This window comes from Indicator indicator, chromosome 1 (genome assembly GCF_027791375.1).
Source record: "Indicator indicator isolate 239-I01 chromosome 1, UM_Iind_1.1, whole genome shotgun sequence".
Lineage (NCBI taxonomy): Eukaryota > Metazoa > Chordata > Aves > Piciformes > Indicatoridae > Indicator > Indicator indicator.
In genome coordinates this window covers 19093876-19165964 of record NC_072010.1, presented here as the reverse complement: position 1 = coordinate 19165964, position 72089 = coordinate 19093876, and the positions used below count along the sequence as shown (strand labels likewise).

Sequence of the window (72089 nt, the reverse complement as noted above, 5' to 3'; positions counted from 1 at the left end):
ATTGCTTTTGACTATTATTGTTATTAAATTCGCTTCTATCTTATTATTAGCTTTGGTCAATTTTTTTTTTTTCTTCCTCCCCTCTCCCCCTGTCCATTTAAGAGGGGGAGTGATAGAGCGGCTTTGGTGGGCATCTGGCCTCCAGGCCAGGGCCAAACCACCACAGTCTATTTTGGTGCCGAAACCCGGGAAGAAGAAAAAGAAAATACATATATATATAATATAGCTGTAAACTCTGCAGTTTTTCTATAAGCCTGCTGAAGATACAAGCTTCTGTGCTGGTCACGTGGCTTCTTGATAATATTTGCTTTGTTTTGGAAACATTTTGGTTGTTTGGGAACATGCCGAGGCAGATAATGGCTATGTGTTTGTTTCTCCTACTTGTAGGGCTACTGTTCTGTGGGAGCTATGCTGGAGAGGTTATCATTTCTTTCTCCCCGCCTGAAATGAATATAGAGAATTTTATTATGCAGGCCCCCAAGATTTTGATCCATCCTTACGTGAGCTCTCTAGTACTGCTAATCAACGTCACTGGCATGTTACGGGTTTTGTGGAGTTTGGTTCCATCATGGTATGACAGGAAACAGCCCTTGGGTGGGGATATATTGAAACGTGCCCTGAGGTGGTCGGTCCCTGGGTGGCAGGGAGTGTGGAAGGATTTGGGCAGATTCCTAGGACGGTTATCACCTCCCATAGCCTGGGACTTTACCCCAGAAGAGCTGAGCAATCCCACATAAGCTGACTCGCCATCTGATACAAGGTGCCTTGCCTATCCAATGAAACCCAACAACTCTTACACTCTACTGGGGCCTGCTGTGCTTGACCCGAGCCACAGTTCAGTGCTCTAAGAAACTGTGCTGAGGCAGGTACACAACACATTACCTGAGGATATAATGGTTGAGATGGGACCCAAATGACAGCCAAAGAGGTTGCCCCAGTAGTGAAAAAGAAACAGTGGACAGGAGATCAACCGTCCCTCTCATCGATTGAAAAGGAAGAAGGAATATTATGAAGAAGAGGCGGTCCATCAACTGCATATCAGAGTCATGATGCAGATAAAAACAATAAGCAAAAGCTACTCGTCCTTAACCTTGGCAGGAGCTGAGAACATTCCAAGGATTCACAGCCGCCACCAGGAGAGGCGAATTGCTGCTTGGCTGCTCCGGTGCTGGGAAATGGGGCTGATGTCAACTGCTAGAAGGGAAAAGAGGCCCAACAACTGGGTCCCATTGCCAGAAACAAGGTATTTAAAAAGGGAGAGAAAGGAGACAGGCATATGTGCCTCTGGAGACGACTCTTGTTAAGTGTGAGGGCAAGTACCCATGCAAGGAGGACCTTAATGACACTCCAGGGAAATGGAACACTGCAGATGAAGGCATCCAGTACCTAAAGAATTAGCGTGCCTGGAAGTTATCGTATGTGACTAAATGATCATAGTGTCTCGCCACAGACCCAGAGGATGTCCCATGCAACGCGGCCATGAGAGGAAAGTGATCCAATGTGCTCCAGCATTGTACTCAAGCAGGCTAGCGTTGATGTACTATCTAGATGAAGGACACACGGCCTGTGGAGGTAGTGTCCAGCCTGGCTCCAGAATTTAGAAGATTAACCTCTGCACAAACTCATTCCCACGAACCAGTGCCTCACCTTTAGGTGTACCCCCTAGAAAACCAGACACCCTTCTGCCCCAGTTGGAGGAAGGGAGACCCCAGGGCGCACGCCACCGTGGAGTACTCCTGGTTCTTCCTGCGTGACCAGGGAGAGGACTTAGGTAATGGGATGGTGAACCCTCTTATAAACTGAAACTCCGTGTTCGTAACTAGAGGAAGATTGGTTAAAAAGGGATCATCTAAGAAGGCAGCAAAGTAATCTGCTGTAGAAAGCAGGAGACTATCAACGATCATCCAGGAGGAAAAAAAAACTGAGTTACACCCTTGATCCTGATGATGGGGACCTCTGGTCCACGTACCACCTGGATCAGACATTGAATATACTGATGAAGACCAAGATAGAGGGTCCCTGCCTTTGGCCAGAAAGGACAGGGATGACAGAGTATATGGACAGTGTGATCTCGATGGGCCTGGCTCATACAAAGCCACAAAATATAAGGCAATGGTAGACACGGGGACACATGCAACGCTGATGCCATCTAGCACAAAGGTGCTGAATCCATTTGATTTCTGAGTGACGGAGCTGCCAGGAGCTGTCCTGTATTAGAAGCTGATGTGAGTCTAAACAGGGAGCAAGTGGGAGAAACATCCCATTGTGACTGGCCACAGAGGCCCCTTTGAAATCTTGGAATAGATTTCCTTCAAGAGGGGGTACTTCAAGGACCCAAGGTTTATCGAGGCTTTTGGAGTGGCCACAGTGAACACAGAGAAAATCAGACAGCTCTCTACCCAGCCTGGCCTTACAGAAACTCCTTTAGGTTGTGGGATTGCTTCGGATAGAAGAACAACAGGTGCCAATTGCACCAAAACATGCACCGAAGGCAGTATCGACAACCGAATTCCTGGCTCCCAATCATGAACTGATCCACCACTGGAGATCCAGGGAGTGATCAGTAAAACACATTCACCTTTGAACAGTCCCCATTTGCCAGTGCGGAATTCTGATGGAGGGTGGAGATTTAAACGGTTTGACTATCGTGGCCTGAATGAAGTACGCCACCACTGAGTGCAGCTGTACCAGACATGCAGAGCTCCAGTATGAGCTGGAGTCGAAGGCAGCCAAATGGTATGCTACCATCAATAACGCCAATGCCTTCCTTCTCAATCCATTGGCAGCAGAGTGCCAGGCCCCAATTTGCCTTCACCTGAGGGTGTACATAGACACCTGGAATCGATTGCCCCAGGGGTGGAAAACATAGCTCCACCATTTTTGTCATGGACTGATCCCACCAGTGAAACTGGAAAAAGGTGATGCCCCTGAACATACTACTACAATATATTGATGACATCAATGTAATGGGGTGACGAGGCAAAAGAAGTGTTTGAAAAAAAGGAGAAAAAATTATTCAATACTTCTGATCGGCTATTTGCTATAAAGAAGAGCAAAGTCAAAGGACCATGGCACAAGAAAATTCAGTACCTGGAATAAAATGCAGGATGGACGCCGTCATTTACTATGGACCGTGGTCAACAAGATAAGCAACCATGTCTCCACCATCCAACAAGAAAGAGACACAGTCCCTTTCCCAGGCCTTGTGGGGTTCTGGAAAATGCATGTCCCATGATATAGTCAGCTTGTGAGCCTCTCTATCGAGTAACTCGAAGAAAAATCAATTTGAATGGGCAGTGAGCAACAACAAGCCTTTGAACAGATCAAGCAAGAGATAGCTCGTGCAGTGGCACTGGGCCCATCCGCACACAGGACCATCGGTGCAAAATATCCTTTACACCGCGGCCGGGGAACATGGTCTTACTTGAGCCTCTGGCAGAAGACAGCAGTGAAACCCGAAGTCGTCATTGGATTTTGGAGAGAAATATCGAGATCAGAAGCCACTATACACCAACCTAGAAGGAGATTCTAGCAGCCTATGAAGGAGTTCTACTGCTATCATAAGTAGTGGGTACAGAAGCACCTCTCCTCTTAGCACCCAGGTTACCTGTTCTGCACTGATGTTTCAGAGGGAACGTCCCCTTCAAAACTACGCATCATGCGACTAGTGCTACATGGAGGTAAGAAGGTAGCACTGATTACGCACAGCGACTCGAACTAGGGAAACCCAACCACCCAGTATTATTCTGGAAGAATTAATGGACTGGCCAAAGCAGGGACTTCGAGCATCAACCTGAGGAGGTGGCTTCGTGCCCCAAGAGGCACCCCACCAAACAAACGAGTTACCCGAAGATGGAAAGCCTTAACCTCAGTTTACTGATGGAACCTGTCGTGTGGTAGAAACTCATACGAAAGAGGAAGGCTGCTTGTAATGGAGTCCTATACACGAACAATTGTTGACAGCTGCTGATGGAAAGGTAATCGAGTCAGTATGCAGAAGTGAAAGCCATCCAACTGGCTCAGAGATTGCCTAGAGAGAGAAATGGCCAATACTTTATCTTTACACAGATTCTTGGAATGGTGGCTAATGCCTTGTGGGATGGTTACAACAGTGGAAGAAGGACCATCTGGCAATGCAGGGGCAAGCCTATTTGGGCTGCTCCATTGAGTCAGGAATTTGCACCGAATAGAGAACAAGACTCGAAGGTACGCCATGTTGATGCTCAATGTACCTAGGAGCCGTGCTAAGAAGAACCATCAAAACAATGAGCAAGTAGACAAGGCTGCCAGAATCGATGTAGCCCAAGTTGTCTGGATTGGGAACGTAAAGGTGAACTGTTTGTATCTCGATGGCCCATGAAACATCGGACATCTAGGAAAGATGCTAACGAACAGATGGCACGAGACCGAGGGTGGACTTGACCAATGGAAGCCATCACGCAGTCACACAATACTTGTGAAACCTGTGCTGCATCAAGAGAGCCACCCAGAGCTAAGTCTCTCCTGAACAGAGGGCGTGCTGGTTTTCCGCTACGGTGAGCTGCGATTGGACTATATCGGAACCACTGCCACAACAACACGCCAGGGTAAGCGTTATACATCCTACACCATGGTAGAAAGCAACTACAAAAGGCTGCTGGAAATATAACCCTGTAAACCAAGCCACTGCCCGGAACAACCATCTTAGGCCTTGAAAGGCAAATCCAGTGGCGACGTGGTACACCTGAGCGAAATTGAATCTGACAATGACCTCATTTCAGAACAATGCATCAGTTTCCTGGGCCAGAAAACATGGCATTGAATGGGTGTATCACATGCCCACCACCCACGAGCCTCTGGGAAAGATTGAAAGATATAACGACTGTTAAAGACTAAAAAAAAATGTTTAAGGCATTGGTAATGGGGCATGGAGGCACTGGGAGGCAATTTAGCAGAAGCTACTTGGCTGGTAAATTCCCGAGGATCTGTTAACCCGTCCTGGCTCAGCCCAAACAGAACCCTTGCACACTGTGGGGGAGATAAAGTCCCTGTATTGCACCATGGGAAAGTGGGCTGGAAAGCAGTGTGGGTTCTCCTCCTAGGGGAAAGCAAACCCTTCGTGGGATTGTCTTTGCTCAGGGCCTCTGGATGTAACTTGTGGGTAATGAGAAAGGATGGGAACCCAGTGTTAGCTCAAGTGGGGAATATGACAATGGGGGAAAGGTAATTTTGAGATTGAGTAATGTGATAGTTGTATGTTGCAGAAGTGAGAAAGGATTCAAACTGATGAAGGCCAGCAAAGAACAAGAGCGACCCAATGCTGAGACCAAGCTGGTGTTGGTGTTCCAAGCGAGTGGAAAACCTGCTTTTTCCTATCCTGAACATCTCCTAAGTAACATCTGGAGAGCAGAAGAACTTTTTTTTATCTATTTTTATATGGGTCTCTTTGGTGAAATATTGAGATGGTTTTAGTATGTAGAATGAATCACGAGTACGAGTAAGAAAGGATTTAAGCATGGAGATTCATATGAGATAGATGAAAAGGTACTGAATGTGTAGGAACCTGAGGCGTGATGCAAATGGTAATGGAATAAGGGTGAGATTGTTATTGGTTGCCAACTGAGTTAATTCTCCAGTGCTGTGTTTTGCAGCAGCAGTTTATAACATAGCAATTGTTTTTGGCTACTGTTGATAAGTACCCAGGCTATGTCTTTCAATGTTTCCCTGCCCCAAGAGTACATTGAGGATGCAGGACTTGGGAGGGTACATTGCTGAGCTGGCATAACCTGGACTGGCCATAAGAATATCCATCCATATGACTTCAGCCTCAGATATAAGAATGAAAGTAAAAGAAGGAAGTGGGGGGGATTGGTCCTATGCGTCTATCCTCCCAAGCAACCTACCAATCATAGAGAGCCCTGCGTCCCGAGACCGTACCACGTCCTCTGATGGGAAGTAAGACTAACATCTCTCTCCTTGCTTCCGCGCGGTCTAATGCTTTTGACTATTATTGTTAATAAATTCCTTCTACTATTATTAGCTTTGGGTCTATTTTTTTTTTTCTTCCTCCCTCTCCCCCTTACCATTTAAAGAGGGGGAGTGATAGAACCTTTGGTGGCATCTGGCCTCCAGGCCAGGGCCAAACCACCACAGTCCATTTAAACTTTCCATCACTCTCCAATCCGTTTGTGTGAGTCTCATTCTTTTGTCCCTTTCGGGGCAAGAGACGATCTGTCTGGCCCCAAACCAGCACAAGAATAAAGGAAAGAATTACCATATACATTAAAAATGTGTGTGTTTTGTAGCATACACAGAGTAACTGCATTAAAGTAGTTCACACTTGGAAAACCAAGCTAGCCATTTAGTGCAAATGCAGCTAGTTACATTGCTGTTTGTGTAGCTCAGCTCCTTCTCCAAGCTCATCCTGCTGTCCACTCAAACAGGTTTTGTGCTGATTGCAGTGTATTTTCTTTATATTGTTAATCTCTATATCTTTTGTGGTGACATTCACTGCTTCTTGGGATGGAAGGTACTAGTGCACAGCCCATGCCAGACAGAACAATTTCAGTCCCCAGTGCATTTTGGTATTTTGACCATCTGTCTCCTCATCCTCCAAACACTCTGTCTTGTGCATTTCCCACCAACAGCAGAAAAACAGAGAAGTGCGGGTGACGTTGCCATGCTGTTGGATGAAGGTTTTCATCCTTTCAGTGCGCTCGCCCTGCAGGTTGGCACATGATGGTTCCATGCCAAGGTCAAGCACCTTCTTCCTCCTTTCCTTCCATATCAGAGCAGATTATGTTGCATTACGTTCTCTATTGTCCATGTTCTAGGCTTGGCTTACTTGTCTTGACAGATGTGCTGGATGCCACCATTTTCCAATTATTTCCATTTTGTCCCCATTTATATCTTCCTCCTATGATTCATACAACAGTGGGGCTTGGAAAGGTGCCTTTTGCCGCTCTTCAGTGTTACAACGTGATGGTTGGACTCATCAAATGCTTAACTGTGTGTGTTGAATAATACCAGGTATTCGTCTCTGACTGTAGCAGAGTCTCACTTGCCTTTATCTTTTCATGAATATACTGTTCAGGATTCTTTTGCTATTCTTATTGAAAGCAGAAAATTCATTCTTTGATCAGTCCACTAATTATCAAATTTAAACTCATGTTTATCTCCTGAAAAGATCATAGACTCATAGAATCCTTTAAATTGGAAAAGACCTTTAATATTGCCAAGTCCAACCATTATCTTAACTACCAAATATGGTGCTAAACCATGTCCCTTAGTACTACATCTATGCGTCTTTTAAACATGTCCAGGGATAGTGATTCAGCCACCTCCCTGGGGAGCCTATTCCAATGTTTGATAACCCTTTCAGTGAAGAAGTTTCTTCGAACATCCAATCTAACCTCCCCTGGTGCAACTTGAGACTATTTCTTCTGGTCCTATCACTTTTTACTAGGAAGAAGATGCATTTTGATGGTTAAGAATTGCCTAACAACGCTCTAGTTCTCTACTTAGCTTTTGATATTCAGTCTTGCAGCTGTCTTTATGGCAATTTTGCCTATGTTCAAATTCTTTTCAGAGCAAACCCTGAAGGAACCAATGTATGAAGCTGCTAAGCCACTTTCCATCATATCTGAAAAGTCATGGCAATCTGGCAAGGTTCCCTTTGACTGGAAGAGGGGAAATATAACCCCATTTTCAGAAAGGGAAAAAAAGAATGATAGGCCAGTCAGTCTCACCTCTGTGCCCAGCAAGATCATGGAGCACATCCTCCTGAAAACTGCTAAGGCACATGGAAAATGAGGTAATGTGGGTTGGGGAAATCCCAAGCACAAATACAGGCTTGGGTGGAGAATAGATATAGAGCAGTCCTGAAGAGAAGGACTTAGGAATGTTGGTTGATGAGAAGCTCAATACGATCCAGGAATGTGCTTGCAACCTAGAACTGTATCATGGGCTACATCAAAAGAAGTGCTACTACCATGATGGGGGAGGTGATTCTCCCCCTCTACTCTGCTCTCATGAGACCCCAACTGGAGTACTGCATCCAATTCTGGTACCCCCAACAAAAGAAGGACATGGAACTGTAGAGCAGGTCCAACAGAGGGCCACAAAGATGATCAGAGGGCTGGAGAACCACCCCTATGGGAAACAGGCTAGAAGAGTCGTTTAGCGTGGAGAAAAGAAGGCTCTGCCTTTCAGTATTCAAAGGGGGCCTACAGGAAAGATGTCTTGTAGTGATAGATTGAGGACTAATGGCTTCAAACTGGAAGAAGATCAATTAAATTAGACATTAGGAAGAAACTCTTTACAGTGAGAGTGATGAGATGCTCCAACCCTGGAAGTGTTCAAAGTCAGGTTGGATGAGACCTTGAGCAATCTGGCCTAGTGGAGGGTGTCCTTGTCAATGCCAGGGTGGTTGCAGCTAGATGATCTTTAAGGTCCTTCCCAACTCAAACCATTCTATGATTTAAATTCTGCTGTGACGTGTAGTAGTACCTTGCCGGAGTATGGCTACCAGCCAGGTTTCAATTACCTAGTCCAGGATCATCTCATACAAAGATTCCACCTGGTCATGTGAGAAAGCAAAAGTCAAAAGAAACACAATTATTTCTTAATTTATTTTGAGCCATGACAAATACTGAGGAAAAAGAACATTTTGTCTCAGAGAGCTCAGGCAGAAATCATCAAGTTATTAGCATCCAAATAGAGCAACCTTCTCTTACCAGACCTATTTTCCATACACAGGTTCAGAGATAGCAGTATCCCATCACACCTGGATGCCAAAAAGTCTATTCTCCCTACTCACCACCTGAGTTGGCCTCTCCATTTTATTCTTCACTGAGGTCTGACATACCTTAGAATGTCTGTGCACATATCTGAGGAGGATCTCCTTGAAGCTTTCTGCATCTTACCAGCATAGTTTGTCAGGATTGGGCTGTCTTCTGGTCACAGTTTTCCCCTGAGTATGAACCAAATAATTTTGTCTGCAAAAAAGCCGAATTAGTGACTTTCTGTGACTATATAGTTCCAATTTGGTTTGACTATGTCCAAAGGAATTGGAAACAGGACTTTAGACATTCCAGGACCATGGAATCTTACTGGCTATCAGGTGCTTCTGCATCATCACATTGTTTTCAAACTTTATTTCCCCCACAGACCAGCTGAGGCATTCATGCTTAGCCACTGTGCACACACCCTTGGCTCAGGCATGTGTGTGTCCTACCATGCAAATACTACGGGTTGTTGGTTTTGCACGTGTCTTGCTTTGTACATTGTACATGGCCAAGTAGGTTGTACAGAGGATGCCTCTGTGAGGCATCAGGTGATCATGTAAGCTGATTTGCAGAGTTGTAGTAGGAGAATCTGGATTTACTTTTTTGTTGTTGTTGGTTTTTTTACTCTTTCCAGTCCTGTTCCTACAAGGAACACATTAAGTCTTTTTCCTGATAAAAGAAATTACCACAGTGTCCTAATTTTTCTCAGAATTGGAACGCCTGATGAACATCATTTGCTTTGGGGATTTGTCCTGCTCACATTTATACCATAGGATAACTGGGATTCTGTGTGTGATAATATGCTATTAATCTTGGGAATTTATACTTGAAGAGTCCCTTTCCTTTGAGGATTCAGAATGCTTAAAAGTTAATTCATATTACATTACCCTTGCGAAGCAAATAAACAGTTCCCCCAATGCAGAACCTGAGATATTAAAAAGATCAAGATTTTGGTAAACTGCATGTCCCATAGACAACTATATCAAAATAGCTTTATTTTTGAAGGTAGTAAGTACTTACCACTTCCACTGATTTTAGCCTCTGGCTTTGCTCACCTGTGTTCGAAAATACTGACTTAAATAAATTGCCCTGGGTCATAGGGTCATGCTTTATATGTGTTCACAGGAAGTATCTGTCTTTGCTTGGTCTGATATTCAGATAAAACCCCAACTTTAGTTCCTTTTACAGTCTTTAATATTAGGAAAACCCCAAACCAAACACAAACAAAACACACAAACACCCCAAAACCCAACCAACCAAAGAAGGCTCTTATATTTAGTCTTATCTGGAAGCTGGCAAGATGGGGAGCTATGTCTTAGATTTCTGTATGAAACAGCACAATTCCTAACAGATTTCTTCATTGCTGGGCAACGAAGCAATCTTGCTATGCTACAGATTTAACCAGTGACTTGCAGTAACTGTCATACAGTGTAAGCAGCACCATGAGGACTTGTGGGAGCAGCTTATTCTGCCTGTAACTATCAGTTCACTGGTGCAGGGAAGTGCTCAGGACAACAGTTCCCTGCTACTAGGCCTATAGGTGGGGTCTTGGCAGAAGTAGAAGCTAGCTGGCTACAGAAGGGTTGTCTTTAAGTGCAAGAGGCTTTCTTTGAGACCAAGTTATCATTACAAGACTGCCTGACCTGCAGGCATGTAGAACAGTTTATTGTATTTGTTTGTTGAATGAGCTAAACTGTCCTTCCATTTATTTTGGGGTTAAAATTTGTTTGAGAGATTAACTGGGGAGCCTGTAGCCTTCTTTTTTCTGATCTGAAAAGAGGTAAATTGGACCATACTAGACTATTACATGGACTATAACATTTAATGTTTTCACAAGGGTAAAAGTTTATGGTTAATTTTACTATCACAATTGAGTGCATTACATCTTTCAGCTGCATGTCTAGTAAATGAGCTACCTCCATACCAAGTTAACTTTACCTTAATCCCCAAAAGGGCTAGGAGCAAGAAATGTGTGTCTATGTCTTATTTACTCCACCTCAGCGTCCTGTTTTAGCTCAAATCCACTTTGATGAGCAGTGTACTGGAAAACTGGCAAGACTTAGAAGAGAGACAGCTGATACAAAAAATTTAAACTGCAGCAGGATCTGCTAGGCTTCTTCCTCAAATTCCTCAGGTTGGATCGTTACAGGGACAGACTCTTTGTCATTCTTATACAGATGTGTACCTCCAAATTCCAGATATCTTCCTTCAGGGAGTGTTCCTTTCCCTCCTTGCAGGGAAGATCAAGCCTCTAACAGTTGGTGTTTGAGATTAGGATGGAATGTGATACCACATTCATTAGCTATCAACACCTGCTTAAACAACCCTTCACTTGCTCCTCTTCTGCCTCTCCCTTTATTGTTTTAGCTGGATTAGTTCTCTCACCCCATTCACATGTGGCTGTAGAAGCAATTGAGTAAAGTATTAAAGAAAACCACAACAACTGGGGTAAAAAATAAGACAGGGACAGTAAGAAATGTCAAGAGAAAGAATGGAGCAGAGGCTCTGCAAATCATCCGAAGTGGTGATGCTGGCTATAGCCACACTCACAAGACTTAGATTCTCAGAATTTTGCAAAAATAATAAAAATATGTAAAATATTTAAAATCTGATTTATGCACAGAAAATATTTTAGACATACACCTGAATTAACAAATATTGAATAGCAAATATAGCAAGTTGAAAACAGCCTAATGACATAGTGCATAGCATGAAATGAAACTTAATTTTCTGACATGAATTCTAGTTTAGCAACTTTTAGATTACACATCTTGCCCTATTTTTGTTTTGTTTTGTTTTGCTTTGTATTAGAATTGTATATAGGCTACCTACTTCCTGGACAGCTTCCTAGACTGCTATCTACTTCCTAGACAGGTCAGCACTTCTCTCTTAAACATTTGGCATCAACTACCTGTTCAAAGATAGTATGGTGAACTAGGTAGGCTTTGAAGTTTCTCTCTTGTAGCAGTTCCTGAATTCCTGTGTGCCACACTATAGACAAACCCCATCTTGCCTTAGAAATAAATAAAATTGAAACTAAATATTAATGCTTCAATTCACCTAATTTTTTCATAATTTCATACTTCTGCTTAAGTAAAATGTTTTTGAATTTTCAGGATGGTAAAATATTTTGACCTGTAGAAAATGCTGAGAGATTAGAAATGCTATTTCTTGTCTAGTTAGGAGTGACTGACAGATATGGTGAAATCAGAGAGGTTTAGGTAAAACTATTAGATAAAGTATTGAAAACTGAGTTCACACATTCCTAATTCAATTTAACCTCCTTCCCCTGCCAAACACAAACCGCAGTCCTAAAGACCACAGAGAAATGTCTCATACTTTTCCACATCATAGTCGCTGTCTATTGCAAGGGTGCTTAAATTGTTCAGATTACAGAGCATTGTCAGCCCCAGTGGCATAGCGGAAGAGTAATTCAGTTCACAGAGAAATATTCTTATGCCTGAATTTGAAAGAAAGAATCAAAAGAAGAGATTACTGTACAAAGGTGAATAATGTACACAAATTTACATAAGTAATTGGCTGAAACAGAGAAGATGCAAATAATCGAATGCAAGAAATATATTTTCCTACACATTGTAAGAGAGATCTTTGGAGTAAAAGACAACCAATCATTGGCCATCTACCACATCCTGCTGGTCATAAAGTTAATCATACCTCAAAGCCTTTGAAAGACATAGTTCTTTCTGTACTGTCTCTTCAGACTTTTATTCTGTTGAAAGCCTTTCATAGAATAGGCAAATTCTTTCATCTCTTCCACAATGGCTGAATATTGAGAAGTTATTTTATAGGTATCTGTAGATTTCATTACAGGGTTTATGAGTTAAAAGCAGTATTTGACTGCTTTTAGTAAGATGCTTATAGAATATCTGATTTGTATAGCACTAACTCTTCTACTTACATATTTCACAATGAAAATATCTGCTTTAGACACAAGGTTAAATATTTGCTCTTATGAATGTTGTCATGCTAATAGGTTTGCATGAAAAACAGGTCTACCAAAAATTTCTAGGTCACTTTACTTCTAATGGGTGCATGTTCAGGCAACCAGATTTAACAAGTGCTTAGTTATGCAACCCTGCAGGAGACAAAGATATATGTAGTAAATATTCAAAGCCAGGTGAAATTACTTATAAAGAACTGTTTACAAGGATTGTCTGTCTAGATTCTCTTACATGATTCAAGATGTTAGTATTATAATCTAGAACATTCTAGATATTGGAGCTGTTGGAGGATTGTGTGAACAATATCTCCTATCAATGGACTTTCAGAGGCCAGGGCTCTATTTGGAAGGGACCTCCAAAGATCATCTAGTCCAAATCTCAGGCAGTGAGCAGGGACATCCTCCATTAGATCAGGTTGCCCAGAGTCCTGTTGAGCCTCACTTTGAGTATCTCCAAGGATGGGGCCCCAACCACCTCCCTGGGCAACTTGTTGCAGTGTTCCACTAACCTCATGGTAAAGAACTTCTCCTAACATCCAAACTAAATCTACTCTTCTTTAATTTAAAACCATTGTCCCTCATCCTATCACTACAGGCCTTTGTAAACAGTCCCTTCCCACCCTTCTTGCAGGTACAGGAAGGCCGCTATTAGGTCTCCCCAGAGCCTTCTTTTCTCCAGGCTGAACAAGACCACCTCCCTCAGCCTGTCCTTGTAGGAGAGGATAGTCAGTCTGACCACGGTACCAGGGAAGGTTATGGAACAGATACAGAGAACAACCAGGGGATCAGGTCCAGTCACAGGAATTTATGAAGGCCAACTCCTGCCTGACCAACCTGATCTCCTTCTATGACAGGATGACCTAACTGTTGGATGAGGGAAAGGCTGTGGATATTGTCTACCTAGACTTTCAAAAAGCCTTTGACACTGTTTCCCACAGAATTCTCATGGACAAACTGGCTGCTCGTGGCTTGGATGAACACACAGCACAGGCTGGGCAAACAGGCCCAGAGAGTGGTGGTCAATGGAGACAAATCCAGCTGGCGGCCAGTCACAAGGGCTCAGTGTTGGGACCGCTTCTGTTTAACATCTTTATTGATGACCTTGATGAAGACAGAGTGTGTCATCAGGAAGTTTGCAGATGACACCAAGTTAGGTGGGAGTGTTGATCTGCACAAGGGGAGGGAGGCTCTACAGAGGGACTTAGATAGATTGGATCAATGGGCCACCATTAATGCCATGAGCTTCAACAAGGCCAAATGCCAGGTCCTGCACTTGGGTCACAACAACCACAGGCAATGCTACAGGCTTGGGGAAGTGTGGCTGGAAAGCTGTCTGGCAGAAAGGGACCTGGGGGTTCTAATCAATAGGTAACTGAATACAGGCAAGCAGTGGGCCCAGATGGCTAAGAAAGCCAATGGCATCCTGGCTTGTATCAAAAATGCTGTGTCCAGCAGGAGCAGGGAGCTGATTGTCCCCTTGTACTCCACTCTGGTGAGGCCACACCTCGAGTATTGTGTCCAGTTTTGGGCACCTCAATACAGGAGAGATGTGGATGTGCTGGAGAGAGTGCAGAGGAGGGCAACAAAGCTGGTGAAGGGCCTGGAAAATAAGTCATGAGGTGCAACTGAAGGAGCTGGGGCTGTTTAGTTTGGAAAAGAGAAGGCTGAGGGGAGACCTCATTGCTGTCTAGAACTACCTGAAAGGACATTCTGGAGAGGCTGGTGCTGGTCTCTTCTCCAAGATAATTAGTGATAGAACAAGAGGGAATGGCCTAAAGCTACGACTGGGTAGGTTTAGACTGGACATTAGGAAAAAAATTTTTCTCTGAAAGAGTGGTCAGGCATTGGAATGTGCGTCCCAGGGAGGTGGTTGAGGCACCAACCCTGGATGTGTTTAGAGGTCGTTTAGATGTGGTGCTTAGGAATATGGCTTAGGGGTGAGCTTTGTAGAGTAGGGTTATCAGATGGACTTGATGATCCTAAGGGTCTTTTCCAACCTGAACGTTTCTGTGATTTCTGTGATTCTGTGATTTTCTGTGAGAAGTGTTCCAATCCCCTGATCATTTTCATGGCCCTCCTCTGGACCCACTCCATCAGATCCATGTCCTTCTTGTGTTGAGGGCACCAGAGATGGATGCAGTATAAAGGAGAGGTTAAACTGACAAAGTTTAGTCTGAACTAGAATTCTTTACTTTTTACACAGGTTTGGAACTCAGCAACTGGTTTAGGTAACATTAATAATTATTATAAAATACAGTATTGTTGCCAAATAGTTTTTGTACAAAATTAAATATTTTCTTCATTATCCTTAAATTCAAAAAGCATCGCTATGAAGAAGTCATGAACACAGTTACTCCTAGCTGTGCTTGAAAGAGAACTTTTCCAGAATTGTTTCTTCACCTGATGACACTGCCCTGGTTTCCAGGTGATAGCAAGGCGTGCTTGTCCCCAGCTCTGCCAGGATACAGTCCTTCTTCAGTAGCGAAGCCATCCAGACTTCATCCTCCACTACTCAGTCTAAACCAGGTATGACAAAAGGTAAAAAATTCTGTAATGGTTGACAGAAGTACATCAACTCTTTTGTCATTTCACCTTCTCCCTGCTGTTGGCCACTTAGACACCGCTCACCTTTGTGTTGGGTCAGGAGCTTTGCCAAACTCTTTTTTGAGCTGATTCAATTGACTATCCCAACAGAAAATTAATTCAGTAGAAAGGTATCAAGTTTTCTGTCGGTTAGTGAGCTCACTGGATCACAGAAGTGTCTACTGAACATGCGAGCAAGCACAAGGAGAGGGACACTATGGACAAGGGTGAGAGGAGAACAAGGGAGAAGCAGCAGAGGAAGGGAGGGAGTGTTTACTCCCGTTTTGGTGACTGTTAAACCAGCTCGGTCACTCGGTCACCACATGTGCAGACTATGAATCCATCACTTAGGATGCCCTTAAAGTTTGCCTGCACACCATGTGTCATGGTAGAATTTCAGAGGAATTCAGAGGCTTCCTGGGGCCAGAGAATGACTGCTGAAGTGCAAACAGGAAGGCTTCAGGGGCCTGTGGGGTGTTTTGGTTGAGCTAATGGCCCATCTTAGTGGCAAATGCTCAAGTTTGTGTTAAACAGCTCAGAAGAAAACGACCTGAATACAATGCATTTGTGGCACTGCTTGCTTTCAGGGCTAGGAGGTCAGCCCTTCCTGGTCTTTGCCAGTCACTTTAACTGTTCCACATAAGATGTTTCTTCTTCCTATCCTAATCCCAGGGACTGTCTGTCAGGAAGCTCTACTGTCTGATGTGCTGACAGCACACTGAATGATTGCTTAGAGATACATTATTGCTTGAACTGTAATTCTTCTACAGAATAGGCAAAAGACACTATGCTGAAAAATATTAAAACCGAAGTGTATTGTAAGCATTGGTTATATTAGTGGAGAATGTAGTTTTGGAAAGGCTAGGCAACTTTTGTCAAGCCTAAATGCCCATCTGCACTGCCCACTTTCACAGACATATATTTTCTGATATTTTCAGTCCTTGTTTCCTTGAGATCAGTGTTAATTGAATACCAACTTATCATATTTGGATAATTCTGAAACACTTGTTTTCAGACACATTAAAAAATCTATTAATAGGCTTGCATGGAGGTGAATACTATCCATATTAGATCACGTTTTACAAATTATTTTATAAATGTAATTAATACACGTTTATCCCCATGTGAATTAATGCATATTGTTGAATTATGCTAATATTGAGATCAGAGTAAGGAGGCTTGCCCACCAATTATAAAAATATAAAATCCATTGGAAAACAGAGAGGTATGATCTTTGAAGTGCCTTCCAATCCAAACAATTCTGGGGTAATTTTATTATAGGTTTTCCATCTTTATTTTTCACTCGATTTAGTCTATTGAATTTCTAGTTATAATTCCAGTGTTTGCCACCAGATGGCACTGCAATGACATTAGCTTGTAACCACTTTTAAGAGCATGATGAGGTCATCTTCAGATGATTACAAATATGCATCGCTTCTTCACATTGCATGAAGCACCTTTCTCTCCACACTGTTATGTTTATACCATCAGGTTTGCTGGCACAGATATGACAGCTAGTGTTTTAAATATTCATAGTCAGTTTAACTTTGTAAGAAAAGCTGAGTAGTGGAGACCAAAATCTACCTTCAGATGAATTTGTCTACATATTACCATGAGTAATACTGCAAACAAAAACTGTCTTTAATGGCAAGAGATGAAGAGCAGCAGCAGCTCCCAAGCGTGTCAGGTGTGTCCTGGCCTTGCACTTCTGAACAGGATCCCAACCTCAGGGCATCACCAACTGCCTATTGCACTCCCTACCTTTTCAGTGCAGGATTTCATACTTTACCATGTTTCTCCAAGGCTACATGTGTCAGAAAAGAAAGTCTTGTAATATGTGTAAAGGCACTAATACAAGTAGTATTACCTTTTTAAGGTATTAAAATAAATTCGAGGCCAAACCAAACTTTGTTAGTACAAATTAGTGTTGTCTGTTGTGCTTTTTGCATGACAACTTGAGTAAATTTGGGTTTAAAAAAATCTTCAAGAATTGTAGAGTGAAAACAAATTACTGTGTGATCATAAGTCTTATTCCCCCACTCTCGTGAAATTACTTTCATGTAGTTCAACTGCATTCAAAGTATTAAATATAATAATACCAAACTTATGGAAAGTGGCTGGAACAGTCTAGCAGAACTCCTTCTGTGATACAAGTTTGAAGTAGTAAGTCATAAGAATTTAAGTGGATGTTTTAAGAGAATGGAAGCATTGGAACATGATTTCAAGAGTTCCATTTTGTCTCCTTTCAAAACACTTTCTTGTTGACTGGTGTCAGTGGCAAAGGTGAAGCAACACAATCCACGAAGGCTTGGGACAGTTGGGTAGGAGATGGCTGGTGTTTTTCTGATGAACAAGTAAAATGTGAAATATATTGTAAATGAAGGTGAGGAAGTGACTCAGCATAGCAGGTATCAAGTTCTTTTTGAATACACACTAAAATGCTTGACTATAGGGCATGTGCAAATAGCTCCTGCTCAATAAAGTTTAAAACCGATGAAAGTATGTGCATTGTGGTTATACCACGGGTCTGACTAATGAAGGTATGCTATGGATGCATGAGCATCATAAATAGATAGAGATATATTTAGATATATTAATAATTTTCATGTTTCTGGGAGTTGGAATTTTATTGATCTATTTTACTGGACTATCATTTAGTATTGAGACATTACTACAGCTGAGGAAAGGTAAGAATGGTATGAAATTTGTAAACACTGCTGCTCCTCCTATTGATTTTTCTATAGCACATAATGGTTGTAGCTTTTATTACTAGCCTGATTTGAAAAGCTGTGTCTGAAAACCTTGGCAATAACTTAACAAGCAGACTACTACAGACCTACCTTTTTCCATTTGCTGAGCTTTCACTCTGTAGAATGTATAGTCACATTATTTCTAATATGTATTTCACTTCCTTTACATACTTACTAGTTTTTAAAAGCTATTGTTTTGCTGTAAGTTGATTCCTTTTTAAACTCCTGTTATTGAATCCTAAATATACAACAAACCATACTTTTTGGACAGGGAAGGTGATTAAGCTTTAGAGATCACATACTACTACTTTAATACATTCCTCATGTTCCAATGCTGCCCACTTGCTGCCTTTGCTATGAATAGTTACCATCCACTCATCATCTGAACATGCTGATTTTCAGAGGTTTAAATCTGGGTTTAGTTCAATGCTCTCAAGTCTGATTCAGGAACAGGTGGACTGATAAAATAATTCATGCTGTCTGGGGACTGATGTTTTCTCCAGATCCTGGTGCAAGCTCAGAAATAGGCAGAAAGGGATTGAGAACTTAAAATATTCCCCAATGGACAGGGAAGTTCCTGAGCAATGGATTCATGACTGTTGTCAAATGAACTTTTTCTTGAATATCATGCTTTTTATGTTGTTTTTCAAAAGAACAGTACATACCATGCACTAGCTTAAGTACCTAGTAGCAATATGAGATTGTTTTTTTCCAAAGCTGTTAAATGTATTAATAACACAAACAATGCAGTTATTTTCTCATGAAAATAACTCGCTCCATTGTCCTGGAGTTCTGCTGCATAATGCAAAGCTAAGCAGGCACCTGAAGCACAGGCTGCTGTACTTTCTATGAGGCCTCAGGCAGACTGGTCTTTGTCTAAGAAACCATATGCCAGTTGAATTACTGGTTGAAGAACTCAAATCAGACCAAGCAGCTGTGCGACTAGTAGAGAAGGAGGAGAGAAAACCATAGCCTTGTGCTGCAGTTAAGAGGCATGTAGTCCTAGGTGCAAGAAGGGGTACCCAAGGAAGGAGACATTTGATCTGAAACCTCTCAGAAGAAATTAACCACCTATTTAATGAAAGATGATGCCCTGTAAGAAATTGTTCTATGAACAGCAGATGTAACAAGGCCTCTCTCCCCTCAGACTCGTCTCCCACATCTAACTGTGAACTTTTTCTGCGCTGTCCGCAGGTCCTTGCTCCTCTCCAACGCCATTTTTACAGTGCTTGGGCGTTCCTTCCCCCGGGCTATTCCTTTGCAGGCGCCTTAGCATCTCAGCAACGGGTTCTTCTGCCTCGGGGTGTTCTCTCGCAGAGCTTGCTGAAGGTGATCATTTCTGAGACCACTACTGTGATCCAATATGGTTGTGTTTGCAGCTGCTCTCCGGGCAGGTGAGTGGGCCGGGCACTGAGGGAGCCGAACTAGCACGGAGCAGCAGGAAAGCCTCTAGACAGGTTACCCTCTCAGGCAGTGCAGGCTGCTAGTACGCATCCGTCAGCAGACGCTAAAACTCCTCTCTCACGGTTTGAGGCGAATTCGCCTGCATATCGCAGCTGAAAGCGAATATCAGTGTCAGAGGGACAGCAGATGCCGTAGACGAACGCTGCGCAGACCAGCGCATGCGCGAACCCCTCCCCGCGCCCAGCAACGAGCAGGAGCAGCGGCAGGGAAGGCGGTGCGGGCGGTGCTTTCCTTAGAGACCTTACAACTTGTCGAGGTGGGCGGCGGCGCCATTTTGAATTGGCTGCGGGTCGGAGTAGTGCTTGGTGAACCGAGCTCCGTGTCCTCCGAGAAAGACCAGCGAGGAAGGAGCGAGGTTTAAATATGGCAGCGAATAGGAACCTGAAGCAAGTGCGGATCGAGAACAGCTCTCCAGCAGCGCCGTTGGGCATGGTAGGGGGTGGTGGTGGCGGAGGCAACTTGAAGGGATTGCGGGGCCTAGAAACGGAGAGTGAGGCATCGGCGGCCATGGCGCTAGTACCGAGTAAAGAAGGTGCAGATGAGGAGCAGGAGGTCGGGTTTACCATCGATATCAAAAGCTTTCTCAAACCTGGCGAGAAAAGCTACACGCAGCGCTGCCGGCTGTTCGTGGGGAATCTGCCTACCGATATTACCGAAGAAGATTTCAAGCGCCTCTTCGAGCGCTACGGGGAACCCAGCGAGGTCTTCATTAATCGGGACCGTGGCTTCGGCTTTATTCGCCTGGTGAGGATTAGCGCGAGTATCTGTGGTTGTGCCGTAATTGGGGGGCTGCCTTTGGAAGCGGGAGGCTTGTGTCCCCTTTCCCCCCCGCCTTTCCTCATCGAGCTGGTGTAAAAAAAGACAGAGGCTCTTCTTGCTGCTAGCGCTGTTTCTCCCTCTTTCTCCTCCCTCTTCCCCTGCGTGCCTCCATACATGCAGACCAGAGGCCTGCATTGCGAGCAGCATTCCCAGCTCCTCGCGTTTAGCTTCCCACCTCGCTGCGCGGTACTCCGCTGGTTTCAGGGACCCTCCATCGGTTACCGTTTACGTGTTGCTACCACGGGTACGCATTCTGTGAGTAACTCTTCAGTGAATGGAACATTCATGTAATACTTGTATAATAACTTCCCTTGTTTAACTGGGAGAATTTCTCGTATTTAAGGTCTGGAAGAAAAGACCTTCCTCATGCAGTAGCAAATTTCAGCCTGACAGTTTATTATGAAAACAGTTAAAGTCTGGACAGGTTTCTTTTAAAACGCTACTGCTTAGACAGTGTGGAAGCAGAACACGTAATCTCAGAATTGCAAAGAAATCCAACCTTGGGTTGTTTAAATTATTTGTGTCCCCAGGTGTGTCGGTGTGAGCTGAAATTCCCCCCCCACCAACAATAACCAGGCTAGCAAATGAAAAGCTGTATTTACAAGCAGAGTCTAAAATCTACAATGAAATGCAATGAATATGTACAAATATACAAAATTCACAACATTCACAAATATATACAATCAACAGAAAAAGCACAATCGATCTCCCTTTGCTTCCCCCCAAGGGGACCCCCAAAGGGCCTCTCTCTCCCAGGAACTTCCCCCCCAGACCCTCCTGGACAGAGAAGCAGAGTTAGTTAAGCAGAAAGTTGTTAACTTAGCTGCCAAGGTCAGTGTGTTATCTTCAGCCAGAAGAGAAGAAGAAACAGCAGCCAGACAGCCCAGCAACTGCCCCCACTGCCGAACGCAGAATGTGCAGAATGATTACTTTGTTTTGGGTAATAGTTCTTAAACATTTCTATCTATCCAATGGAAGTGTTTAGAACAATCGTTATTTTGCTTTCTTACACCCAATAGTGACTTATTTACATTCTTTCACTTTCTCTGTTCTGAACTTTGCAAGGAAAAATTAAAAAGACAGTTTCAAACCATCACACCAGGTAAGATTAGATTTTTAGGGATAATACAGCATTCAGTGCTGTATTCAATGCTTAAATTGAGCTTGCAAAAAAGGATCACTTTGTGAAGAGTTTATGATACTGTTTTAAAATGTCAATGTGCAGGATCAGTTTTCGTGATTGCTATATCTAGAATACACTAATTTATATCGTTCTGGAACTAACTTTAGAGTGCTTTGGGTGTCTCTTGTTATGATTTTTGCATTTGTTTTATTGGTTAGGATTTTTTCCTTTTGGTTCTCATTTTTAAAGATAAGTGCTTGTGACAGTCTGCCCTACATCTTACACCCTGAGATTCCTCCAGCCTGTAATAGCAATTTTCTGGAGGAAGTGTGAAATACTTACATGTCATTACTCAATTTGTATGTAATGTAGATTAGTTTCCTTCTGAATTTCCATTTTCCGTTATGTTTAGGGAATATGTTATGTTTTTAATGACTTACTTAGTCAGTTGAGCTGTGGACAAAGTGGCTGTGGTCTAAGGAATAATTTTTTTAAATGTAAGGAATGGCAATTACCAAACCCAGTTAAAATCTCTGAAATGAGAAAAAAGGCAGTTAGTGATGCAGGCTATCTCATGGATATGGGTGCAGAAAGCCCCATAAATGTGATGAGAATGAATACATAATTATAGAAGGTTATTTCCAATTTTAATTTCATCAACAGATGATGACATTCGTTGAGAGTTCATCCAATACTGGTAATAAGCAACTGCGGTGTTTTCACTTACCTGAAAACCAACCCCCTAAATACTGTAGTGTAATCTTTGTAAGTATTGTTTCCTACTATATGGAGCTAGGGATGGAGAATTGCGTAGGTAAATATGAAAAAGCATGAAGTTGTCAACTGAACTGAAAGCTTTTATGGAGCAGAACAAATGCGTCCATCATAATGAGAATTTAAGTCATGTAGTGCACAACAAAATTTTGTGCCTTTGGAGTTTTTTTTATGCGTTTATTTTATTTTTAGAATCATATAGGAGGACAAATGCATATTTTTTTTTTAAATCGGTGGATGGAAATTTTATTTGTTTACTTAGGGGGGGAGGGGGAAGTTTAGTGACCCTGCTGATGATGCGTTCAAGTTAAGGAAAAGAAACTTCGCTGCTTTTTGAACACCAAAGTGGTTACTCTTGTCTTTGAAAATAAAATACGTAAAATATTTTGTCTTGAAAAAGGAATCTAGGACTCTGGCTGAAATAGCAAAGGCAGAACTTGATGGTACTATTTTGAAGAGCAGACCACTTCGAATTCGATTTGCTACACATGGAGCTGCCCTAACGGTGAAGAACCTTTCACCTGTGGTTTCTAATGAGCTTCTGGAACAAGCATTCTCGCAATTTGGGCCAGTGGAAAGAGCTGTCGTTGTAGTAGATGATCGTGGCAGAGCTACAGGAAAAGGTTTCGTGGAGTTTGCTGCAAAACCTCCAGCACGGAAAGCTCTAGAAAGATGTAGTGACGGGGCATTCTTGCTAACAACGTAAGTTCACAGGCTTTTGTTTGAATTTGTATGAGTATGTATTTCTAATATGAAAGAAAACTGCATTTATGGGTATTTCCTAGTTCTTTTTCAAATTCTTATGCCATGTAAAGTCTTCTTTTTCAAACTCCAAAGGCCACGAGGTAAGAAATTGAAGTATTAAGAAATTAAAGTATTGTACATGAGTACCCCAAATACTCCTGGTTTGTTGTGTGGTGGTGGTGGTTGTGATTGAGGGTTTTTTTTTTTGTGTTTTCTTTTAAAATTTGTTTGGTTTTATTTTTATTGGGAGGAAAAGCAGCTTTTTCTGCTTACTTGTTTATAAGACTTGTAATTGCCTTGAGAGTCTGATTGCAACAGTTTTTCCTTTCTTTGTCTATATACATTAGCTTTCGTTCTCTGTATAGAAGGTTTTCCTAGTGTTTGCTTTGAAGGTTCTCTTCCCAGTAAATGTGACCATAGTGCACTGCTTTGCTGATACTCCTTTAAATTCAGGATTCCTGCATTTATTTGTGTTTTAAGTTTTATATATGGCTTGAAAGGCCAGGAGTACTTTTTGTTTTTTGTAATGAAGACTTAAATTCTACAGAATATTGTGGCAAGTCTCTAGAAAACTTTCAAGGGTAAACAAGCTCGCATGTTAAAGCACTTCTCTCTTGCTTCTCTTTTTTTTTGTGCTATGCTGAAGAGAATTATGAGCTGCTGTGCTTTAACACATTCAACTATGTTTTAAAGACTGTGGTTTCAAATGCTTTAAAGACTGTGGTTCCACAGTGTGGAAGCTTGCTGCCATCCAAGTGGGGAGATTGTAGTACTTCTTCCGTTCCTGCCCTGGCTGTGTGTGCTCTTGATCTTCTGTCTGAGAACTTCCTGATACTTCCATAAGCCACTTTTTCTTGCTAAAACAACAGAAAAGTATCCAGCTGGTTTTGTTGGGTTAATTTTTGGCTTTTTAAGCACATGAAAGGTTGCTAAGGTTGGATGCTGTGAAGATCAGGTCCAGCAGAGGATAGGGCATCAGAAAATTTTTCTGTCAGGAGGAGATTGCAGGTGGGGAAAGGGTCTGAAACATCTATTGCTTTTGATAATTCTGTAAACCTCATATGCTGTTGAACTGGTGGCTACATAGTAAATTCAGTCTAGTAGGTCTGTACTGGTACCAGTAGGTGCCAGCAATTTGTTCTTCCCCTCCAATTTTCTTGGCATTAGTATTTGAATCGAAGCACGGTGAACCAAACAAGGGAACTAATCTAATTCAGTGTTAATTGAAAACTATTTTTGGTATGAGGGAGAAAGAGTCTAGTGTGCGTGAGAGACAGCATTCTTGTTTTGCCAGCTGGATAGATTAGTTGGTTTGAAATGACCGTTTGACTGTGGCCTGAGTCAATAGAAAGCACTTGGTCTTTTATCTTGTTTAGGTGGCTGCCTCATTCCCTAATGCACACAGTTGCAATGATAATTACCGTGAATCTGCTGCCTTGATACTTAGATGTTTTCTTGAGCTAAATACATCAAAAGTAGGCATTTGAAGTGTTAATGTAGAGATTTAAAATTAGAACTTAACACCACAAATCAGTTGCATTTGAATAACAACTGCCAGTAATTGCCGTGTAGATAACAGGAGAAACAGTTGCCAAATTGTGCTCTATGATTCCAGACTTAATCTTTTTAGTTCGCAGCTAGTGCCGAAGGTTTTTTGTGGGTACTGTCAGTGATGTTAGAATATATTGATGATTTTGTTCTCCTTTTATGTGAAAATATCTTCAAAGTGAAATAAGTGTGCAATATGATAAATAAGCACTGGTGTTTTGAAAATAGTATCTCTAGCTCATTTCTTACTGCTTTATGGTGTATGTTATAGACTATGCTCTCAAGACTGATGCAGAGAAGTTTTTACACAGATCAGTATCCTTATACTGCTGTCCTTGGCAGTACTAGCTAGTACTTGCATCTGATTACTACAGATGATGAGAGTTCTAAGAGGTATTTCCAAAGATAAATCAGGATTCTGATTTGTGAGAGTTTGGTTCAAAGAATACTTTTTAAATAACTTAAGCAGAAAACATTTTTCTAATCTTCATGGGAATATTAATGCTAAACTATCAAGATATTTTCAAATTTGGAGTAACTTCCAAAACTTTCAACATTCTGTAGAAATATGAATAGGTTTAATTCTTCTGTTTCGGGTTTGTTTAGTGCTTTCCTAGTATAATCATGGTCTCTGTGTTGCCTCACTGATGAAAACATAAAGGTGGTTCTTTCCTAAACATTTTGTAATTGTTTGTGGGTACTTCTGAGATTTTTATTTTTAATCCTTAAATACTTTGTAGCAAGGAGAAAGATACTAAGTAAATTACAGATTTTAGGTTGAATAGCTAGTTTTGGTATAGAAACAATGAGTTTCAAAGATAATTCTTATTAAGGTAATTTTATGATTGAAGAATTTGCATGACACAAGAATTATAGATGATATAGATTAGCTTTCTGGAACGTTTCCTGAAAATAATAAACAAACTTCTGCTTTATTTATGTCTTCTAGAACACCTCGACCTGTTGTTGTAGAACCAATGGAGCAATTTGATGATGAAGATGGGCTCCCTGAGAAACTAATGCAGAAAACACAACAGTATCACAAGTAAGTTGTGTTTAGCTTTATTTTTCAAAACATGATTTATATACTTACTTAGCTTGGTAAATATACACTAGTTTTTATTTTTGTGTTTGTGTAATGGGAAGTAGTGTTTTGTACATTGTCTTTTGTGCAAAAGATTCAATGGAACCATGTCAAGATTTCCTTATCATAATAAAAATTTAGACTGAGTTGTTTAGCTTTCTGTACATTTACTAAAGTAGCTGGCATACAGTGAAATCAGAGCTTGTTGCCATGCAGGCTGTAGTCTTTTATGGATTAGAGGTGTGGTCTAATCCTTTAGGGATTTGTATATCCGCATGTTTTTTGTTCTCCAAAATAGACCCATAGCTGCTTGTGGAGTCAGTGGAGTGTAAATCTCTGCAGTTTCTCTGGTTCAGATAAAACCTCGAGCATGACATAAAGTGAGAGTTGATCATGAGGTGGAAGAGAAGTTGTCTAATCTGATAGTATTAATTTTTAATATTGATTTCTAAATGGCAATTGAATTTTGTGTTGCTTAAATCTAAAATGCTTATTTTGATGAGGCTGGAGGATGCAACTTCTTAAAAATGTGTCACTGTTAGTGACAGTATTAGTGTTAGAGTAGGATACAAAATGTTGGCATCTTTTAATGTTGAGACCCTGACTAATGTTCTGAATTGTCTAGTAAGCTTTGATATTTAAATATCTGGTTTTATGAATTGACTGCTTGCTTTCGAAGGTTGAACACTGTCAATGTAATGTTACAGCTTAGTATTTTGTACTAACGCAAATATGAATTTGTATCTGATATTATATAAATAGATGTTTATTTGAACAATTTATCTGATCATATGACTCTTAACAGCTGAATTAAGGTTTGGTTTAGAATGTAGTCATATGACAAGTTGAAGTAGATCTATACTTGAAGTGGTTGTCTATAAATTCTTTGACACAGCTGTTGATCTAAATGTCCTTCTTTACATTTTAACTACAAAACTTTTATTAGGGAAAGAGAACAGCCTCCACGTTTTGCTCAGCCTGGAACATTTGAGTTTGAGTATGCTTCACGTTGGAAGGCTCTTGATGAGATGGAAAAGCAACAACGTGAACAGGTTGACAGGAACATTAGAGAAGCCAAAGAGAAACTAGAGGCAGAAATGGAAGCAGCTAGACATGAGCATCAGCTAATGCTGATGAGGCAAGGTAAAATCAGATCCTCTGCTACTATTAAATTTGTTTTGTCACAGATTTTCTTTGTGTAGAATCTTGAGCTGTATGTTGCACCTAGAGATTTTGTCAGATTAACTAACTGCATTGAACAGAGAAAAAGTAATATTTGTCCTTATATACATTACTTAATGGTTTGCAGAGATGCATTAAGAAACTGAGATTAATAAAACTTTTGACATGCCAAATTGTTAGCACCTGAAATGATAACTCTCAAGTTGTTGTTGACTTGTTTTCCAAGAACAAAATGTTAAAGCTTTTGGGTTGCATGTAAGTATAGGTGTACCTTACAGGTGAAGAATGGATGTTCATGTAACAGCAATTACCTGCAAGGCACAGGACAACCTCCTCTCTTCAACTGGACACAGATGCTTATCTTTGTGTGTATCTGTGATGGTGGTAAAGATGGGTCAGGTACAGGAAATACGAGTTGGATACATTAACTGTTGACTTAACTGATTTATATTTGACGGTGCTGATGTTCCGGTTCTAGAGCTTATCCTTACTTTTTGTTTTTAGAATTTATCCACCTGTTCTTGTACTTGACAGCAAGGTTAGGGATTACGTTTTCTTAAATTACAAGTCCTTGATCAGGTTTTTGAGTAAGGCAAGACAGCAGTATTTATTAAGATAAAAAAGGTCTTGATGGTAAAACATGGGAGAACAGCTTAGGTATGTTTTGTGACTACTAAGGCTGCTTCTAAGGATACTGGGGGAAGAAACGTTCTTTCTTTTGAATATCTATGAAGTTCTAATTTGATAAGGAAAAGGAAGAGCATTACCCCTTCCATTAACCACTGAAACACGAATGCTTTTGGTGTTAATACTCTGGTGAGGAAACATGCTTTCGATAGTGTGGCAGGAAGGTCTTTTTCCTTCCCTGTTTGGTTAAGAGTACCTTTTTTGATAGAGAGTAACTCAGTGTTTACTTCAGATAATTAAACATTTGTAGATGAATAAGTAGAAATCTAATTTGCCAAACTCTAGGGGTTAGTAAGCATTCTCTTTAGTCAACTCTACAGCTTTTGTGTGAGTATAAGGGAGGTGGTTTTTGTCCCTTACATTTATTTTTAGGCATTTTCTAGCCAAGTCTTGCTGCTCTGAGTGGTGTCTCTGGATAGAAGCTCAGACCATGCCAAGAATGTTACATTAACGAGATTGCATCACAGGGTTTTAGTAAAGATGACATGAAATGTTTGAAGCATCATAACCTAGAATTAATATTTTTTGTATGTCTAATGCACAAACCACAGATACAAAGGTTTCATTGAAGTAATTATCCTGAAATTTGAAATGCAAAATATTGTCAGAGCTAAAAAGATAATGGAAAGAATGAGCCTGCTAGGGTCCATATACTCCTACAGGTGAAAGTTTTAAGGAAACTGCTTTTTGGAGAGCTAGTGGGACTTGAGCAAATTGAGTTAAGTACTCAGGAATTTGTGGTATGGTGTTAATACTGAAGGTAGGTTTCATTCTCTTGATATGTGTAATTTTTCACTTGTAAGTGTCATGTTTTGACAGGTTGAGTCAGAAGTAATTTGTAAAGCAGAATATGTGTTTCCATGTGTAAGTAAATTAGCATTATGTTTCTGATCTACTTATTGGTGGCATGCTTCAGATTTCTGTAAATATTCTGTCATAATGGTGATTAAGTAGTTCATGCAAATACTTGGAAACATGACGAATTCAACCAGAATCTTCATTCCTCATCAGTACATGGAAGCTGGGCATTTTTTCCTTTTTTAGAACCTGAAAAATAGTGGCTAAAACAACCTAAAAATCTTTTTAGACTTGGTATTCCTGATTGTAGGATTAACTTCATAGGTGATGGTACACTTTCACCTTCTGCCCTCTGCTCTGCAGGAGGTTGAGGATAAAATTAGGATCTTGCTCTTTCTTAAGGACAAGAAACTGCAGAAGCTAATAATAATGTGTTTTGTCTACTTTTTTCACAGCTGGTTTGGAGCATTTTGTATCTATTCAGAGAAAGGGCCTGTGTCCAACGTTTGTCTGTCCAGAATTGTCATCATTGTAGATCTTCTAATATGGGTGACTTTGTGCACAGCCTGAGCCTGTAGATCTGTATTTTTATCTGGCTTTGTGCTAAGATTCTGCTCTTGTCAAATGGTACCAGATCATGAATAGATATGTTGAACTTCAAAATGTTACCAATTTCAGGAAGGGCAATAATCAGAAATACGCTGTGGAGAAAAATGAGGAGGACACTGGAAAAAGTAGAACTCTATACCTTAAGAATAAAGGAAAGTATAAGATACGTTTGTAGGGAAAAAAAAGGGAATGCTACATAAATTTGAAAGAAAATTGAAAAGGAAGTGTATTTTCCCACCATGGTCAGTATTAAGCGTAGAATATGTTCTTGATCTCTGTAAGACCCTGAAACAACCTAATGGTTAATTTTAAAAGAAAAAAATACACCTGTACTCTGAAATTATTTAAAAACATGTTTGTTTTTTTTAAAGTGTGCTTGTGACATTCCCTGAGTATCAGGATAACAATGGCCCAGCTTTCTATGGCACGCACAGTTGGAAAGAAGCTACCCTCAGTCTTTGTGATTTAAGTGACTCTTCAGTGTAATGATACTTATTGAAGTGTGAAATGTGTTAATTTTGCAGAAGAGATTGGAAAAGCAAGCCTGCAAAATGTTACTTGAGAAGGGACTTCTAATGTCAATAAGGATGCTGTGAGAATAGTAGTCTTCATTGTTAGAAAAGAAAACACATAAGTGATGTTTTGGCAAAACATATGGGTCATTGTAGTTGCTTTTGGTTATGAAAGTAAAATGTTAAGTTGTAATATGCCAGTGCAAATTTGAGAGAAGTGATTTGCCATAGCTAAAAAAGATGCTTCAATTAGTATAGTGAAGAAGTGCATAGAGAAATATGTGGAGCATAGAAGGAATGTAATAGGTGGTATCACGGAATGTTCTTCCTGGTGTCTATAAATGTCATGTGGCTAATATCCTGTGAAGATTGAAAAGTTGAACTGCTTTCTGACAAAAGGCAAAATTAATACTCACTGAAGAAAGCATAAATTACCAGGCAGAAATCAGTATTACTGGTCAGAAACTAGTACAAGAAAAGCAAGTAGTATTACTTTGCTTCTTAAGAGGATATGACTGTTTCTTTGTGTTCTGTTAAAAGATTAATCATTTGTGAGTGACTATAAGCCAAGTCATGATAAATCTTCACATAGGCTTGGACTACATGCACATGGAGTTCATACTGCTTTTTTCTGATGTGTGCCATGCGGTGGTCTCTAATTGGTATCAGAAAACATATGCCTGTATAATACTGTACTGATTTTCTTGCTAGTGTGATTTTTTTGGCAGTACACAGTAGATGGCATTGTGAGGAAATTGATGCCTTGCCCTAACCAGGGTGTGATTTAACAGATTGCAGGGGTTTTTTCTCCTTTGTTTAAAAACTTGAGATATGTGTTTCCTTAGCCTGCTTTGGAGGCTTTGCCAGTATGTACTTCTGAGTTTCTGTGAGCCATGAATCCAATGTGTCTTTTTCATATGCTAGACTTCATGGGAAGAAACAGTTAAATGCATTGAGAAATGTCTTTAAAGTTGAAACTCTATTCTGGCAGTAATAGGATTTTTTGTTATTGCCACATTGTTGAGTGGTGATTTTTATCTTTATTATATGTTTAATTCTGTTAGATCTCATGCGACGTCAAGAAGAGTTAAGGCGTCTGGAAGAACTTAGAAATCAAGAACTTCAAAAGCGCAAGCAGATACAATTGAGGTATTTTGTCTTCTACTGTGTGCAGGTCTGATGTGTAGCTGCTCTAGATCAGTGTGAATTTAGGACCTCTAGCTTGTAGAGCTTGCTTTTGATATCATAGAAATGTGCTGCTAAAAGATACTTTTCAAAAGCATCATATGTGATGTTCCTGTTAATTAACATTCTTGAAAAGTGATCACTTACACTGATAAAAAAGAATGATTATGTATTTTTTTTGTGTTCTAGTTCTGTTGTAAATTTCAGAGCTTTTAAATAGCTTAGAAGTGTCTTAATGTAAGAGTTTTTTAAAGTATTTATTTTAACCTTGTAACTGAAATACAACTGTAACAGAGCTGTAATTGATATGAATGTGCTCCCCAGATTTATGGGCAGGTGATCTGCACATGGATTAGTAATGTTGCAAATTGATAGTCTGATGTGAGGCTTTCAGGGGTATTTTCACCTGATATTCTGTTATGTTGCAAATTTTCCTTCCAGATCTGATTGATGACTCTGCTGAAATTTAAGAAAATACACATAGTGTCTTGATATTGATTACATTTATATTTCCCATGTTAACTATGACAAGAAATGTAGATGACAAAAAAAGAGCAAACCTCTCAGAGTTAATGTGTCTTTTGGCAATATTGAAATTAAAAACAAAACAAATATCCCCCTGAAAAACGTGCAATATATATATAAAAATTGATCACAGAATAGTTTCAGCTGTGAATCACAGAAACATTCAGGTTGGAAGAATCCCTCAGGATGACCAAGTCCAACCGATAACTATACTCTGCAAAGTTCACCCCTAAACCATATTCCCAAGCACCATGTCTAAATGACCTTTAAACAGATCCAGGGCTGGTGACTCAACCACCTCCCTGGGCAACACATTCCAGTTGCCTGACCACTCTTTCAGATAGTTGTAGACAGCAATGAGGTCCCCCCTCAGCCTCCCCTTTTCCAAACTAAACAGGCCCAGATCCTACATCGCTCATCATAAGACTTATTTTCCGGGCCCTTCACCAGCTTTGTTGCCCTCCTCTGCACTCTCTCTAGCACATCCACATCTCTCCTGTATTGAGGTGCCCAAAACTGGACACAATACTCGAGGTGTGGAGTACAAGGGGACAATCAGCTCCCTGCTCCTGCTGGACATAGCATTTTTGATACAAGCCAGGATGCCATTGGCTTTCTTAGCCATCTGGGCCCACTGCTTGCCTGTATTCAGTTACCTATTGATTAGAACCCCCAGGTCCCTTTCTGCCAGACAGCTTTCCAGCCACACTTCCCCAAGCCTGTAGCATTGCCTGTGGTTGTTGTGACCCAAGTGCAGGACCTGGCATTTGGCCTTGTTGAAGCTCATGGCATTAATGTTGGCCCATTGATCCAATCTATCTAAGTCCCTCTGTAGAGCCTCCCTCCCCTTGTGCAGATCAACACTCCCACCTAACTTGGTGTCATCTGCAAACTTCCTGATGACACACTCTGTCTTCATCAAGGTCATCAATAAAGATGTTAAACAGAAGCGGTCCCAACACTGAGCCCTTGTGACTGGCCGCCAGCTGGATTTGTCTCCATTGACCACCACTCTCTGGGCCTGTTTTCCCAGCCTGTGCTGTGTGTTCATCCAAGCCACGAGCAGCCAGTTTGTCCATGAGAATTCTGTGGGAAACGGTGTCAAAGGCTTTTTGAAAGTCTGGGTAGACACAGCCAACAGTCAGGTCATCCTGTCATAGGAGGAGACCACTAAGACCACTGAGAACAAGCCTGAATAGGTCAACAGTACAAGTTGATACAGTTTTTGAAAACTATTCTAGGCATGAAGAAGAACATAGGCGTCGTGAGGAAGAGATGCTGCGCCAGAGGGAGCAAGAGGAATTACGACGACAGCAGGAAGGGGGATTTAAGCCAAATTTCATGGATAATGTAAGTACAATTCTGTGCTGGAAGTCCAGATTGTAGAAGAATTTTTTAAAAATGTAACTTTTTTATAAGCTAGTTGTTGAGCTGCCAGCTTCTTGTTTACTCTCAAGTTACTCATCATGAGTGGAGTGATTCAAATTTAATAGTGTGGTTGTTCCCATGTATGATGGCATCTCTGTTTTGTTATGTTTTCCTACAATCTGTTAATGTTAAGTGAAGGTGTTCAGATAATTTACCTTTAAATTTTAAACCCGCTCAGACTGTGTAAGCTTGTTTGAATTGCTTGTTTTATTTTATGCTTAATATGCCTCAGAAACAAAAGGGGGCAACATTAATTTTATCTGGTGCCTGTAATCTCTCTCCTCTTTGGTCCTACTGTATAACTAGATGAAGAAAACATTGACATTTTTACTGGGGGAGACCAAAAGGTTATAAAGGTGGAAAAAACCTGATGCCCTCTCCTATAATTTATTTATATTAGTAATTTACATGTGTTCTGCCTCTGAAGACTCATCCTGCAGGACTAGCAAACTGGTGGTATCAGGGGAGTCAGCTTCTAAATTTTCATGATCTATTTTGGTTAAGGGTATGATTTCCCCCCGCTGCTCCTACCAACCGAAACAGTTAGATGAACACAACCTGTGCTGTGGATGCTTTAATTTCATGTGAGAAGGATACTTACTGTTACAGCTATTTTTGGTGAGGAAGTATTTGAATAGGTGATCCACACAGTGCTCTTTTATGTTATTACAACAGATGTAGTCAGCAGGAGGAGATTTTGTGCCCCATTACAGGTACAACTTGATAAACTGCTGTTCCCTCAGGTACTTTCTGATTTTGTGTTTTGTGGAAGAAATACTTATTTTACATACTATACCATAACATTTTCTGTAGGGTTGAGAATAATGTAGTACGTATGTTCTGAGACATCCTAGTAAAAGTTAGAAAATAATAGGTTTTCTGTTCTCACAGGATACAATTTTTCCCATCTTTTGCACCTTAGTGTTTATAGTCAGGATGTTGCTAACAGCTATCAGTTGGTTTTGCTGATTGTGTTTTGAGAAATGTAGCAAAACCCAGTAATCTATTTCCATGTGTGCTCACAGCATAGAGGATAATTGTTTTCAGGTTTATCTTTTCTTTGGAGTGATGAAGATCAAGAATTCAAAACTCATAATGTCCTTTAGTGTCACATATACTAAACATAGCTTGTGAAAGAGCTTATAAGAGTTGGCTGGTGTAATTTAGAAATAGCAGTTACTGATTGTGACTTCTGTAGTACCAAGTGCAAAATTTCATTTCACCTTAAATGTCTTGATGTAGCATCTTCAGGGTGGCCTGACTTTTTGACCCTCTAAACTGCTGGTCAAAATCTTCTTGTGGCTGACGTGTGAGACTCATGCTACTTACTGGAGGCAGCTGCAGGAAGGGAAAGCTGGGGGGCCAACCCTGAAGCTTGAGATGGCAGTAGCTCCCTCAAATTCTACTACTGTTTGGAGATTGTGGTCTGGGGATGCTGAGCAAAAACCAGTTAAGGTTGGCCACAGCAACCTCTACTGGTTTTCTTCTTGCAGCTGTCTTGAGATAATGATGCTTATTCTCTGTTCTTAAATTGCTTGCCACAGTTTGGCCATCCTGGTGCTTCTCTGCATCTTTAAATTCTGATCTCTGTAAATAGAAACTGTTGAAGTTGGTCTGCTGGACAGGCCAAAAGAAGCAAAGAGGAATGGTTCAAACTGAAAGCACTTCAGTCACTATGCATAATTTTTATGACTCTAATGCAGTGAATTTTTGAGGGGTTAAAGTTGGAAGAATGCTTTGGAAGGAATGCAGCTTTCCTACTGGGTTGCATCGTTTCTGGATTTATGTGTTTACCTGGAATTAATTAATACACCATGAGAAAATATAGATGTTGCAGTGCAGTGGCCACCCTAACAAAGCTGCTGTAAGTTGTATAAGGAATATATAGTACCAGTGGTGTTTTTTCAATGTTGTGAAGTTGAAGTGGTGGCATGTACAATGATTTTTAAAAAAAGTTTTCTCTACTATTCTGGTCACATTTGCTTGTATTTGCCTCTGATGTTCTGTGAACTCTCTTAAAAGGGGAAGACTTGAAACAAAATTGGAAGTAATTTGCTTGCTTTCTTTAGTAACCGTTTCTAGTAAGGGCACCTATGTAACTCCAAGCACGGCATATCATTTTATAGGCATTTGTTACAACATATCTTTAACTGTACTGGAGTTGTATAGTGTGAAGAGGAATTGAAAAAGCCTTTGCATTTTGCATCAGAGAAGACTTCTAAACCATTTCTGCAAATTGCAAAATGGTGTATCAGATTTTTTTTCTCAATTTAGTATTTCTTACACAACTAATTTTTTTGTTTTAATTCTCACCAATACTTGTTTGCTGCCAACAGGCTCCATCTGGTGATTACTTCTAGTCTCAGATTGCTATTGTACATGTACTGAAAAAAGTGATTCTCTGTTTTAAGAGTCTAGAAATTGCCTTTTAGTGAACATTTTATGATACTGGTGGATAGTTGATACCATAATAAAGTGTGTTGATGTAATCCATAAAACATATTGAAGTCTTGTACCAACCATGTGTTTAGAAGGAAAAATAATAATTGTTTCTAATCCTTGTTTTTGTTTCTTAAAATCTTTGAAAAGCTTTGGAAAGTAAAATTCCTGCACTTTTACCCTATTCCTTTTTACTATGCAATGTAAAGAAGGACATGAATGGTAAGTGCAATGACAACCAGAATTGGAACCTTTCACATAAAATGCTGCAGTTTTAGGCTTTCCTGTTTGAAGTTTCATTCTGTGTGTTTCCCTGGTGTTTTAAAATTTTATTTTTCAGTATAACTGCTTTTTTTTAAAAGAAAACTTGTAATCAAGTTAAATGCAGCTACCAGTTACTTTAATTCAGTTACAGGTGATAAAAATATTTTGTGTGGGGATTTTTTTTTCCTGAAGCATTCTTGTTCATGGTGATGCTGTACATGAAAAGTTTGATTGAATAGATTGTTAATCTAACGGGCAGCCTAGTGATGCCTAAACAATTTATTTATCTAGTTGTATGATCTTTAGTAGATAAGTTACTGATGAACACTTTGATACTGATTAGGATGTTTTCCTTCCTTCATCAAAGTCAGTTATTTGGAATTTGTTATTACAGCTCAATAAATATGCATTCTAATTTCACAGTAGCTGAGGAAACTTGTAATTTTGCTAATGTTTATTTTTCATACGTTTCTTGCTGATGGTGACTAGAAGCAATATTTTGTTCTTCAGCAGTGCAAATACTTTTTTTTTTTTTTGTTAAATACAATCCTTCTGAGTTCTATTAATATGTTAATTATTCAGACTGCTGTGGTTACTATCCAATTGTGAATGGCTTACATAGATTGATATTGCTAAGTCTCAGTCAGAACCTTTTAACAAAGTAGTTCCAGGAATTTTGTACATTTCACCAACTTAGTCATTTGGATTTTGTGTATTAAAATAGCTTTCATGTGTGTACAAAAAAGGACCAAAAGATGTAGGAGTTGTCTTAGTTTTATGATGCACAGGTTTAATGCTGTAGTGGGGCTGCAGAATCACTAGTATCAGCCTACAGCTTTCAGCTCTTACTGGTTGCTTAAAGAGGAAGTTGAGATTTGGTTGTCCATGTCCTCTTCCCTTCAAGGAAATTCCCCCTTTTTTAGGCTTAACTTGCTTATAAAAGAAACTGTTCTTGTGACCTCATCAGTTCAAATTTCTGAAAGCTTAGTGTTCTTTCATGTAAGACTTTACACTTAACTATTTTTATCTCCTAGTCTTTTTCAATTACTTTTAGATACTGTTCTGCTCTCCTTAAATTTTTCTTGCATGGAAGCACTGCTGCTGAAGTATATTGTGTAAGTATCAGCATAAAGGGGCACCTGCTAAATAGAGGAGACTGCCTCAACAGCAGATTGTAGTGGACTTGGAGCAAAAGTTGTCAGACAGATGAGAGCAAGTGAATCATCAAAGCATATCCCAAACAACAACAAAGCTCATAGCTTCAAGAATGTCAGAAACTTCATTTGGAAGAAAAAAAAAGCCCCATGTGCTCTTCTTTCTGAGAGTTTTGTCCTTCATTGGAGCGGTTTATAATTGTAACTTCCTGTTTCTTTATTTTGAACCTGCTGAGGTATGTTAACCCTCACTTCTACATTTGGTTGCGAGTTTAGTGGACATTTCTGAAATGACTATCAGATTTCCTTGGACATCTATAACACAGGAAGAGTTTTTTTGCTCTTCTTGGCTCTTAAGTGAATAGCACTGCTTCCTCTTCACCCCCAATTCTGATTCTATTAATCTTGAAAGTGCCAGTTACATAAGAATTTTGAATTTCCATTGAATGCAGAGCTGTTTCCTGCCTTATTCAGAAATAAGCTAAGTCAGATTTGCAATAAGTAAATTACTAACATTTCCCAAGGATATTTTAAAAAATTGTTTTGTACTAATAATTAGTTTTGATTATTTTATCTTGACAGCCAAATATACTTAACAAAGCTGTGGTGAAGTTTTATGAATGAAGTCTGTTTCTTAAACTGTTAAAGCTAAACTGCTTTTTAAAAACTCTTTTGTAGATCTTGGTTGGGAAAGATTAATTATTTCCTTATTGCAATATAGAATATATACTTCTGTCAGAAATAGTTTGTGTTTGACACCTTAAAAGCCTTTTAAGGTAGAACTGTTGTGGAGAAAAGCAGGATCATTAAATATAAAACTAAAAAAAATCCAACATGACAAAACATTGCTGCTTTCTTGACAGTAGTTTTACCGAAGCGTATGTATAAAGCAACATAGGCTAGGCCTCTGATCGAGCAGTTTATAAATACGCAGTTTGTATTTTTGTGAGTGGCCTTAGTTTTAGGTAGCACAAAAGTGTTTTTCTTTTGGCAGATTGCAGTGTTAACTGTCAGTGGACAGATACTTAAGTATTGCATTTCTTCTGTCCCCTGGTGGTTTAGATAATAAATTTGGTCTTTAGGTAAGAATATCAACTTTTTAAGAGGCCTTAAAATACTCACTTTGTATTATTTTCAGGACCTAAGTCAATTATCCTTAACTACATCATGATAATAAACTATTTTAACTGTCATACCTAGTTTCAGTATGAGAACGCATTGCATAAAAATGCGGAATTGCAGCCATCTTTGTAGCATGTTACTGATTTGTATACAAAAGCAAAAGCTGTTTGTGGAATAAGGTACTTCTAAGTATTTGTTTCATTACTGTTTTAGGATGGTTTGTAATTGACTTCATAGGTTGTTTGTTTGTATATCAAGGATGCTACTTAAGGTAATTTTTCAGTAGTGAAGCAAATAAACATTACCATTTATTTTCTAACTTTATAGTCTGGTATGTGTAAACTGGCTATTTAGGGTAATGTGATACATTTTCCTTGTGTTACATTACAGATATTTAGGAGACTGTGCCATCGTCTTCTAATATTTGCACAAAGTGCTTTAGAACACAGTACTATTTACTTCATACTCAACTTTTAGACAGAGCAAGTGACCAATCCTAAGTTCATTTTTATGCCTTTAGTGAGCTGTGAAATGTGCATAAACACTCAGTATGAATTTAAGTGTTGTGGTACTGCATGTAAGCATTTCCAGGTTTTTCTTCCACAGTAGTTGATAAGGATATTTTGTCCATGTGCTTTGTTTAAACTTAATTGTCCATGTTTAAACTTAATTGACTTTCAATAAGGCTGGCAAATAAGAAACTAAAATAATACATTTCGGATGTATTCTAACACATTGGCCAAATGTCATCAGTTTTTGTCAGCCTTAGGGCTTCATAAGGCCTCACATTTAGCAGGTGACATATGTTCAATTATTAATGGCAAGACATAAAAGCATCTGGTATGCTTGTTTGCAGAATACTCCAGTTGCATATTTAGGTTCTCATATTATTTTTATAGATAAGAATGAAAAAATCCAGTAAAGCAGATTTAATAAGTAAATTCTATTTTTTTTTGTATAATTTCTGAAAATTGTTGCTGCTTCACAATTTAAAAAAATATACTTACATAGCTTCCTCACATACTGAATTTTTTGGTTTTTCATCTTCTGGCAAATTAGAATGAAGCTTTTATAAATCATTTAGAAAAATTGTTTGTTCGTGTGTCCTGTATATTTTTAAGAAGCTAATGTTTTTGCCTTAATTATAATTTCTTTTTCCTTCCTCAGCTTCTGGAATTAAGCTTGACTTGGAGTTTGTACATGTATTTACCCAGACTAAGAAGAGACTATCTTTCAATTTCAGTTTTTCTGCTTGGTACCTATTTTGTACTCATCCACCTGTCTAGATCTTGATCTTAATTGGTAGTCTTAAGACTTCCTGCCAAAATAAGTTCCTCTGCTTAGAGAAGTTTGTCTTTTTTCCAGAGGGTCTCTGTTTAAATAAAGGGTATAACACTCAAGAAACAATAAATGAAATTTCTGCAGAAATAGTATTTTTTCAAACTGAAGAAACCTGTTAATGGATCTGTTGCCTCATGTGAGGAAAATTTACTTATAGACCTGGTTTCTCTCTTTAGGAAGGCATATTTAATGAATATTAATATTCCAGATGCCTTCTGAGTATGTTTGGGTTTGGTTTGATTGTGTTTTGTGGTGTGAGCAGTAAACTTCTGACCTTTTGCTTAGCTTCTAATGTTTTGCTGTAGTAGCTCTCATGAAGTGCAAAATTTCAATAGTGGCAATGCAATCAACTGAGACACAGAAATTAATTTGTCTTAATGAGATTGTCTGTCTTTTGATACCAAGCTAAATGCTATTTTTTAATTAAAATATTTAGGGGTTTTATTATGAATATTTCACAAGCCTCCTTTCTGTTTTGTAGGTGTCTTGTTGGTTTGTCTTGTCGGAGTTAATGCTTGGTTTAGATTACTGAATCTTCCATGAGGAATGTGGAATTTAAAAGACGTTTCTATCTTTCATCATGCCTCTCTGTAGGTTCTACTTTAATTTTCCATAGATGAGGTGTTCTTTTTAGATGAATTAGCATTTTTAATAAGTAGTGTGGTTTGGAGAAAAAAAGTCAAGAAGAGTTTCTGTAGAGCTGTTATGTTAATTGTATGGGTGGATGGAGAATTTGATATCATGATTAATGGAAATGAACATTTAAATAATTAATATGATGTACAAGTTCAAGATGTTTTTCCTAAACATCCTAGAAGCATAGAATGGTTTGGGTTGGAAGGGACCTTCTAAGGTCACCTAGTCTAACTGCTCTTCAGTGGGCAGGAACATTTTCAACTAGAATAGGTTGCTCAGAGCCTCCTCCAACTTGACCATGAATGTTTCCAGGGACGGGGCATCTGTCAGCTCTGGACACCCTGTTCCAGTGTTTTACCAATCTCATCCTAAAAGTTTTTGTCTAGTCTGAATCCACCTTCTTGGCAATGGTTTAAAACCATTATGCCTTGTCCTGTCACTACCTGGTTCTGCTGAAATGCGTGTCCCCACTACAATTTCCTACCTTGGCTAATGGGTTACTAATTTAGGCTTATCATTGTGTATGATGGAGTGTTTGTATTGGTTTTGTTTTCTGCATGACATAAAGCACAGTGCTTTTACTAGTATTACTAGTGGCATCTTGTGGCCAGGTTAGCTGGTAAGTTTCTCAGTTTCTTTTCTAAATACATTAATATGAAAGATCCAATGAAGATACTGTAAATTTGGTTCTTCAGGCTTTGTTTCTCTCCCATACATAGTGTTGAGTTTTATAGTACTTATAAAAATTATTTACTTAGGAAGTCTTTGTGCATTCCCACCTGTCCTTTCTATTAAACATTCATTTCTGTAGAGAGGAACTTACATGTTCTTATGCTCCTACCTAGAGAACCAACTATTCCTTTTTGCCTGTAATCATTGTGATGCTTGTTGCGTACCTGACATGATTCTGACCTTTGGATCTGTAGTACATAAAAACACTCTTTTTTTTCTTGTTAGAGGTCTTTCAATGAAAGCAGACACTGCAGCTTAAGAGTGTGCAGACTTGGGTCAGGGGATTTAAGTTGAAAGCAGATTTTCTTAGTCCATTTGGATATGTTCAGATGACCAGTTTGTTAAACTTTCTGTCAAACTACTTGAATTGCCTGTAATGTTGTGTATTGTTTTCCTCAGTCTGATTACTGCTTAAGCAAATGTTAAACATCTTGATTCATTTAAGTCTGCCTCATTTTGCTCTTGTTTCACAATAAATAGCATCCAGGTTGTGTAAAAGTACTAGCTGGAAAATGATGGGAGTTGAGATTCATGCCAAGAAGTTTCACTGATGCTTTGTTTATGTTTTATATGTTCAAATACTGTATGTGTGGACAGGCCAGAAATTTGTTGGGGAAATCGTAGACACTGGACTGCTCTGAATGGAAACAACATTCATAATATGTGTAAAATACTGCACTTGTTTTTTTAGAAGTTTGTAGCAGTGAAAAAACTGGCTTTCAGCTTCTTTTCAGAAATACTTGCTTATTCTAATTACTTGGTAACTCAGTGCAGTTATGGAATAGTAATTACAATTAGACTTTTGTTACAGTTTAGTTAGCATGTGTAATACCTACCTGGGAGAAAAAAATCAATACAATTGTCTGGCAGAGTTATGTTTAGTGTACTGTGGCTATAACTAGTGCTGCTTGTAAAGTGTTGATTTTGTATTGTTATGTTTGATATTCCAGTTGAGAAGTAGCTAGCTTTTACATGGCAAAGGATATTCTTGGCTGGTTAGTTTTTCTTAGTAAATACTGATGACTTTCATTTCGTCCCCATCCTTGATCTTGCACTTGACGAAAATTCTTGTTTTGAATCAGTCCAGTGTTCACTCTGTTTTAATACTTGCTTCCTGTGCAAGGAAAACTTAAAATTTTGGTGATCTAAAGTGCGTTGTTTTATAACACTCAATTTTCAGTTGTGTTTTAGTGTATTTTTGCATGATGGTACGGTTAGCACAGACTTTTGAACCACTTAGACAGCCCTTTATCTCCACACCCATCTATGTGAATTGTGGAATTCATGTTGAATCATTTACAACCTTTCTGAAAGAAAGGAATTCTCCATGCTCCTGTGAATGTCTGTTTTGATATTTAACCTATTCTTTTGACATTCTTTAGCTGATACAAAACCAGAAAAACGTTAAGCTGCAGCATAAAACTCTCTAATATGCTTCTGAAGATGTGAGTATTTTGTAAATTTAATATATTACATGTATCAATTTTGAACTTGATGTGGTGGATACTGCTTCCAGAAAGTAGTTTTGCAGGTAAGTACCTTTAATAGCAAATTAAAAAATATTTGCATTGTGTTCAGCTGTTGAACTGTATGTAATGTTAGCTTTTAATTTCATTACTGTCACTCAAAAAGTGAAGCTAATAGAAATGTGAGAAGTGGTTTTATATATATTGAATGCATGGATCTGAAGTGTCTCTTAACTATGATGGAACTAAATTAATTGACAGAATGTTGTAATAAGAAAGTTTCTAGTGAGAGTTAACATACAATTTTTTCTCTTAAAGGATTTCTAGATCCATTAATGCAGTTACATTATCTAAACATCTTTGTCTTCTGGAAAATCATCTTAATGCTGAATAGCTTAAAATATTTGAGAAGCAGAAGATGAAATGGAACTACTGACAAAATGCATGTGTTCTTGTTTGCTCTCAAATGATCAAGAGCCATGGTGTTTCAAGGAGAGAGGGGCGGTGAGGGGGAGGGGAAGTCTTTGCAGCTGTGCCCTTAGAGAGTGGTTAGCTATAGAGCCATAGACAGTGAAGGGACATACCTGGCAGGGTGTCCCTTTACCTAAACAGATGACATACAGATGATTGAAAAATACTTGTATTTTATCCCTAGCTGCAGTTTATATGCAGTTTGTTTGGGGCCAGATTTTACCTTCTGGCCACTGAATAACAATCAGAAGCCCTTTTAGTCAGTCTTAATCCATAGATGTATATACAGTGTTTTACTTTGGTAGCAAAAGGAAGTAAGAGAGGTGGGGGAAAATCCTCAGAAATAATTTTATATTAATGCTGTGTTTTTAATGCAGTATTAAAATTCAGATGAGGAGGGAAGTAACTACAAGTCAAAATAATGAAGCAGAAAAGACAGGTATCTCAATGTGGAGCAAAGTTCCATAGTCAACAGAGTAAATCATCACTTGTTTTAGACTATTTTTATTAACAGTTCAGGTTGTAATTTGTTTGGGTTTGCCATCTAATAACATTCTGAAAGTATGAGTTCTGTGTAAAACAAAACCACAGTAGCTTATGTCATAAGTCTTTAAATAGGGTGTAAGGTTTAAAAATAAAAATATTTATTCACGTTGTAATTCAAGTTATTGGCACTTATCAGATGTGATATCTAAGGTCAGTAGGTGAAGACATTTAGAAAAATCTCTGCTGGCGTGTAGACAACTTCCGTTGTGGTAATGGTCAGTTCTTACTATTACAGGTGGGCAAATATTCCTGCATGTGAATCGGTGTCTGATAAAATGTCTTTTCCTGAATATTTATGTTCCTACCTTTCCTAGTTCAGGCAGTAAATACTGTTTTGTTAATTTCTTCCAAGGTGAAAGCCAGTAATTATTACTCATACATTTTTACATGATTTTAAATTTAATTTGTCTTTCGTAGTTCGTTTGCCTTATTCCTGTAGTCCAGAGCAGTGGTTACTTTGTTTCTCATAACAGTGTTGAGGAAACATCTCCATTGTGTAGCTGTTACAAGTATTTTGGACTGTTTCCTCATCTAGATTGCTTTCTAGCTCAAACATAAATTTTTAACTGATTTTGGATAGTATTTTAACAGTTTACTGGGACTGACTCTATTGCAGAGAGGTTTTTTACCTTAATGTATTAAACAATTTCATTTGGCTTTTTCTTCAAAGTACAACCACCAAATCTTGACTTTTTCCATCTGCGTGTTTCTACAAGGTTTTATTTTTCCCCTTGCTCATTTTAAAGTAGTGGCTGGAACATATATCAGGGCTGGAAAAAGCCCAGTGTGCCCAGTTGAGGTTCGTGAGTATCAGAAATGTTTAGGAGTCAGCGTTGTGAAAAATTGAATTTCTTTTGTGGTGATGTTTTCGTACGAGTTTTATAACAAGAAAATAGATTTTTTTTTTTTTCTTTTTAGACCCACTCTTTCTTTCTCTAAGTATATACTCTTCTACAGGATGTTATGGGTTTGGTTTTCTAGAGGTTGAATTAACTAGAACATTTTTGATCTAGGAAAAAAAAAATCAAAAGGACACTTGAAATGTAACTACAATCTGGTGGATAATATAATGGTTTTTCTGCATTAGAATGGAAAGAAAGATGTGTAGACTGCTGTCTTGTAAACAACAGTCATATTTGGAAAGTGTGAGTTACAGTTTTTCATGGCCAAAATGCAAGAACAGCAGGTATATTAATTTTTTGAGAGAGAACTTAAAATGCTGCAAGTTATGTTGAAACTAGTTTTAAGAAAAAGATTACTTGTAGCAGTTTCTTGAGAATACTACTACAGATTAGGGGTTGATCTGCTGAAAAGCAGCTCCATAGATAAGGAACCTTGAAGTTATCCATGGGAGAGCCATGTGCTCTTACAGCCAAGAAGGCCAGTGGTATCCTGGGGAGTATTGAGCGTGGCCAGCAGGGCAAGGGAGGTTCTCCTTCCCCTTTATTCTGCCCTGGTGAGACCACATCGGGAGTATTGTCTTGTTCTGGGGGACAAGAGGAACAAGAGTTCAAGGGGGACAGGGACATACTAGAGAGTGGTCTAATAGAGTGCTACAAGAATGATTAAGGGATTGGAACATCTGTCTTATGAGGAAAGGCTGAGAGACCTGGAGCTGTTTGGTCTGGAAAACAGAAGACTAAGAGATCTTACTAGTTTCATAAATATCTGAAGGGTGAGTGTCAAGAAGATGCTAGTAACTTTTCAGTGGTGTCCTGTGATAGGACAAGAGGCAGCGGACACTAATTGGAACACAGGAAGTTCCACCTCAATGTGAGGAAAAACTCCTTTCCTGTAAGGGTGACAAGAGCACTGGAGCAGGCTGCCCAGAGAGGTTGGTGGAGTTTCCTCTTCTGGAGACTTTAAAGACCCATCTGAATGCATTCCTGTGTGAGCTGCACTTGATGATCCTGCTTTGGCAGGGTGATTAGGCTCACTGGAGGTCCCTTTCAACCCCTACCATTCTATGACATTATTAACATGCCATTGTTGTTACCATTGGGAATGTCTTTTTCCAAAGTAGAGCATTTACTGGAATACATAGATCTATGTATATTGCATGCAGAGATGTGATAGGTCTTTCATGTTTAGAGCTTTTTAATGGTGTAACCTGGTGAGCCATCTCCAGCTCTGTTCATGACTTGATTCACCAAGCAGCAAAAACTTTTATAGTTACATTGACTTCAATTTAATGTATTTGCTTTGTGTGTGAGCTTACTTTTTTTTTTTTCCCCCTCAAACTCGTTTGGATGGGAGCTAACGTTCACTCCATAGCATTCTTGAATAGTTGAGGCTGGAAAAGATCTCTAGTATAACACCAAACTCAAAGGAGGAGTTAGCTCTGGGTTTAGGTTGCAGTGCTCAGTAACACACAAAAATCCTGTATTTTGAAAGATCAGTATTCTTAATTTAAAATTACTATCCAGGGATATTTTAATTTTTGGATCTTACATAGAAATCTTAACTGATGGATAAACTAAAGAAAGAACTGACAAAGTCAGCTGAGGACAAGGCTTTTATTATTCTTGCTGGAAGCTTAAGAAAAAAGACAAATCAGGTACAGTCAAAACTAACCCCCAAATTCTGGTTTTGATTACTAAGCTAGCAACTTCAACTACTTACATGATTTATCTTTTTAAAATACATCTTTCAGTAAATTACAGTTTTGTGTAAGGTTTAAATTACAGTTTTGTGTAAGGTTTAAATTACAGTTTTGTGTAAGGTTTAAGGGTCTTATGCCTCCTGGAGAGGCTTTGGAAATAATTTTGTTCTTTCTAGAAAGAACTTCATGGAATAAAGCACTCTAGAAAGGAGCAATAAATTCTAGTAAAAGGTACAGAAATGTCATTCCTATTTTGACAGTCTGCCAGAGGACAGAATTCGGTTTCCATATTAATGAAAACAAGTGGGAATTAACAGCACACTGAATTATATTTTGATCTACATGTGTAAACAATCTAGGCTGTGTGTAAGATTGCAACCTAGATAAAATGCTAATTAGGTTACTGATTTTAATGTGCACATTTTAAGTTAATGGGGTAGGTGTTCCTTTTCTTTTAATAAGGAATGTTTTGATGTGTCTTAGCATTATTTTGGTCACCATTCTTATCTGAATAAAGGTGAGTGAATAATCCTCTGTTGATTAGGAAGTGCATTAACTGGCCACAAAGAATTGAGGGAAACTTTATGATCTGTCACCTTATTATTTCTTGGTACTTGGTGCCATATGTATGAGAATATTAAAATTGTAATATTAATTCATTATTACATGTTTTTTGACAGTTTTGTTACTGTGACTATTGCCATGAGTATATTATTTGGAATTTTAATTTTCTGGAGGGATTGTTGTAATTGCAAGGCCTGTTTCTGGGGCAGAAAATGAAATACTGGTTTGTCAGTTAAAAACCCCCAGGTTTTATGACTCCCTACATTTTGGTTCTCAGTGTGAGTAGGGAATTGCATTGCATGTATCAGTTCTGAGGTGTATTTTCAAAACAGTTAGTTTCATGGTTTTACAGAGTAAATTTTAAAAATACCCTAATGTGTTTTAAAAAACCTGGAAGAGTCATCTTGGCAAATCTCTGCATACTTAGACTACTGATATCAGTGCTGACTGAGGTGTAAGAACACTGCATGTGATACACCTCATCCTCAAGAATTTTTGTGATACCTGTGAAAACGGGAAGGTCGATGCTGTATTGAATGTACGGTATATGTGTAATTTGAAAACCAGTGTACTCATTTTTGTGTAGATCTGCTTTTCCAGCTGACATTAAAATGAGTTGTGAGGAAATGATCTTAGATACAGGCATTTAAAAACATATTAGTAAGTAAAATGCTCTAGTTGCCATTATAGCAATTTTTCTAAAAGCAGATTTTTTCAGATGAATCAGATGTGTTGAGGGTTGGTTTCATCAGTGAGCCCTGAAGTCTTTTACAAGAATCCTTCAACAGAAGTAATTTGGAGAGCTTTCAAGTTGTGTAAACTATTACGCTTTTACAGTAGGATGCTGTCCCTTGTTTGCTTCCCTTTGTTTTGTGGTTTTTTTGCTGTTTTTGTTTACCATCCCAAAGGTTAAATTACACTTTATTACCATTCTTTGTCTTACAGCTTCCTTTCTTCCGTGTAAGGTGTATCATTCAGTTTTCTTGGTCTTTTGCAGTATAAATTGCTTTCTCAAGGACCTGGTGACTTCAGAGGTTCTTAGTCATCTCACATGTTTCTTTAGTAAAAGTTTAGCCCTCCGTTGCTGCTCAGTTGACTCTTATTTTATGGGTAGTGATGGGTGGCTGCAGAGAAGGGACTAAAGCAGATTGCTTCTCAACAGAAGAATGGGCAATCACATAGTGAGGCGAAGAAGCTCTGTGAAGATAACCCTATCACTGTTATGTTCAGCAAAGTGCCTGAATGTCCAAGAACAAAGCCCTCAGGTGGGCTGGAATATCAGACAGCACTCCTTGGGCTACTGTGTCATTGCTGCCTGTTGGTATTCCTTTGTCTGTTGCATTTTGGGCAAAACGCATGGAATAGTTGACCTATATTAACTGCAGTAACTTGTTTATGCTCACAGAGTGTATAGCAATCTGGATATGATTTTTGTGGGATTTTTATCTGGACTCATGCAAATGCAAGTTTTCACTAATCATCCAAGTAGATTTTTAAAAAATTATTATTAATATGTAAAATATTCAAATACATTAATGCTATATGTTGTCAGTTAATGCTTGGAGTATTTTCTTTGACAGGAGATTTATCTGAAATGTGTTTATTCCTTATTAATGGTATAGAAGAATTTCTGTGTACTGAAAATTCACAAGAACATGACAAGTTGTGAACATAAAGTATTCTTCCAGGCACATTGATAAATTAAGAGGCAGCAGAGATAAAAAGGCATATTTATGGATCTTGAACCTACAGCTGAAATGTTTTTTATATGATAATAATGAAACATTAAGTTAGAGCTACAAAACGGCAAACAATTGCTCCATTACTTTTGTTACAAATGGAAGAGTAGACTGGAAAAAAAATTACAGATTCTACCTATGTCTTTTGTTGTACTTAACTGAAGTGTGGCAGCATTTCAAGCTGAGAAAAGTGGCTTCTTGCTAGGAGGAACTGTAGTGTGCTTGGAAAAAAAAGTTTGTAAAATGCTTCAATCCTTTGCAAAGAAAATTTAGTTAAGTTCTAGTAATTAGTACAGCTTTATAGCTGTATCCTTACCTAGCTGCTATTGTACTTGGCCCTGCACATTTCACATTTAAAAACCTCCCACCAACTTTCAATTGATGGGTGTATCAAGTAAGTTAGGTGCAGTAATTCAAAATCTGGTGTTTTCCCTTGTAACTACAGAGTATCTTGCAGCTCTTTGATGTGTCCTGTTTTCACACATGTACATATGCATACATGTGTGCCTTGGGTCTGGTTAATGTAATTGATAGTTGCGGTGTTTTCCTACCTTGTTGGGCTGGGGATTAACATTAGGGTTGATGACACCAATTTTCCTTCTTCTTTGTATCAAGACTGAGATGCAAATGTAGGCTAGTATCAACAAGGTTGTATGCTGATTTTGTGACTAACTCATTGGTATAGATTTCTGGGTATGATTGACCCTAATATGGATGCAGATTTTACTGCAAATGTCACTTAACATTGCTGTAAAAGGCCTAACAAAGTAGTTGAATGTTCTGTTATGAAGTTTTAATGTGGGTTCTAGAGTCAGAAGAGGTCTTTCCTAGTGTTCAGTGGCCTTGGCTAGACTTAAACCTGCCTGTGTGTTCTAATTACAAGGCCTTACTTTACCTCTACACTAAGCTCTATGCTTCTGCAAATGGTGTATAATCTTTTAAAATACATTTTCTGGGTTAATACAGATTATTAGACATGAAGATGCAGACCTGAGAGCATTTTGTTGTGTGTCTTAAGATAATTTCCCATACCAGGATATTTTTACAAAACTATTGATTCGGTTCAGTTAGATATTGGTGTCTGCTGCTTTAATTGTGTAAAGACAGAAGTCTTCTTTGAAACCACAAAAATGCTGTGAATGTATTTTGATTTTACTAGTATTTCAGTTTAAAGATTATTTTAGCAATGCTGATTCAGTTGCCAAGCATATGGGATTGTTTTCAAGATGCATCTGAACTTTAATACTCTTTAATAATAAGTAGAGTAATTCTCAGGTAATAGTTTTGCATATGCTTATTCTCAGCATGTGTTTGTGCAGGAGTGGAATGTACACAAACTTTTGCAGAAATTTTTTGACAAATACATTTTGGTGTAAGTAATTATTTTTCATTTTGAAATGTGAGTTTGTTTCTATTTTGTAGATTTGATATAAGCAGTTATACTAAAATCCCTTGGAATTACCTGTGATAGATGTACTTTGTTTTTCCCTAAGTGATGATTTTGCCACTCTGGGTACTGTCTTTTGAGTATTGTTTCACAGCAGGCTGTGGTTCATGATCAGTGATGTCAGAATTCTTTTGCTGTAGGTTACTAATCAATTGAATCTGAATCGATTTGGCAAGTTATGTGTCTGTGTAGTATAAATGCAATGTTACATAGCTGATGGTGATGCTGCACTTCAATAAACACTGACTTCAAAAGGCTGGTCAGTATCTGAAGTGACATTTCAATAGCATGTTATAGCAAAAAATATGCCAGCACCAAGTTAAGTCAAAACTTATTTGAAGAAAGATGAACTGGCAGATTCAGTTTATATAACCATAATATAACACATCAGAGTCTCGTTTTCGGTCAAGCATTGTTTTGACTTGTGAAGCCAAAAAAAAAAAACTGTATTACTGAACCACGGCCTTTATACAATGCTATAATAAGACCCTCTTTATTTACAGTTAAAGTGTAATTACACTTACTAAAGAAAAATGTGAAGATGGATTAATTTGCAGTTGATCACGTAACTATTTGTGAATTTTAGATTGCTCCATCTAATAAACTTGGGATATTTAATGAGCATTATGCAAAAATACATAGCATTGCTGTATTAAACTTATTATTCCACTTGATTTTATTAAATCAGGGAGAGTATAGTTAATTTTCTTCCTTGTACATTTTTGCAGTCAATGGAAACTTCTGCAACATGAAAGTTTTGTGTTTTCGTGGAGTAAATGGGAATGCTTTAAGTTCTAAGACTGACAGGTTGACCATGAAAACTATGTTTACTTTCAGAGAGAACAGGAAATGAGAATGGGTGATATGGGTCCTCGTGGAGCAATAAACATGGGAGGTAGGGATCCGAAGGAAGAAGGCTTCTGTAATGTAAAATTTCTTTTTCTTTGGGACTGTACATCTTACTCATGCACTATTAATTAGTGACAAAGACTGCTAAAAAGGAATAAACAGGAAATAAGACATCTCCCATGTTTTTCTTCCCAATAGCTGTTTTTTGTCCCAAGGTGGATCTGTATTTTCACTACTTATGGGGAGAAAAGTGCAATGCGCAAGTTAAGAGAAACAAAAAAGGTAGAGAAAGGTGGTGGTCTAGAAATTATTTGATACAAAAGAGGAAAGTATTTGGCATTGTTTTGGAGACACTACCTATTCAGAGAAGTTTAGATTGTAATTGCATGCACTGAAATGATTTAGAGTTTTAAAACTGGTAAGTTTTTGCTGACATACCTGACAAAAGAGAAATGAACAACATAGTTGATGTTCTGCCAATGTATTGCAAGTTTGGTTTCGCAAATAGTCTCAGATTACTTTTATCACTGCTAAAAACTTACTGAAAAGTGTAGAAAAGTACATTTAATTATTAGTGCTTGCTCTTTATATGCAGTCTGAAACAGTTTAGCAACTTAAATGGAATATCTGCTTTTAAACAAGACTGAAACATAGACTATCTCTTAAGAAACCCTAAATCTTACTAAATTGTGTTGTTAATGTATTATCTCTTGGAAGTTTCTTGATGTTAATTCAAAATAAGGTGATAATGTAAAGAAAAATTAATACTGTCTTTATGTATTTAAAATTTGAAAGCACATACAAAACTTAGTAAACATTGTTGCTTGACCTTTTGAATAATGTGTATTTTTAGACTAATGAATCTGCTTGCTCTGGATTTTAAAATACCTTATTAACCATTTTCTTGAATTTATTTATTGGGACATTTATAGCTGCAAAATAGAAATAGGCTTTTTCTTTCAGTGAAGGCAAAGGCTTTAAAAATAATTCTAAAGGAAGACAAATAGGCTGAAGTATAAATTATGACTAAGTATTTTATGATTGTACTTTTGCATATTACTGCAGTCTACTTGAAAATTGCATTTAATTAGAAGATTTTTAAAAATACTGATGTCGTGCTAGTTCAGTCCATAATATACTATTATTACACAGATTTTAATTGTGTATTCATAGCAATTTACAGCCCTGTTCTTGGCAAGTTTTAATTTGACAGTGATGTTCTTCATTGTCCTGTTTTGTAGGCTTTGTGCCATGATTAATACAAACGCTTCTAGAAATAAATACATAGATTTAAAAGAAGTTACAGAACAGTCAATTACTATTTTAAAAAGGGAAAAATATCCATAGTGAATAGGTAAAGATTGTTGCCACAGTATCTGGCTTTTATATTAGCTCACTGCAGGTTTGTTTGTTTGTTTGTTTGTTTTAATAGTGCGCTAACAACCCTACCAATACAAAAAAAAGAAAATCCTGACTCTAGATTCCTGCAGTACATCTTTAAATAATAGACATTTAATGTAGCATCCTTTCCTAATACTTCTATTGGGATTGTGACTTCAGTTTTAACTGGCCTTTACCTGTGCCATTTGGATGTTCTCATATGTGACACAATGGGTAGCTGAAATACGTTCAGCAATGGAAATATTTACATGATAGTGTTAGTAGAAAACATGCTACCTCTGTGATGGGTTTAATTAGTGTTGGGCTGACTTGTGCAGGACCATTCTTTTTTATTCTTTTTCTTGTGGCAGACAATTTCTGGCAGTATATGCCTCATAGCAGTTGACTGGATCTGTAATGCTAAGTGTAGCAGATAAAGTTTTCAATATGGAAAAAAAGGGCTTTCTTTGAAACACTCTACATTGATGAGCATTATCAGTTATGGCTTGTTGCCAGCTGTGTAGTTAGGCTGTGAAAGCACTTTTACAGCCTTGTGGCAGGAACCCTCCTAATGACTGCTTTCCATCTTTTGCTGAATCAGGTCCAGTGAATTAACTGCTGACATTAGAGTCCCACTAAAAAGGGACAATCAGGTGGTTAGCTCTTAGGGTCAGCTTTGGATCTAGGAGGACTTCTGAAGTATAGCTAAAAGTACCTGAGCGGCCTCTTGCTGAAACTGTCTAGGGCTGAAGTCTTTCCTTGCAGTACACTCTTCAGCTGTCCTCCAGTCAGAACTGACTCTTGCCTGAAACTTAGTAATACAGAGTCACTGTATATCACCCTGAAAGCAAGTGTGAGTGCATTTGTGTGATACAGAGAACAACTTGGTTGAGGTTGAAGGATGAGCAAACACTTGATAGTCCTGCAAGAGGAGTTTTAGAAATTGAAGATATCTGTATATTGGCATTTTTGACTTGTTTTCCTTACGTATTTAATCAGTGGATGCCTGACACTAAAACCAGGTTTAGGGTACGTTCAACTGTAGTTCTTTTGAATTGTAGCACAGTCTTCTACCTGCTAGTTGAACTTGACCGTGTTCGTGGGCAGATAGGAAGCATCCGACTTGCTCATACCTTTGATTTGGCTTAGTATCATAGGGAGAGGTCTTGGAGTTTCTAGTTACTAAGCTTAAATGAATTTTGCTTTTCAGAATCATACTTCTTTTTCTCTTCTGTTGCTTCTTACAAACTTACTTAGCACTTTATACATGCTACTGCGTTGCATGGATTGTTTTTGATATTATGCTTGCAATTTGCATAATGTGTACGGTCAAGCCTAGGTTAGCGATTTTTGCAGCGTTATCTTGAATGCAGTGGTTTCACTGACTACTGTGATGTGTTCTCAGAGCAGGTAATCAAGATGCAATTTTGCCTCTCTGCAGATAGTCAAAATACTTTATCTGTGTTAAGTAGCTTGCTTTCTATGAGGTACATTTACATATTCATTGCTAAATAAGTTACAGTTATGATGATAGCTGAGAGAGTGATTTTCAAAATAACAAGCATTTTGGACTGGCAACATGTCAGGCTTCTTGTGACTGTATGTTGTCATGAATAAAAATGTAGGCTAGATTCCAAAGGTGTGTCATCTTCCATTGTAAAATTTTGGATATGCACTTTTGAAGGAAAAAGGTAGACTTTTTGGGGGGAAGCAATGCATTGCTACTAGTCTTAAAGCTGATGACATTTCAAAATAGCAGATGGTAAATTATATATAACCAGGTGTTTTTTTTCTTGACAGCAGCATGAGAAAATGTTATGAAGGCAGTGTACCTATCTGAGTATGTTAGTGGGTACTGGCAGTGTAGTGTTTTCTCTATTATTAGCACAATATTAGAACTAAACTGTCTTCTCCAAAGATGCTTTAAAAACTGTGAATCCGGTTTGGAGTACACTGTTTTACCACTGTCAGTTTTAGCAAAGCTTCCGCTAGTTTTCTGGTACTTCTATTATAAGAAATTATATTTAAATGCAAGATTTATTTATGCCATATTATAAATCATTTATTGTAAAGTTGAGTACCATCTTTGTTATGACATTTAGATATTAGACTAATATACTGTAACACTATATACAGTTGCATAATGCTGGTAGGACAGTTCTTGCAAATGTATATTTAATATGTAATGATCCCTGAAGAGCCATAGTTGCCTTATAGCTGCCAATTACTGCAAAATCACTTGAGATTTTTGCTAATTCATGGTGTGTATATTGTGCATATATATGCTATATGAACAGTTCATGCACAGAAACTGTACAGCTATATTTAGCTGCAAAGTTCAGGATTTTCATATACATGAGACACATTGTGATGCAAAATAATAGGCATTAATGAAAATCTGTTTAAAAGCAGATGATTGAGGTAAATGTACAGTCTCAAAGAATATATTTTTTTTTATTTCTCATATTGGAAGTCTTGTACATCTGGCTTTTTTAATATTGCAAATTGTTTGTTTATTCTTGTAAAATTCAGATAGGACAGCTCTAAGTATAGATTGTTTTGCATAGATGCGTTTAGCCCAGCCCCTGCTGGTAACCAAGGCCCTCCTCCAATGATGGGTATGAATATGAACAACAGAGGAACTTTACCTGGCCCTGCAATGGGGCCTGGTCCTTCCATGGGACCAGAAGGAGCTGCAAATATGGGAACACCAATGATGCCAGATAATGGAACAGTGGTAATGTATCACAAATTTAATTACTTTGAGTAGCTGTCATGTCTCATGGCCCATTTTTGTTACCAAAGATATTTTCACACTGAGAACATACTGTGTGTTTTGGATTTGTTAGAAGTAATTGATAAAACTTGTTCATGAAATGCAATTGCAGCAGAGAAGGGGAATCTTTATTTGATATTACTATGAAAATTCTGCTGTCAGAAGGGGATGAGTTCTTCGACCAGTAACTAACCTTTAAATTGAGGTTGAACTGTGCTGCAGCACTTGTGGGAAACATTGGGTGTGTCATGAAAAACTCCCCACAGAAGGGAAATTTCTTCTGTGAAATGAAGGAACAGTATACCAGGTCATCAGTAAATGTAGACGTTTGCTGCTTTTTCTTCTGTGAAACTAAATTCTGTGGTTTAGGTTTTTTGATGTTGGGGTTTTTCATGAATAGTTAAATGTTGGATGCTATCTAGTGTGAAGATATCTTTGTGTAAAACTTTTTTTTAAGCAACTTTAGTGGTTATTTAATTTCCTTTCTAACACTGTTTAAAGCATGAGATTATGACAGTAACGATGCTTAGAAAATAAGTATGCCAATAACTGTTAGGGATAACTCGTATTAATGGAGGAAAAATAATATTGCTCAGCTGTCAGACGTGGAAGGAAATGTCTTGTATACATCTGGAATCTTTTTATCAAGAGCAGATGGGCTGTTGGGATGCAGTTAAAGCAGTATCCATTTTTGCTCTGTTCTCATAGCCTGTCACTTCCTAGCTGTAATGTCTTATGTAGAGAAACAACAATATAATTTTTCATCTGATTATTACATATTTTTTAGAACTGGGTAAATAGATAATTGGGATGTTCTAGTGGTGGTACTGATATAAAGGAGTATGTACTATAAACAGTGATTCCATTGTAGTCTTACTGGAACACAGAAACATTTTGTAGCAGTGTAATTTTTTTTTTGCTGTGCCTTCTCAACAGTACCTGTCTGCATTGGAGCAATCTGTATAACGAATTTTGGACAAAATCCTTTGTTCCTTCAAGAAAAATGAGATTTTGAGTGTAAATTACATACTGAGACTGATTTTTCACCAGTTAAAGGAAAGGGTCTCACTTCACATCATAGAAGCCAGCTCATTTTATCAGTTGTATCATTTGTCACAAAGCAGGGGTGTGTTGTGGTTTTGACTCAGTCAGTGGCTGAGTTCTCACACAGCTGGTTCAGCTGGCTGTCCTGGCTATGTTCCCTCCCTGCTTCTTGTGAAGAAGCCCTATCCCAGCCAATCCCTGAACAGAGGGGGATGCTTTTTGCAAAATACTGTTTTCAGAGAAGCGTTTTCTGGATACCACAGTGTCCTGGTCACCTCTGGATCATTGTCCTGTGATAATATCAACACTGAAAATGAAGTGTAAGGAAAAGAACATGGTATTGTAAATTGTGGTTTCTGTATCTCAAAGTGTTGTTTTTCTACAAAAAGTCATTCCAGGTATGGAATTGTAGGGAATATGCTGACACTCAAAGATGCATGTTTTTAAAAATACATTTTTTTAACTTAAAATTTATTCTGCATGTTTGTTTGTTTTTTTCCTTTTTTTCCTTTATTTTTTTTTAAATTTTGGTTTTGTTTTGACTTGAAGGGTTTTATTTTGAGACAGAAAGGCATAGAATTAATGTATTTTTCTTGTTACTGGAAAAACACTGAAAAGATCCTTTTAGGTTTGTCTACTGAAATGCTGTAAGAGTTCATTTCCATGAAGGAAATGAGAATGTGGTCAATGAGACCAGAAATACAGTTTTAATTTTTTTAATTGGATGTTTTTCTGAAGTCTTCTGGGGGCAGTTGGAGCAATCTTTTTGTTCACATCAGTCTTTTGAAACATAGCTTATCTTTGAACATAACATTTTAAAAATAGCTTTTCCCCCATACTTAAGCTTACGTAGCTAATTACTGCTAATTTCTCGTTAGCTGGAGATAGGTGTTTGTTGGAAAGAAGACTTGACCTTTTATCCAAAATAGTAGAAATTATCAGAAGTATGTGGTTATTTGTTGAAATTCATATCCATTATGAGAAAGTTGGCATGAGTTAAAGCTAATTTTTTAAACAATGCCACAAATTTTAATGTTATTTTGGGGCAGTAGTAGATCTTAATGCACCTGCTGAAATCACTTTTTTCTTACTCAATATCAAATTTTAAACATATGTTAAATAGATATAATGCTGCCTTTATGTAATATTTATGTGAATTAGCAGACTTCAGAACTGTTGAGCTCCTCTACTGTTACTGGAGTTACACTTTTAGAATTACTCTTCTCTGATCTGGACATATAATGCCAGCGTTGAATGTTCTTGCTCAACTCCAAATACTTGGACTGTTAGTGTAGATCTCAGTGCAGAATGAATGTCTTCTGAAAGTGTAGCTGTCCTCAGCATGTGAATGATGAGTTATTTCATTACCTGATTGTACCACATATCTATGCTTTTAATGATTTATGTTATGTTGAGTTCATGTTTTGTTTTCATCATGCAGGGATCTGTTTTTAAACACTTTGTTAAATACTTAACTGTAAGTGCTCAGGTGCATGTTTTCTGTTTTAGGTCTTAATTGCTGTAGTCATATAAATAAGTTTATAGTCACATGTGTTTATTAATATTAGGCACAGAACTAAGGAAATGTGGAACATTAACTGGATTTTCATCTTGTATTGATATATCAGATTGAAGCTTGGGATATAGATCAAGTTTTTGAAACTAGTATAGTCCAGTTTGCATTTTGTCACTAGTTGTGTCATTATTTGGGCTGGGTTTTAAAAGCCAAACTAAATATTCTTGAAGTGTCAATGCAAAAGGCTGACTCCAGGCAGTACGGACTGAAACATCCATAGATAGGTGGGTATGTAAGTCTTCAGGTTATACTGATGTTAAAAGAATAAACCTGTAGGCTCTAGAAATGAGAGCTGACTTTTTTTTCCCCCCTACTTTTATGATTTTGTGTCTAAGGGAGAAGCACTGTAATTGGTGTGTAAGGGAGAAAAGTGCTCCAGTATAAAATTATTGTTTAATGTCTGATCTGTGACAGAGAATATGGATTGCTTCTCATGTGATTGGAAGGGTGAAGTTGCATTCAGCACCAGAGTTGGTCTTAATACTTAAGTTTTTAATTTTTAATTTACCTGACAAAGTTGGAGCATAACATTAGCACTCTTTAATTTCCAGCTCTTTTTCAATAATAACTAATTGAATTGCTCCTTTCTTTCCTCTATGTGTGATCCTGATTCTGCTGGACTGTCTGCTGAACTTCATGACAACATCACTTGTCGTTTTTGTTGTAACTCACATTTGGCATGTTCCAAATGGACTTTTATTAGCATAATGAGAGATTCCCTCAAGGAGGCCCATCACAGATGGGTTCACCTCTGGTTAGTAGAACGGGCTCTGAAACTCCTCAGCCGCCAATGAGTGGTGTAGGTGCCGTGAGTGGTGGACCTGGTGGCTTTGGTAGAGGAAACCCAGGGGGCAACTTTGAAGGACCTAACAAGCGTCGTAGATACTAAAACTTACTTCATTCCTTACTGCTTAGAAATTCCAGTAAAACTATACAGTGATATGCCTTTATAATTTTAGCTGTTATCTGGAAACGGTTTTATTGTTATTGTAGTCTTTAAAACAGTTTATTTTGTAAAACCTTTTTTGTATTCAGTCATAGGCTTTGTAGTATAGAGCAGAAATGATGCAGATCATGATGTAAGGCAATGTGTTTGTGACTCTAGCAAAATACAATGTGTGACTATGCTGTAAAACGTGCAGTTATCTGATTGCAATAAAATATAAAAACTACTTGAAAGGTTTTTGGGAATGTTATTACTAATACTGGGTGAGAATAATTTTATGCCTAAGTGTAAGTGACATAATTTTAATTCTCATATAGTTCCTACTGTGTGTCAAAGTTCCATTCTTAATAGTGAATCTGTTTAGCTTTAAACTGCATGTTGCAGTACATACTATGAACAATTTATAACACAGTTGCTTTTGTTGGCTGGGTCTCCTGAAGAGCATCGAATTTATAACAAGTGTTCTCAAGGATACTGTGTCCTTGCATCTCAGTCTCCCTTTGCAAATGTAGTCTATTACTATAGGCTTATCACCTGAGTTATATGCATTACTCAAATTATTGGAAAACTTAAGTTGGGAGAAAATCCCCCCAATTTTGGAAAAGGAGTATTTATGTGTACTTTATTCATGACAGTATGAATGAATTGACCTAAACCATACTTCTACGGAAGCAAAATTACTGTAGTGTCTGTGATCATTAAAGCATCTTGCAAGGAAGGAGACATTTGTGCAAGCAGGTTTAAAACCTTCCGCTGTGTAATGCATTATTATAGGTATGTGTTTCCCTGGTGTTTGGTTTTAATACAAACAAGTCTGTTACCAATAATTAATTAGGAGGAAAATACATGTTTTTCCAGTCAAAGTAACTGTTCACTTAGAGCAATATGCATTTAGAAGGATTACACATGAGTATTCTTGGAAAATGTTTTACAGAATGATGAGTATGAAAAATAACTGTTTCCAATACAACTCAGGCTAGATTTGCTGTTTGTGTTAAGATAAAACTAATAATGCTCTTAGGAAGTTTATTAGGAAGATTCCAATTTTTTCAGCCATGGAAGATGATGGAAAAGACTTATTGGTTCTATTCCTGTAATGGTAACGAAGTAGGGATAATTGTGGTGCTAATGCTTTTTTTTCCCTGTGCAAAGTAAAATGTTCTCTTTTAATCAGTTCACTCATGTTTTCGGAAATAGAAATTACTAAAATTTCTCTGCATAAATGGTGATACTAGATTGATCAGCAGAGAGAACATGCATGTATTACTACTTAGTGTAGCAGTGATGGTCTTAGTGAATTGAATTGTGAGCAACTGGGCAACAGAAAGATGCTGGCATTTTGGAAGTACACTTAAATTGCCAGTGTTTGCATGGTTTAAAATAGAGATTGTTTTCATACATTTCAGGAGTTATCACATGTGGGTCCTCACTTGTGGCATCTGAAACTACTAAGCCTTTTCTTCTAGACCATCTTTCATGTTGCCCTTTTTTGCTTATGTTGAGGCATGATATACTTTATAGTTTTTAATTCAGTCACGGTTAGGTTCGAAGTCTTTTCCCTACTTGATCATCACGTTTCAGCACTTGTTCTTCAAAAAAAAAAAAAAAAAAACCCAAACCCCGGCACCTGGTTTTACTTATCAAAATGTTCCTAAAACTCAGCATTTTGGAAAACTGCTGTTTTTTCATTAGGTGTAAACTAATGTTTGCTATAGCAGTAACTTAAGCTCTCTGCCTTGGTGTATTGCATTCAGCTGAAAACACAGTTTACATTACTGACTAGTAAGATATCTAAACATTTGATTGCTTTTTTATCTTTTTTTTTTCCCTTGTAAAAGGTGTTTGCTTTTTTATGGGAATTGAGAAAATACTGGTAGTTCTAAACTGTAAAGCTGTTAAGGGGAATGTTTTAAATAAAACTTAAACTAGATTTAAGAGGTCTGTTCCGTGTTTCAAAGAGGCTGTGTCATTCAGGCCATTTGGCTAATTCTTGTATATTTACATATATACAGCCTTATGCTTGTAGTATCTTTCACAACTACGTTAAACGTACCAAGTCTGCAGAAAGTGGTTCATTATTTCCTTGCCAGCCTCATGGTATTTTAAGTGCATGTTTGCTGCACTATGTTTTTATTAGCAAGCCAGAGGTATGTATGTGTTTGAAAGTTACTGTAGATTGTAATTAATATTGTTCATTTTGAGTTACCCTTCGTATAAAACTCTGAGTTGGATGGCTCTGCTGTGTGGTAGCAATGGATTTGTCCACTACAGAAAATTTATAGCAGAAAATAATCTGATGTATTTTTCAATATCCATGAACCAAGCATTTTAAGCTTTTTTGGACACACTTTAAATATTTCATGACAAATGCTTTTTAAGTAGCTGATGACAGGTGGCCAGATTCTGCTCTTAAGAAAAGCTTACTAAAGGCTGTCTGGCTATGTTGGCTATATATCGTTCAGCTGTAAAGGCTGATTTTATTTTCACTGTATGTCGTAGTAACTGGCTCTAGCTATATGATAAACATGTAGTTTTGTTACAAAATAAATGGTCTGAAATTATTTCTGAAAAGTGGTATATTGATATGGCCAAGCAGTATGCTTACTTGAAGGTACTGCCTATGTGCTGCACATGATTAACTTTTCTTTGTTCCTCATCTGGCTGATCATTTCTTTTTTTCTTAGGCATCTGCTCTATTTTTAACTGCCTTTGGTCTGACTGCAAAGCACAGTGGAGTTTTGTCTCTTTCTGCTATATGCTGTGATAAGATATGAAAGCTTAGAAAGCATATGAAGCTGCAAGTGCAATGCACTTAGTTTTGGTTATAATTACTGGTTTTTTACATTATTCCTGAAATGTCAGTCTAAACTGCTTGATTTTCATGTGAGATAACAGTTTTAATACCTAAAGTAAACAAACAAAAACCCCAAACCAAAACAAAACCCACAAACCAACACACCACCATCAGAATCCAGCTTATTTAACTGTGTTTATAACCTCAGTCATTTTGAAGGGGTGCTGTTGGGCACTTAAAAATTCATTTTGGTTGTGAGTCAATCAGTAGTGCTGTCCACTGTGCTCATTGGATAAAGCACTGTGATAACTTGGGAACTCGGTGTATCTATTTCCTAAGAAAAAATAAAATTTCTTTGGATTGCTTAGAAAGAAAATTCCAGACTTTTAAGATGCTTGCTTTATTGTCTGCATCTCTCTTACCCAATTGGACATAAAGGTAAAATAAACTAGAGACTCGTATTAAAACAAATGGTAAAAATAGATTACAAGATGCTATGAACTAACACGTTTATTTTAACCATAATCCAATAGGAATCTGTAGTATGCATTCTTTGAGGAGCATTCTTATCTGAAGTATATTGTTATATTTAAAATCATTATACTAAACTGACTTTTTCCTTTTTGAAACTTTGTTTCAGATTTTTGTAACTTGTAAAATAGAATAATCTCTAGTGACAAATTCTTTTGAAAGATACTGGTTGTTAAATGGTCACAATCTCCCTTGAGATAATGATGTTCAAAAATGCTGAAAAAGCCAACCTAAAAGAAAATTGAAGTGGAGAATAAACCCCCTTGGGTGTTTTGAAGGGAGGATATGCTTTAAGGTGAGAAGCTCAGCGTGTGAGTGGTGTGCTCTGACATTGAAGGTGATTTTAATTAAGCATGTTGTGGAAACTAACTTTTGGGCATATTTCTTAATATGTGAGTTTTTATGTAACAACTTGGATTGTAATTCTTCACTTCTTGGTGAACACTCATCAGAATAACTTAAAATGGCAGGGAAGCCACCAATAGGGTCAGTTTACATCAAATTGAAAATGTGAATGGATTCTTAATCCCATTCCTAAGACTTGAAGTGATGCATATCTGTAGGTGGTTTATGTAAGAGTGTGTCCAGCATCTCCAGTTACTTTGTGCTTGGGGCCAAGACTGGGTGACTTAAGAGAGCAAATACTTCAAGTTCTTTGTCTTCTCAGGAGCCCTGACTTTATTGATTTGGGCACGGTGCTGTCATTAAAATGCAAACCATACTGGGATCTGGTGGTTTCCTTGGGCTGTTGGCTCATTTCTAGCCTGAGAGAGTATCAGTCCAAACATCCACAATGCTTGGATAGTGATGAGGGGGAGGGATTGTCACCTATGGAAAATACAGAAGTTGGACATTATTCATTTACTGCAGGTCACTTGCCACTAGTTTAGTGGCAAAAGGACTGTATTATTCCCAAAACATTTGCTTTCTTAAGTATCCATTCAGTGAAATCTGAGATCTTAATGACAATAGAAGGGTAGCTGAAAACATGCAATACTTAAATGTCAGGTATAACTTCCCCATTGGCTTGGCTTTTTGTTGTGTTTTGGGATATACTGTAGAATAGTCTTAGTAGGTGGTTTTGCCAATTTGGTGTTTTGCTGTTATGATGAAATCTGTTTCATTAATAGCTTTGAGTTTTTCCCCATAAAATATTTTTAAAATCATAGCTGTACATGTTTCAGGTTTGTTCTGTCATACACGAAATACTGAAGTTGATCAAATTTATGTCTAAAATACAACTTGTAGAATAAACTGAACATGAAATTGTCATGAAAACTACTTCTGATGGCTTTAAATGCATGGAAACATGTTGTCTTATGTATTCTTTTTGGGATAGATTTAATAGGTCTTTTCCATCTTGAACTTCCTCAAGCTACTAGGAAAATTAATGTAATTGAAATTTGGAAGCATTCATATTAAGGATCTTGACCTGACTTATGAAAGCTGTGAGAGATGGGTGTCTTCAGAAAAGCAGTTTAGAACAGCAACCATTTTTTCATAATTGAAGGAACTGTCGAGAAGTTTTAAGTTCAGAGATAAGCATGACATATTTACAGGTTAAACAGTTTAAAACCACCCTTGCTTTCATATAATGATTATTTTACACCCAAATCATATGAAAATAAAAGGTCATTGTAAAGGTCCAGTAAAAACTTCCTGGTTTGTGTGTAGTCCCTTGGATAGAGGACGAAACTGCTCATGAAGTCTGAGATTCAAAAGGAACTTAATTGTTACTGCATGTGTGTTAAGGTTTTTCCATTTGTTCTGGTAAATGGTTTGTCTAGAGCTTTGATTGTTCCCGGTGTTACTGGTGTGCTTATATATCTTAACTTCTGTAGAGTAAAGCATAGCTGTATATTTGAACTTACATGCAAACTGTATGTGGGATGTTAAGTGCTTGACTTGAAAGAAGTGCAGTGAGAATAAAGATTTTGTTCTTGCCTTTAATTTCTGCATAGAGCCTTGAACCAGGAGTGTGAAGCGTCCTGTATGTAAGCTGAAAAAATACAGGGGAGGGGGAATAAAGTAATGTAAGAATGGGAGGAATGTGGGGGGTTTTGTTGGATTTTTTGTTGTTGTTTTTTTTTTTTTTTAATCTACACAGATTCACAAATAGTTTAAAACTTGTCATATGCAAAAACCATGAATGCTCCTAATGGGAAAGATGGAAATACCAGTTACATTGTCTTGGTTTTTTTTAAACTTTTAGATTAGTGTTGTGCAGATTGCCAAGTAATATCAGAGAAACTAATGAAAATGTCCTAAAACTTCTATACTGTTCCCATGATGTAGTCTGGGGTCACTGCAGTTAGGTATATTTTCTCTATGTTCTGATATTGTTCTGTAGGACTTTGGGTTTTGTGGCTAAATATAGCAACTGTGTACAGCACACAGCCCTCATGTTGTCGTAAGTATGAAACATGATTTAAGATTGTTAGTCTCTCCTCAAAACAGTGAGAATCCAGTATTACACTTATGTCTCATAGCCAGAGAAGCACTGAACAGAAGATTTTGTGAAAGATAAAATACTGAATATTTATTAGCAATTATGTAATAGAATTAAGGTATTTTGTTAGTATTTTTGCTTTAATTTCACTATAATAATTTTTATTGATGTGATCAATAAATATTTGAATTTTTCATTAATACTTGAAAGAAAAAGCAAACCCCACAACCCCAAACTTCCCGGTGCCTTTTTGCCCAAGCAAAACAGATTTTTGCTCTTTAAATAACGACATATACCTAAGCAAGGTGGAAGAGGAAACGTAACAAATGTGAAAAGATGTAAAAACCGCAAGGATTTATTATAATTCTTTTTGCAGCTGCTTGTGCTTGATGTTCTGGGTATTTTATTGTGTTTCTTAAAAAAAACCCCACAAAACAAGTTTGTTACTCTTCATTATTTCCCCATAAAATAATGTATTCTGCAGTACTTTTACTAAGGTTTAAATATTTTTAGTGTAAAATTGCAGGAAATAAACTCTGCATTAACCAGCTGTTGCAGTAGTATAGTATTTCCAGTACCATCTGTAAGTGGTCTATCCACCTGCTTACAAATGTTTGAAATATATGTATGCTAATGGCATTTTTTGAAATATCTATATGCATATTTAAAATAGTAATTCACTACATGCATTGCTGCAGATCAGCTCTTTGCCCTCCTTTGGTCCTGCTTCTTGCCTGCTTTGTGCCTCACCTTGCACCTCTATGCCCATGCAGTGAGCAGGGTAGAAGAAATACAAATTTACTGCTTGTGCTCATTTCTATGTGGAAAGAACAGCAAGGAATGCACTTTAGAACGAGACTGTGTAATTGTGCAGAGGTAGCTTGTGCTGTATCTACATGCCACATAGAGAAGGTAGTTTTGTAGATGTTCTCATTAAATGAGCTTGGATGACTTCTCAGCACTTCTGAGAAATATATATCTTAGAACAAGTAGGTAAGAAATACGTTGAGAGCTTTAGATATCTGAATAGCACAGTTATGCTTTATGTTCTTCATGAAAGTTGCTGCAAGAGGGAAAGTATATGAAGTAATGAAAAAAGTCAACTGAAATGTTGAGCCTAATTAAGTGTAAGCTTGATCCTGTCCACTTTCTGCAGTTGCCACGAAGGTTACATGCAAGCCAGTAAAATACAAAAAATAGCGTTCTTCATGATTTCTCCAGGAAAGGTGATATGCACAGTTGCTTTAGAGAAGCAAGACTATTTACATATACTTTTTTCTTGGAAGAAAATACATAAACTGCAAGTTGCAAAGATGGGAAATACTGTCTTTTAAAATGCCACCTGTTGTTCTTTGTTCTTTGCTACAATAGCACTACGTTGTTGCATATGTTGTGTTCCACTTTTTAGGGACAGAGCATGTGAAAGGTAAGATGCAGTTCCAGTTTTAATCAACTTCAAGTCTTTTCTGGAAGGCACAGAAGGAAGATTTTTAATAATGAAACAGTACTTCTTTGGGTTTATGCTCCTAGAACTTCCAGCATTGTAGTTGTTCCACATCTGATGTTTTCAGAACCATAGCTGTGCTGAACAATACAAATAAAGTTTCTGTCTTGATCTGCAAAGAATGCAATTACTACATTTCAAAAATGGAAAGTTTGGAGTTTGGAAAGAAAATGTATGAAATAATTGTGATATATGGCATTATGGATTTAAAAGAGAAAATTATGTCAAGTGGCAGTTGGGATGGATATGTTTTAGGTCCATTTTGGTATATGTGCCAGTTTATCATTGCTGTGCTATGCTTGGTGTAACCTTTGTGATATCATGTAATGCATGTTCAGCATCATTCTTGTATCACTATTGTGTATAGTTTCATATTTTATTCATTGCTGAATGCAAATGTCTCTAGAAGGAGGGGACTAAAGCATTTTTTTAATACTGTTTAACCTGGGGTAGTTTTTCTTTGCTAAGCTTGTTTTCTGTATTGTGCATGTTTTGTGCAAAATAGGCTTTTTCTATTGCATATGGGGAAAAGTGGAAAGTCAGGAAAAGATGTCTGTTTGGAAAGTAAACAGGAGTCCTATGTGTCTCTTACTGACGAGTGGCTCAGGAGAATAAAATCTTTGTATACTTTGTATACTTTCATGAATGATTACATTTAGAATTTTTCCTACTTAGAGCCCACTTCAGTATTGAAGACAAATGTTCTGAGTTTAGTTTCCATAGACAATCTGGGTTTAATCTCAAGCATGTGTACAAGACAGTAGATTAATCAGAAATTATATTTCCTCTGAATAGTGTAACTCCCTAAGTGCTATTAAACACTTCTTTAAAAAAAAAATTAGTTTGAGTTTCATAGTTTTGAGGTTTTTTTAAGTGAAACTTTAGAAATTGTATTGCATGAAAGTAAGCCAGTCTTCTGGATGCTGAGAGGAAGTACAAATATGTGCAGAAATCATGCTCTTCTGTTGAGCTGCACTAAGTTACTGGGCATGCATCTTTTTAAATTGGGACTGTTGTGCCAAGCTGTTTGTTATTAAGACTTAAAATGAAATACTGTTTGTCTTACTTTACTTAGTTATAAGTAGTATTTTTCTGTTAATATCTTAAAATTTAGATTAGGTGCATGTACGTTATTGCAGATCAGAAGTACAATAATTCAAGGGATAGTAGTTACCAAAGACTGATGATAACGTCTGCCTCCAAACCTAGTTGGGTAAAAGCTGATCTTGAGCATTATTCTTACTACCTTTGAAATTAATTCTTTCGTATGTTTTTCTTCTTCCAGTTATCACAAACCTGAATTTCCCAGGTGTCTTGATGTTTTGGGGAAGTAAATACTGATTTTTAAAGCTGTGCCCAGAATCTACATTGGCATTTCTGCTTTACTACTGTAGTAGTCACGGGTACTCCCAAATTTGAAAGTGTTCATCTAGGTATTTGGAAGGAGAGTAAGGGATTGATTATTCTATGTTCCTTAATTCTCAAGGCCTCCAATGGGAAAACTGGTAGTGTAGAATAATCTTTGTTACTGTTTAAAAAAAAAAAACAAACACCTAAAATATGTGCCAAAATTGTTTAATAATGTGTTATTTTCAAAACAGCCAAGGAAGCTGAAAGATGTATCATTAAGCAAGGTAGTGAAACTGTTTTACTTAGAGGTCTTACATATTTGAAGTATTTGAGCTCTAAATCCTTCTCTGCTTTGATATTGAGGACATCATGACTCAACTCTAACCTTCCATTATTATTAGGCTGAAAATTCTGCAAGGTTCTGCAATGCTTTAGAAGTGATGTGAGGAATGTCATGTGACATATACTGACTGTAGGATTGGGCCAAATCTTTGAAGATTGACATTGGTCTGCACTGGGTATCCTTACCTATTCCATTTAGGACTTTTTTCCTATTTCATACTCCAGGTTTTCTTATGTTGTAGGAGGCTTTAACACATGATGTGGAACCACACCACAAGCTGTAGAAAACTTTATTTGGGGGTTGTAATAATAAACTTGACAGAAATGAGTTAGAGGAAAGAATCAGATGTTAGATGCATAGTGAAAATAGTTTATATGATTTGGCAAGTTGCTACATAATTCTCCCTGTGTGTCTTGTTAGTATGTGAATATCATGTATGTATGCTTAACTTGTTACACTATTAAAAAGGATTTATGGCTCTTCCTGAGGAAATGAAGGAAGAACTGGGTTCTAGATTAAAGTTTCTCTTGCATGTGAGTCAACACACAATAATTAAAATAATACATAAGAACTTAATGGAAAGGAAAAAAAGGTACCTTTTCTTGATTCATAGATGTGTAGGAATAATAATACTGAAAAAAGTAGGTAAGTAGTCTTCATTGATTTACACATGGGGGAGATAGTAATGTAGAAAAGCATGAAGGTGTGGTTTGACATGATCTTCTGGATTTTCAATTTGAAGTCTGTTATTGAATTAAAATTCCCAAATATGACTCTTGATAACCTTCATCTAAAATTCTGTTGTTTAGAGTTCTACTCTAAATGAAGCTAGTTCAGTGTAAACATGCAAATACACGCTTTAATGGACAAATGAAGTCTAAAAGCCTGTGTTTCATTAAGATATGGAAAAGAGTAATGTTCTTGGAGTTGGCTGTATTTTCTCCTAATTTTTGTTGACAGCCTTTAAGGAGCAAAGGTGGGAACTTTATTAATGACATGCAGGGAAAGGCTAAATGTACAAGACAAAATTGTACTGAGAAAGAACTGAACTTCAGATACATGTAACTACATACTTCCAGTAGAGGGTTTCTGTCATGAGTTAGAAGAGCTCCTGCTTTAAAAAAAAGACTGCACAAATCTTGTCCAGCTCTTTGCCTTGGCTGTGACAAACAGGAATGGGACTGTCAGGATTTAAGTTTACAAATCATGTAATTACCATACCATGGTGTTAAATCTGAGTAGTTGAACAGTCAGCACCAGAGGTAGCTTGTCTGCTGACTGGGTATGCATACAGCTATATGGCACTCACAGCCTTCCCAGGACTTTGAGTATTCTAGCACTTTCAGTTGTTTCACCTGCCTCAGTTCATGAAGTTCCTTTGACTACAAGGATGCTTTTCCAAGTCTTCATTTCTCCTGCTTAGCAAATTGCAGTTGTGCAGTGGCAGCTGCTTCAGCTGGGGATTGAAAGTAGTATAGTTATGGAGCACTTAAACCTAGCATTTGCTCTTGCCATCTAGAACCTTCTTAGTTTACACCTTTTTAGTCACCACAGTGCATCTCCAGATGCTACTTTTCATGAATTATAAATGTGGTGTTCTCTGGGGTATTGATCTGAACAACCTTGAGTATACAAACTTCAAAAAAATACACTTGTACTGTCAATAACAGAAATTCCTTTGATAAATCAAGGTATGTTACAGAAAATTATGTTGGATGATTATTTCAGTCTCTCTAATTTTGTTCTACCTCCAGGTGCTGAGATTCACTTTTCAACTATTTGGATATCAGTGTTTAGTTTACACAGTGTGGTGTAAACTAAAACTTATGTGTAAATATACCCTGTCAGAGTGTACTCAGCAATAAGATGTGAATTTTTCAGAGCTCAGAATGAAAGCTAACAGGTGGTTGAATATGGTGGGAATAAAAGTTAGGGGATGGCAAGTGTAAGGGTGAGAACAAACTGAGGTCTTTGAAGATGGTCTGTGGAACATAGTGTGAGAGTCTGATAAGGGGAAGCGTCTATTAACTTTTCAAAGAAAATGCATCAGCAAAACTTTTGAAATACAGATGTTGTTGGAGAAGCTGCTGCTTATGTGGAGTTTCTTTTTCTAGACGTAGCAAATGATGTTTGTATTGTTAGAATGGATGTTTTTACCTGGTGTACATCAGAAGTCACAGGTAACTGAAGTAACAATTTTTATGTTTTGGTCTGTGTTCATAACCAGTTTTTCATGTGGGGATATTCACAAATTTGTCACCTAAAAAATAACTAATACTTAACTATGTATTGTTAGTGTAAGAATTATAGCATGAGCTTGCATCTTGGAATATGAACAACCTGTGATGGAAAGTAGTGTGAACAGTCAGTTGCTTTGATTTAAAATACTCTAGTCTTGAAAATCATGCCAACTTTATATGTAAGCTGATAACCAAAGGATGTTCCCTATTTCTTTCCATGTGGTCTTGGCTTAGTCCTATGCAAGCGTGGTTCATCATTAAGGCCTTTGGAATTTGTTGTTCTCAAGTGAAGGAAGTTGTAGTGAGCTGGAGTGCCTTTTAAAGGGAATAGATTGTGGTTAGTTTAAGTAATATTTCTCACACACTAAGATACCTGACAGTCAAATCTGTTACTCAAATTCAGAATTATTCCTAATACCCTGCTTTTCAATCTTTTCCATTAGACGTTATCAGGTGCTTCCTTAGCTTTACATATACGAAAGCTGAGGCTTAATGCTTTTAAAAATGTTTCACATGGGGTAAGAACAATAACTTTATCTTACAGGTGGTAGACACTTCTACTAAAACAAGGAAAGTAGTAGTAGGAAGCTGAGTAAAATTTCTTGGTGTAGCATCAGCAGTGTGTCCAGTTGTACAAGGAAAGGACAAAAAGCCAAGTTGGAGTTGCATCTTGTCAGACAATGAAGCTCATACAGCCGTATGAAGTACAGAACCTCTGCTCTTCAGTGTGGTTGACTTTACTACATGTTCTGCCTTAAAAATTTTCACAGGTTCCTTGCTGGTGTTACACACAACTTTGAGCCCAGGTCTGAATAGTAATCTGCTTAGACTGGGCAATTGCAGGCTTGATCTGTTGCAAGGACTATTTGTCATATTGAAACAGATCTGTAAATACATTCATCTCTCCAAAACACAAGTTTTCATGAGAAGGGATTCAGCATCGCTTTGTGGTTTGTTATTTTGGAATCAGGTAAGTCTTCATGTCAGTAGACCGACCTGTGATAGAGCATTTGCAGGATACCCTGCAATTTATTAATGCTGTTTTGTTGTCTTTGTTACTGTGTATTTCAAATCTAATGTAAGATTTTTTTTTCTACAAAATATAGGGGGTCGGGGGTTATGGTGGAAGCTAGAAAAGAAGTTGATGTTCTGTATTTGTCATGAAGTGATCAGAGATAAAAATTGTCATCCAGCAGAATTAGCACAGGAAGGAAACAAACTACACGATGAATTACTAAATCTTTTAACAGGGCCAGAGAGAATGGATACAAACTGAAACACAGAAGGCTCTGTCTGAACATCAGGAAATTAATTTTTAATGTGAGGGTGAATGAGCATAGGTTGCTCAGGCAGGTTGTGGAATTTCTATCCTTGGAGATATTAAAAGCCATCTGGACATGCCTTTGGGCATTGACATTAGGTGGTCCTGCTTCAACTGAAGGGTTGGACAAGATGATCTCTAGGGGGGTCCCTTCCAACTTCAACCTTTCTGTGATTCTATCATCTAAATAAAGCTTTGACTTTATTAAACTTTATATAGACTAACATTAAAATGCTATTATATGCTTAGAGATTGGAATGTTTCCTTGATGGGTTTCATTTCAGTATAGATGTATGTATTACTTAGTATTGTTAAATTTTGCATTTTCAAATGGAGCATGCAGAACTTGAAAGCTCTTTGAGTGAATTTTGAGTTGTTGCTCTTTATAAAGACCATGTGACCACAGCTTGCCCTGCCCTTTCCCCCAGCATCAGAGATTTTTTAGCCCCACAAAGATAATCAATTCTGCTGTCATTATTTTGGAAGAGGAGGTTAGGACACACGGGCCTAACTTGGCACCTGCTGCAAAAATGACAGGTAAGGAATCCTGCAGGAGGGGATGGGGAGCATTTTGTGAAGTTGTGTAAAGCAGCATTGCTGACACTTCAGAAGTAAATACGCTGTGGATCAGTGAATTTCACAGCTCCTTAGGAATGCTGTTTTTTTAATCAGAGAAAGTTGGATTATGCACAGTCTAGGAAGTTTCCCTTGAAATGAGATTATTCCTTTAGTTTGGAGTATTTAAAATAGCCTTAAACTAGTGGAGTCATCACATCAACTGTATAAAAGTATTTTTCTATAATACAGAATTTTATGCTGATTTTTCTCAGATTTTAGGTTCATGCCTACAGAAAACTTTAAGGCTTGGCCTGTATGTATTTTTGCTCCTTCAAAACAATGTTAATTCGAAATTAAATACGTATTATTGGAACTATGCTTATTTAAATGTCTAAGATTTTCTTCATATCTCTCTTACTTCACATTGCCTGATTGCATACTCATTTGCACAGTGTGTAGTGCAATGATAACCTGATCCTTCCGTTACAGTAGAGCAATACTGATAGTACTAGCTGTGCTGGTTTAACAGTACCTCATTTACCGCAGATTAAATTTGTTTCAAACTCTGTGTGTAAACAAGCCATAAGCTTCTGTGATAGGAATTTACTCAGAATTTCTAGAACCTGACATAACACAAGCTCAGGAAATTTGACTAACTTTTAATATGGTGGTGTGATGCAGTGGTTTCAGATGCTTTTGATCTGTCAGGTTTCTTGAGCTTGCTTAAGAAGTTAAGTTTCTTAAGCTAACTGGTGAAGTCACAGTTATACATCATTATTTCTAGGTGAAAGAAATGATGAGAATTAAATGGCAATCCCTTGTTCCTTAACAATTTTGTACTCCTTAGTTGTTTATGATAAGGTAGCTTGTTGCAAAATGCTCAGGAACTTCACATCCTCGTAACAAAGCATGTAAGTTCTGAGTGGGGAAAACCATACTGTCAGGTGTTTTTCCAAGCTGCTTGGCACGAACACAATCATTGAAAGTAGTAATCTAAGTATCTGAAGAATTTGCTGCTGCATTAATGACAACATAAACAGACATAGGAAAACCAGCTGGATTAGCCAGCTATTCTGGTGCTACAGATTCTTCAACATGGAATGTTAGTGAGCAATATAGAGGAAAGAGCTACATTCAAAGATACTATATTGAGCTGATGGTCCATACAGTAGTATTCTAATGACTAACTACAGTTTCACAGGTCACTATTTGGCAAAAATATATATAAAGTACATAAAAGTAGAACAGTAATTATACTGTGCAATAGAAGCCTGAATGATACTAAGAAACTTAGACTTCATTCCCTTTTGCTGATCAAATCCAAACTTTGAAATTGAGGGAATCCTTCTTTACCAAAAAAAAAA

The 72089-nt window shown here is 37.9% G+C and overlaps 1 protein-coding gene across 1 annotated transcript; it reads left to right on the top strand.

Moving 5' to 3' along the window:
• Positions 1–19886: 19886 nt before the first annotated feature.
• PSPC1 (paraspeckle component 1) lies at positions 19887–57578 on the top strand. Its single transcript, XM_054382860.1, has 9 exons — positions 19887–20267; positions 22640–22941; positions 25481–25576; positions 26562–26758; positions 30468–30552; positions 32355–32463; positions 49902–49959; positions 53861–54030; positions 57393–57578. The coding sequence occupies exons 1-9, from the start codon at positions 19887–19889 to the stop codon at positions 57576–57578; spliced, it is 1584 nt and encodes a 527-aa protein (XP_054238835.1).
• Positions 57579–72089: the final 14511 nt, after the last annotated feature.

What these genes read in the sequence shown, in the direction of transcription:
- PSPC1 (XM_054382860.1), top strand. Translation starts at nt 19,887, where the DNA reads ATGGCAGCGAATAGGAACCTGAAGCAAGTGCGGATCGAGAACAGCTCT. An exon ending in GGGGCATTCTTGCTAACAAC is followed by an intron (nt 22,942 to 25,480) that starts GTAAGTTCACAG and finishes TATGTCTTCTAG; the next exon opens with AACACCTCGACCTGTTGTTG. An exon ending in TGCCAGATAATGGAACAGTG is followed by an intron (nt 54,031 to 57,392) that starts GTAATGTATCAC and finishes GACTTTTATTAG; the next exon opens with CATAATGAGAGATTCCCTCA.